Source organism: Hemitrygon akajei, chromosome 9 (genome assembly GCF_048418815.1).
Source record: "Hemitrygon akajei chromosome 9, sHemAka1.3, whole genome shotgun sequence".
Lineage (NCBI taxonomy): Eukaryota > Metazoa > Chordata > Chondrichthyes > Myliobatiformes > Dasyatidae > Hemitrygon > Hemitrygon akajei.
In genome coordinates this window covers 73,812,540-73,884,628 of record NC_133132.1, presented here as the reverse complement: position 1 = coordinate 73,884,628, position 72,089 = coordinate 73,812,540, and the positions used below count along the sequence as shown (strand labels likewise).

The 72,089-nt window shown below is 40.1% G+C and overlaps 1 protein-coding gene across 7 annotated transcripts; it reads left to right on the top strand.

The window, feature by feature from the left end:
• The first annotated feature begins 14,669 nt into the window (after window positions 1-14,669).
• tbpl1 (TBP-like 1) lies at window positions 14,670-64,764 on the top strand. Of its 7 annotated transcripts, none has more exons than XM_073056348.1 (8): window positions 14,670-15,024; window positions 34,328-34,394; window positions 34,638-34,830; window positions 51,552-51,634; window positions 55,442-55,505; window positions 59,498-59,601; window positions 59,876-59,970; window positions 61,728-64,764. In XM_073056348.1, the coding sequence occupies exons 3-8, from the start codon at window positions 34,696-34,698 to the stop codon at window positions 61,805-61,807; spliced, it is 561 nt and encodes a 186-aa protein (XP_072912449.1). In that variant the 5' UTR covers window positions 14,670-15,024; window positions 34,328-34,394; window positions 34,638-34,695; the 3' UTR covers window positions 61,808-64,764. The 7 variants fall into 7 exon arrangements, with proteins under 7 accessions (XP_072912449.1, XP_072912451.1, XP_072912447.1 ...); XM_073056350.1 differs by having other exon boundaries at window positions 14,670-15,029; window positions 34,643-34,830; XM_073056346.1 differs by having other exon boundaries at window positions 14,670-15,029.
• The last annotated feature ends 7,325 nt before the right edge of the window (window positions 64,765-72,089 follow it).

Sequence of the window (72,089 nt, the reverse complement as noted above, 5' to 3'; positions counted from 1 at the left end):
GCCATGATCTTATTGAATGGCAGGGCAGGGTCGATGGGCCGGATGGCCTACTCCTGCTCCTATTTCTTATGTACTTAGTATGCTCTTATTATAGAGCCTAATGGCTGAGGGTAATAATGACCTCATATAGCACTCTTTGAAGCAGCGCAATTGTCTTAGTCTATTACTAAAAGTCTTCCTCTGTTCAGCCAAGGTGGCATGCAGAGGGTGAGAAACATTGTCTAGAATTACCAGAATTTTCTGTAGGGTCCTTTGTTCTACCACAGCACCCAGTGTGTCCAGATAGACTTGTATAACAGAGCCAGCCTTTCTAATCAGTGTATTGAGTCTGCTGGCATCACCCATGTTGATGCCATTGCCCCAGCACACCACCGCATAGAAGATTATATTGGCGACAATAGACAGGTGGAACATGTGAAAGAAAGGCCTGCGTACTCCAAAGGACCTCAGTCTCCTCAGGAAGTAGAGGCAACTCTAGCCCTTCTTGTACACAACCTCTCAAGTCTATCCTGCAAGTACACCAATACTAACAGGGAGCAATGCAGGCTTCGTCTTAAAGACCACTACCATCTCCTTTGTCTTACTAATCTTAACTTGCAGGTGATTCACCTTGTACCATTTGACAAAGTCCTCCACCAGACCCCTGTATTCATCCTCCCGTCCTCCCTTTATACACCCAACTATTGCTGAGTCATCAGAATTTCTGCAGATGACATGACACAGTGTTGTACCTAAAGTCCGAGGTATACAGGGTAAATTGAAAGGGAGCCAATACAGTCCCCAGTGGGGCCCCAGTACTGTTTATAGACATGTCTGACATACAGATCTGTTGTCTGCCAGTCAAATGGTCCATTATGTAAGATGCAATGCAAATGCCAATCTGCATTGAATGAAGCTTTCCCCCAGCAATGAGAGCTGTATGGTATTGAAGGTACTTGAGAAATCAAAAAACATGATCCTCACAATGCTGCCATGCTTATCCCTAGTAGGCAAATTGCAGGGGATCGAGGGCTGATCTGACCAGAGCTAGGATCAGCCACTCTATGGTCTTCATGACAACCACCATTGTCCCTGTACCTAAAAAAAACCAAGGTAACATGTCTGAACAACTGGTGTCCTGTCATACTCACCTCAATAATAAGCAAATACATTGAGAGCCAGCTTGCTACCACCGACAAGGACCCTTACAATTCGCCTTCCGACAGAACTGATCGACAGATGGTGCAATAGCCACAGCTCTACACATCGTCCTTACACACCTGGATAGGAGGGATACTTATGTGAGAATGGTGATCTTGAACTACAGTTTAGCATTCAACACCATAATTCCCTCCAGGCTTGACAAGAAGCTCAGAGACCTTGGCCTTCACCCTTCCTTGTGCAGCTGGATCCTGGACTTCCTGTCAGATCACCAGTAGGTGGTAAGAGTGGGCCCCCTCACCTCTGCCCCTCTGACCCTCAACACAGGAGCCCCCCAGGGCTGTGTCCTAAGGCCCCTCCTTTACTCTCCGTACACCCATGACTGTGTCGCCACTCACAGCTCCAATCTGCTAATTAAATTTGCAGATGATATCAAATTGATTGGCCTTATCTCAAATAATATTGAAGCAGCCCACAGAGAAGAAGTCATCACCCTGACACAGTGGTGTCAAGTAAACAACCTCCCTCTCAATGTCGCAAGAATGAAGGAGCTGGTTGTGGACTACAGTAGGAATAGAAACAGGCTCACCCCTATTGACATTCGAGAGGGTGAACAGCTTTAAGTTCCTCGGTATACACATCACAGAGGATCTCACTTGGTCTGTACATAGTGGCTGTGTGGTGAAAAAAAGCACAACAGCACCTCTTTCTCTTCAAACGATTGAAGAAGTTCGGCATGAGTCCCCAAATCCTATGGACTTTCTACAGGGGCATAATTGAGAGCATCCTTACTGGCTGCATCACTGTCTGGTATGGAAACTATACTTCCCTCATTGCAGGGCTCTGCAGAGAGTGATGCAGATAGCCCAACACATCTGTGGATGTGAACTCCCACTATTCAGGACATTTACAGTGACAGGTGAGTAAAAAAGTCTGAAGAATCATTGGGGACTTGAGTCACCCCAACCACAATCTGTTCCAGCTGCTACTATCTGGAAAACAATACCACAGCATAAAAGCCAGGACCAGCAGGCTCCAGGACAGCTTCTTCCACCAGGCCACCAGACTGATTAATTCATAACGAGACAATTGTATTTCTAAGCTATATTGACTGTTCCATTGTATATCTTACTGTACATACTACATTTTACAAGTTACTATAATTTGCACATTGCACATTCAGATGGAGATATAACGTATGTGAAGGATGTAAGAAATAAAGTCAAATAAAAAAACAGTATATTGTCTGTCCTGTTTACATATTATTTATTACAAATTATTATAAATTGCACGTTGCACATTTAGACAGAGATGTAGCATAAAAGTTTTTACTCCTCATGTATATGAAGTATGTTAGTAATAAAGTAAATTCAATTCAATTCAATTCATGATGGGTGAGGTCAGGGCCACTGGATGGTAGTCATTCAAGACTTTCAGTTGGCCCTTCTTGAGTACTGGGATAACACATGATGTTTTCCACACAGTCAAGACTCTTTCCAGGCTGAGACTCAGAGTGAAAATGTGCTGAAGAACTCCACACAGCTGCTCAGCACAATCCTTCAGGACCTCGGGGTTCACATCATCCGGTCCCAATACTTTGCCGTGTCTGAGTTTCCCCAGAGCCCTTCTCACCTGCTCAGTAGTGAAGGTGAGTCCACAATGACTGGGGAGTTGCTGTAAGGTGGGGGCTGGGGGAGGTGAAGATTGCAGTTGTTATGTGGAGGAGTGGATGGTAGGTGCAGGGCAAGGTATGGATGTAGACAGTGGTAGTCTGTGTTGTTCATCCATGTGTTGAATTGGAGGGGGGAGCAGGAAGGAGGGGAGGTGATAGTGCTGAGGGAGCATTGGGTGCCTTAGCACCTGGACTGGTGTTCTGAGAGGGGCTGAGGACAGGAGGCCAATTGTCAAACCTATTGAAGAATTGGTTTAACTCTTTAACCCATCCACCGCTGCATTTCAAAGCTCTACAGCCTGGTTGATTGAAGCCAGTGATGTTCTTCTCCACACTTCTGGTGTGCTACTCTGCCTAAGCTTGTTCTCCAGCTCTCTCCTTTATTCCTCCTTAGCCACCTTGATCTTCTCCTTTAGCTGCACGTTTCAATTCTTCTCTGCCTCCTGATCTAAAGGCTCTCTTTTTCTGGTTGAGAAAAGTCTTTAGATCACTGGTGACCCATATTTTGTTGTTAGGGAAGCAGCGAACAGTCCTGATGGTATTACAGTGCCCACACCAAAGGCAGCATCTGAAGAAGGATACCTTTTGTCAAAACTAAGAATGAGGGGAAAGTAGGTAAGTTTTCACGAGGACAAAAGTTGGGTGAGGGGAGAAGTAAGACAGAACAGAGGAAATGATTTTGATAGGGCAAATCCAAATGAGTTAATGGGTACAGCTGCAAGCACATTAAACTTATCTGAGTAGTGGCCTGTTAATGGTGAGGCTGTCCAATTGACCCAATAGGCCAGAGCTTACAAGAAGAGAAAAAGACGAGCCAAGATGATGAGATACGAAAATGGTCACTTCTGATACAGAGTAAGGATAGAAATTTGATATTGAGTCCAGAAAGCTGCAGTGTTCCCAGGCTTCAAGCTTACATTGAGCCTTATAACAATGCAAGAGGCTAAAGACACAAATTCAGAGTGTGAATGGGATGGTGAACTAAAGTGAAAAGCAACTGGAAGCTAGCTCAGTGTGACTTCTGCATATTTAACGCAGGTGTGCTGCAAAGTAGTCATCTAGACTGTATTTCATTTCTCCAATGTAGAGTCCCACACGTAAACATTGAATTCAGTACACTGGACTGGACAAAGTGCAAGTGAATGGAAGAAGCAAGAGGATATTCAATGCAGTTGTAACTCAAACTACATTTATCTGCTGCTTCTACATTGTGATTTTTCCTTACTCGTTAGTGACATCTGTTGGCCACTACTCTGAATTTCATTCTATTCGGTTTACTAGGGATTTGGAATAACTAGCTTCCACACTTGTTTTATGAGTTCTGAGGAGGCTGATGAAGCCAATATGTGAACTTCAAATCTTTCAACAGATGGAACAAAATGTGCCTGGAAGAACAGATGGATGGGTAACTTATAAAGTGGTATGCTCCTTCCATTGCTGATTTTGGGTTTTTGTGTGCTCCCAATAAATGGACTTAAGTTTAAATGCCATTCCAAATGCTCTTTCTCCACTTTATGTAGTTAAGGGTCATAAAACAAAGATGCTACATTTCATAAAGGATGCTTTGAATTCTTTCTATTGTCCATCTAGTGGTATCTTCCCATAACAGCTTAAAATATAGTGTCAGTTTCAAAAGTTGGAGTTGGACATGCAATCAATATGGCCTGTCCAATGCTGCCTGCAGGGTATGTTCTGCAATGTTCTGTAAGATAGCAACGTCAGTTACTGCCAAGACTACAGAAAATATAAGTGTCAGTTTTGTAGCATTAAAACTGCCACTATCCTTTTAATTATTTATGTTAATATTAGTGGAAGAGACCTTAGAACTGCAGATATAATTTATGGCCAAAAGTTGAACATATGAAGCTTCACTTTCCAAAATAAGAGAACAGTGGCTTGAGCACTCCATTTGTCAGTTCTATTGAAGAATCCAGACAGCTGGAGGAAGTAACAATAAAATCCCTCATGAGAAGTGCTACAAAGAATCACCACTTTCAGTCAGGAGCGCGAGCAGCATCAATGAGGCTCAGAGAATGCCTAAACAACTTTCAGGTTACACAAGTTACAGACCTAACAATATTCAAGAAACTCAACCCAACAGGATAAAGCAATCAGGTACCTTCTCCATCCTTCCTTCCTCAAACACCACTGTGTATGGGATTGTGGCAAGGAGAGTTGGAACAGATGAGCTACAGTTTCTGTACCAACCTCTCCAACAATCACCACCACTATTCTTTATGCTACAGAGCTTGTGTAAACCCTATTGCCCCAATAATAACCCGCAGTACCTGTTCCACTTTCTCCTTTGTAACTGTGTGGGGTGCAATGTAATGTGTCTGGGTGATGAATTGCTTTGGAAGTGAATGGGGGATGTAGGATGTTGGTATGAGTCTAAGAGTACTGATAACTCTTTTGTGGTATAGTGGCGCATATGATTGTAATGTATGAGGTGAGTAATACAACAGCTTGTTGACTTGGTTATTATTAGATGGAATTTGGTTCTGCTTACACTGGCCCTTACTATGTAGATGGATGCACTTTTTATATCATTGCATTCATGTACTTGATAATTTTGTCATGGAGTAGTCTTTATCAGCTAGTCCTGCCATATACTGGATTTATATATGTGAGTTCTGGATCTCCAAGTTCTTGCATATTATCATTTAACTTATCCTCTTCATTCTTCTGACTGAAATGAATTACTTTGTATTTCTTTGTAACAAATTACTTTGCCTTATATCTGTTTATTTCATGAGTTCATGTCCCACCGAGGCTGGTGCTATTCTCTCCTACATTTCTAAGCATTCTACTCTCTGCTAACATTAAAATTAAGCATTGTATACTTTTGTCTCAGTTATTAATATGACACAAAGAAAATAGCCTCAAGCAAGATTAACACAGAACAAACCACAATGTATATTGCTCTCTGTTCTGAACAACAAAAATTCTTTACTGCTCTCTGCTTTCTTTCTCTCTGCCATATTGCTGCTTACATGTTAATCCCTTAAGCTTCAGTGTGGTTATGCATCTATTATGTGGCACATTATGCAATTCCTGTTATAAATTAATCTAGATAAAATCATCATCCAGACCAGCTGCTTTTGTTAACTTATCAGAGCTTATTCAAGTTAGTCAGGCACAACTCAACAAATTCCATGCACAGACAAGTGGCAATTAAACTTATATCAGATAATCGCCTCTATTCCCTCCGCTGGTGTTAGGCTGACTGATCCAGAGTCACCTGGATTACTTTTTTTGACTTTTTCAATTGCTTTGTATTATCTTTCAGGGCCTGTTTCCTTTTGGTGTATCTATGACTCTATTTCCGCCATTTATCTGTCAGTGACCAAGGATCCTTTTCAACCACGTGGAGTAGTTTATCATCTGGAACATTTGAGTTCCAATACTTCAGTTCAAAATAAATTTATTATCAAAGTATATACTGTATATGTCACCATATACTACTGAGATTCATTTTCTTGCAGGCATTCACAGTAAATACAAAGATGCACAACAGAACCAGTGAAAGACTGCTTACAACCAAAGATGGGCAAACAACCATTGTGCAAAAGAAAAATTACACCAAAACAAAAAATAAAAAAACAAAATAGTAATAATAAATACATATTGAGAACATTAATGGTAGAGTCACTGAGACTGAGCCCATTGGTTGGAGAATCAGTTCATTGTTGGGGTGAGTAAAATACTTCATCCTATCCAATTTCTCCATATTTTCCTTATTTGTATCAGCAAAACACATTATATAAATCGATAATACAATGAAGAGTGTATATAGTATTGTGAGTGCTGGCACCTAATCTAGAAGAATAAGACAACTAAGAGCAGTTGTTGTTTTAGTGGGTTATAAGGAATGGTCATTGATCTGAAATGTTGACTGGTTTCTCTTTCCATGCATTTCTTGACTGGCTGAATTCTTCCAGCATTTCTGCCTTTGTTTCCAATTCCACCATCTGCAGTTTCACTTGTTTTCCAAGAGCCAGGATTATTACTCAAAGAAGATCAGTTATGCCACATTACAAAGTTAACATGGTTTTCTTAAGGGAAAATCTTGCCTGTTGGAATTCTTTGAGGAGATTACAAGTAGGGTAGATAAAGGGGATGCAGTGGATATAGTATATTTGTGCTTTCAGAAGGCCCTTGACAAAGTGCCACACTTGAGGCTGCTTATGAAGTTAAGTATTACAGGAAAGTTGCTAACATGTTTAGAGCATTGACTGATTAGTAGGAGGCAGTGAGTGGGAATAAAAGGACCCTTGTCTGGTTGGCTGCCAGTGACTTGTGGTGTTCTGCAAGGGTCGGTGTTGGGAATGCTTCTTTTCATGCTGTATATCAATGATTTAGATAATGGAATAAGTGGCTTTGTTGCCAAGTTTTCAGATAATAAAGGATTGGTGGAGGGGCAGGTAGTATTGTGGAAACAGGTAGGATGAAGAAGGACTTAGATTAGGAGAATGGGCAAGGAAGTGGCAGATGAAATACAATGTTGGAAAATGTATGATCATGCACGTTGGTAGTAGAAATAATTGTGCAAACTATTTTCTAAATGACGAGAAAATCCAAAAATCTGAGATGCAAACGGACTTGGGAATCCTTGTGCAGAACACCATAAAGGTTAGCTTGCAGGTTGAGTTGGTGGTGAGGAAGACAAATGCAATGTTAGCATTAATTTCAAATGGTCTAGAATACAAGAGCAGGGATGTGATACTGAGGCTTTATCAGATACTTCTGAGGCCGCACCTTGTGTATTGTGAACAGCTTTAGGCTCCTCATCTAAGATGTGCTGGCATAGGAAAGGGGCCAGAGGCAGTTAAAAGAGATGGTTCCATGAATGAAAGGGTTATCATATGAGGAACATTTGATGGCTCTAAGTCTGTACTTGCTGGAATTTAAAAGGATGAGGGGAGATCTCATTGAAACCTTTTGAATATTGAAAGGCCTAGACAGAATAGATGTGGAAAGGGTGCTTCCCATGGCGGGGGAGTCTAGGACAAGAGGGCACAGCCTCAGGATAGAGGGATGCCATTTAAGACAGAAAAGCAGAGAAATTTCCACTTGATAGGCTCTTGGTTGGACACAGCATCAAAGGTTATGGGGAGAAGGCCGGAGAATGGAGTTGAAGAAGGGAAAAAAGGATCAGCCATTATTGAAAGGTGGAGCAGACTCGATGGGCCAAATGGCCTAATTCTGCTCCTATGTCTTATGGTCTTACTCAATAATTAATTACTTAAACAAGTTTTTAAAGCAGTGAGTGTTACAGCCTGCCTTGCATATTGATGACAAGTATCACCAAGACCCTCAAAATAGTTATCTAAGTTGCAGAAAAGAATACTAAATAACTGCAGATGTCTTCAGCAATCATGGATTCAGACCCTGAGTATTTTTTGGCATGGTTGTGTTTTTCTGATATCTTATATGTGCTTGCTGTCATGTATGTGTGAGGACTAGGCCTCCACCCCAGTGTCGCCTGGTTACAGCTGCCAGGAGCTAGTGCGCTCCACTGGGGGTGGTGTGGCACAGCATCCGGGCTGGAGTCTGTCCTGCCTCCCCAGTATTCGCTTGGCGAAAGACAAGCTGCAGTGTGATCGAATGCACATTTCTGCGGCATTCATGGACTCAGGGACTCAAGCCGTGCTGATGCTTGTTTGCATCTGTCAGGAGAGAGGCGCTGGAGCCGGTGTGATGCATTGGGGTAGTGTGGCATGGCGTCCAGGCTGAAGTCGGTGCTGCCTGCCAGTGTTCACTTGGCAGAAGACAAGTTATATTGTAGTCAACTGCAGATTTCTGTGGCATTCACTTTTTTTTGCGTGGCTGTACCTTACTGATATCTTTTTATGGTTTCTACCTTGTAGGTGCTATGTGTGCTATGTGACTGTTGGTACTGTGTTTTGCACCTTGGGCTCAGAGTAACACTTTCTCATTTGGCTGTATTCATGGGTATTCATGTATGGTTGAAAGACAATTAAACTTGAATTGAAAGTGCAGAAACAACATATTTAGAAAGGAGAGATCAAACTTGGCACATAGACACTCTTATTTCCGGAGGAAATCAAAAGACGTGATGATATAGATGTTTGAAGTTATAGTTGTTTGATAGGGGAACCCCCGAGTGTCCACCCTGATATCAGTAGACTTCAGGTCACGTTTACAAACGTCCCTGTAATGCAGCAGTGGGCGCCCTATGGGCCGGGATCCTGCGGCAATTTCTCCGTATAGGATATCCTTGGGGATACGGCCATCCTGCATGGGGCAGACAAAATCAGGAATCAAAAGGTTGAGCATGGGGTGATTAGTGTCCTGAGCAGTGTATATTTCAATGCCATTAGTATCGTAGCAAAGGCAGATGAGTTCAGGGCACAGATCAACACATGGAATTAAGATATTTTAGTCATTAGTGAGACTTGATTGCAGGAGGGGTAGCACTGGCATCTCAATATTTCGGAGTTCCGTTGCTTTAGAATTGACAGAGTGGGAGGGATCAAAGGCAGAGTGGTGATTTTACTGGTTAAGGAAAATGTCATGACAGTGCTCAATCAGACTGGAGAACTCCAGTAAAGCATTATGGGTGGAACTGAGAAATAAGAAATGTATGACCACATTAAAGAAGCTATATTATAGATCACCCAACAACCCGAAGGGTTTAGAGGAACAAATTTGCTGAGAGATTGCAGATTCTTGCAAGAAACATAACGTTGTTATAGTAGGTTATTTCAACTTTCCACATAATACCTAGGACTCCTATACTGTAAAGGGACTAGATGGGATAGAGTTTGTCAAATGTGTACAGGAGAGTTTCCTTAATCAGTACATAGAAGTCCCAATGAAAGAGTGTGCGGTACTTGATCTGCTATTAGGGAATGAGACAGGGCAGGTGTTGGAAGTTTGTATAAGGGAGCACTTTGCAACTAGTGATCACAATGCCATTAGTTTCAAAAGAAATATGCAACATTTCTGATCTGCTGAGTTGAGATTTTAAACTGGAGAAAGACCAATTTTGGTGGTATCGGAAATGATCTGGCAAGTGTGGATAAGGATAGGCTGTTTTCTGACAAAGGTGTACTTGTTAAGTGGGAGGCCTTCAAAAGTGAAATTTTGAGAGTAGAAATCTTGCATGTGCTGGATAGCATAAAAGGTAACAACAACAGGTTTTTGGGAACCATAGTTTTCAAGAGATATTGAGATACTTGTTAGGAAAAAAATAGGAGCTGCATTTCTGGTACAGGCAGGTTGGAGCAATTGAGGTGCTGGCAGAGTATAAAAGATGGGAGAGAGCACTTAAGACGGAAATCAGGGAGGCTAAAAGAAGGCATGAGGTTTTCCTAGCAGACAAGGTGAAGGAGAATCCCAAGGGATTTTACAGATATGTTAAGAGCAAAAGGATTACAAGGGATAGAATTGGCCCTCTGGAAGATCAGAATGGTTTAATCCATGTGTGGAGACAAAGAGATGGGGGAAATCGTAAATAAATTTTTTGCATTTGTATTTACTCAGGAGATGGACACAGTCAATAGAAGTGAGGCAAAGTGGCATCGTCCTCAAGGACCCTATACCGATGGAGGAGGTGTTTGCTGTCCTGAGGCAAATCAGTGTGAATAAATCCTCAGGGGCTCTCAGGTGTTCTGTCAGATCCTATGGGAGACAAGTACATAAAATACTGGGATCCCAGCAGAGATATTTAAATCATCCTTAGAGACACGAGAGGTACCAGAGGATTGGAGGATAGCCAATGTTGTTCTGCTATTTAAGAAAGGCTGTAGACATAAACCAGGAAATTATAGGCCAGTGAGCCTGACATCAGGAGTGGGAAAGTTGTTGGAAGGCATTCTAAAGGACCAGATATATAAGTATTTGGATAGACATAGTACGATTAAGAATAGTCAGTATGGCTTTGTGCGTGGTAGGTCATGTCTAGCTGATTCTCCAGAGCTTTTTCAAGAAGCTACCAGGAAACTGGATGAAGGCAAGGCAATGGATGTTCTCTTTGTGGACATTATCAAGGCATGGGAGGTTGGTCAAGAAGGTGCAGACACTCGGCATTCAAGATGAGTATTAAATTGGATTAGACATTGGGAGAAGCCAGAGAGTGGTAGTAGATGGTTGTCTCTCTGATTGGAGGCCTGTGACTAGTGGAGTACTACAGGGATCGGTGCTAGGTCTGTTGTTATTTGTCATCTACATCAACAATCTGGATGATAATGTAGTTAACTGGATCAGCAAGTTTGTGGATGATACCAAGATTGGAAGTGTAGTGGACAGTGACAAAGACTATCATAGCCTGCAGAGGAATCTGAATCATCTGTAGAAATCAGCTGAAAAATGGCAGATGGAATTTAATGTGTGGAGTGTTGCACTTTAGTAGGACAAACCAGGGTAGGTACCCACAGTGAACAGTAGGGAACTGAGGAATGTGTTAGAACCAAGGAATCTGGATATACAGGTCCATATTTTGTTGAAAGTGGCGGCACAGGTAGATAGGGTCATACAAAAGCTTTTAGCACATTAGCCTTCATAAATCAAATTATTGTGTACAGGAGATGGAATGTTATGTTTAAGTTGTAAAGACATTGGTGAAGCCTAATTTGGAACAGAGTATGCAGTTTTGGTCACCTACCAACAGGAAATATGTAAATAAGCTTGAAAGAGTAGAGAAATTTTACAAGGGTGTTGCAGGTCTGGATGACCTGAGTTATATGGAAAGATTAAATAGGTTAGGACTTTATTCCTTGGGACGTAGAAGATTGAGAGAAGATTTGATAGAAGTATACAAAATGATGATGGGCATAGATTGGGTCAATGCCAGCAGGCTTTTTCCACTGAAGTTGGGTGGGACTACAATCAGAGTTGAAAGGTGAAATGTTGAAATGTTTAAGAGGAACATGAGGGTTGTGAGAGTGTGAAATGAGCAGCCCGCACAAGTGGTGGTTGCAAGTTCGAGTTCAAAGTTTAAGCGGTTTGAATTGAATTGACTTTATTTCTTACAGATACATGAGGAGTAAAAATCTTTACATTATGTCTCCATCTAAATGTGCAATCATAGTAATTTATAATAAATAGAACAGCCAATATAATATAGAGTACACTCAAATCAGCGTGAGTTGTTATCAGTCTGATGGCCTGGTATAAGAAGCTGTTCCGGGGCCTGTTGGTCCTGACTTTTATGCTGTGGTACCGTTTCCTGGACGGTAGCAGCTGGAATAGATTGTGGTTGGGATAGCTTGGGTCCCCAATGATCCTACAGGCCCTTTCTACACACCTGTCCTTGTAAATGTCCTGAATCATGGAAAGTTCACAACTATAGATGTGCTGGGCTGTCCACACCACTCTCTGCAGAGTCCTGCAATTAAGGGAGGTACAGTTCCCATATCAGGTAGTGATGCAGCTAGTCAAAATGCTCTTAATTGTGCCCCAGTAGAACATTCTTAGGATTTGGGGGCCCATACCAAACTTCTTCATCTGTCTGAGGTGAAAGAAGCGCTGCTGTGCCTTTTTCATCACACAGCTGGTGTGCACCGACTAGTGAGGTCCTTGGTGATGTGGATGCCGAGGATGTTTACCCTTTCAACCCCAGATCCATTGATGTCAATAGGAGTTAGCCCGTCTCCATTCCTCCTGTATTCCACAACCAGCTCCTTTGATTTTTCAACATTGAAGGAGCAGTTGTTTTCTTGACACCACTGTGTCAGAGAGGTGACTTCTTCCCTGTAGGCCACCTCGAGATAAGGCCAATCAATGTGTCGTCAACAAACTTAATTAGCAGATTGAAGCCGTGAGTGGTGATACAGTCATGGGTATACAGGGAGTAAAGGAGGGGACTCAGTATGCAGCCCTGAGAGGCTCCTGTATTGAGAATCATAGGGTTGGAGGTGAGGGAGCCCACCCTTACAACCTGCTGGCGATCTGACAGGAAGTCCAAGATCCAATTGCACAGGGCAGGGTTGAGGCTGAGGTCTCTGAGCTTCTTGTTGAGCCTGGATGGAACTATGGTGTTGAATGCTGAACTGTTTGTTTGTAAGTGTATTTGGATAGGTACATGGATGGTAGGGACATGGTATTGAGAGTAGGCCAGTGTAAATGGTTTCAGCATGAACTGAAGGGCCTGTTTCTGTGATGTACTTTCAGATAATCAATTATTATTACATGCAACAAGATAGCTTTGTTTTAAATGCCACTCACACAGATTGCGCCCAACATAAATAACTCAAGAAAGTACAAAGGGAAAATAACAGATGTAGAACACAGTACAAGTTACAGAGAAAATGCAGTGGCATAGACTAATACGTCACAAGGACCACAAGAATGTAGATTAAAGCATATAGTGGCACAAGTTGAGGAAACAATTAATTCCAGAGAAACACACATAAAATGCTTAAGGATCTCAGTAAGTTAGGCAGCATTTATGTATGGGAATAAACTTGGTACTATTTGATATCAGTATATAAGGCAGATTGCAACACACTGTCAGTGTTTTCAAAACGGGTTTAGGATAATGAATCAGGTCTCAGCCCAAAATGTCAATTGTTTATTCCCCCCCATAGATGCTGCCGAACTTGCTGAGTTGCTCCAGTATTTTATGCGTATTGCTCAAGACTTCCAGTATCTGCAGAATCTGTGTTTATAATTCCAGAGAAATCTGTTTCATGCTGAGCAAATTAAACTTGGCACTTGGAATAGATTGAACAAATTACATTGATGCATTAAGAAAAGATTTTACATCAGAAACAAGCACAGAGTTAAAATTTTGGAGCAAGAGTCAGACTTGAGGAAATATTTTTTCCTGTATAGAGCAGTTATCAAGAATATACCCCCTGACCTTAAGGATGATGAAAATAGGATCAGTAAAGGTGCTTAAAAGCGAATTGGTTAAATATTTGAAACAGAAGCCTTTGGAGATAGAGAAGTAGATGGGTACAGATGTGGTTACGTTCAGAGATAAGTGGGACCTGTTTCTATGCTGTATAACTGTAAGACTCTTCAGGCTCCAAGTATTCAGAGCTAAAGTATAGGCGCAAAGGAGGAATGAATGCTTAATTGGACTTTGTAAGTTTAGAACTGTGGAATTAGTGGCATTTTTTAAGTAATTCAAATTGTAACTCATACTTTGAAAAGTAAAGACACTCCAGGGATGTATCTTAAAATCTGACTAAAATCTACTGGTAACCCCTACTGCTATTTCCCAGTAAAATTAATTGAAACTAAAGCTTTATAAATATACCAGTAAGCGAGGGACAACATGATATGATCTAGAGAGAATGCTTGTCCGGAACATAAATGTGTACCGAACTGAAAATTCTTTATGATCAATAATTAGTTTAATTTTCATGCAGTTACTTGCCAGAATTGCGAAATAAAACCACCAAAATTACTTAGCACTTCTGAGTTACTTCCACTTAAATTTTGTGGGTTTAAACGACGTGACCAATAAAACTAGTATGGGGCCCACGGTCTGCCTTACACCGAAGGGGTAGGGTCTCTCCTTTGGGTGATAAACAAGGTGAAGTGTTACTTCTGCTGTGCTCCCATCACATCACTCGACGAGCTCACTGCCTCTCCAAGTGCTCATTCACCCATGGAGCAGAAAGGGGGAAGAGGTTCTCACTCGCTGAAGTTCGAGCAGGTTGTGAATATACATTGAGTTCTTTCCCTTCCTCAGCTAATGACCTCTTTTGCTGTAACAGCCAAAGAACACGATGCGAGGACAAACATCGCTACCTCCGCCGGTAGATCGCGCCCACTGGATCGAACACCAACCCCCCCTCCGGTCCCTGAGGCGGAAATCCCGCCCACCCAAGCACTCTCATTGGCTCCGTGTCTCAGCAGCCTTGCTCCGACTGGCGAGCCGCGCTGTCGGTCCAGCGAGTAGGCGTCGCGGTTCCGGGGTCCGGCTGCGTGCTGGAAGTCGGAACGCTGGCTCTTTCGGACCGTTAAACGGTCGAGCGATCGTCTCTCGACTGTAGGCTAGCAGCAGCGGGAGAGAGGTCAGGCTGAGCGACGCTACTCACTGGTCCGCCCAGTACTCCATCATCCTGCCTCCCGAGCCCGGCTGGTTCAGGCCGAGAGCTGGGAAAGGCCTTCCTTAGTTCCTCCGGTACTTTGTGTCAGAAGCTGGCCGCCTGCGATCCGGGCCTCGGGTCGAGAGTTGCGGTCGTGCAGACCTCGCACGGGCTGAAGGAGAAGACTGGCACCGAGACCTCCAGGTGGAGTAGGTACGGGGGCCTGGTGAACCTGATCTCTTTCTTCTCTCCTCTATGTCCCTTCTCCATCGGCGAGGACTCTGGCAGGGCTCCCGCCTCCCCACTCGGGTAATTACCGGGGGCTGCGATGTTTCTTCGAACTTGCTCACTAATCTGTTGGTTCTTTACCATGGGCCGTTGGACCCTGCCTTCACTCGCGCCGCACGGTGCACGTTGTATCTGCACTGACTAGGCCTCTTTGTTGTGGTCCGTGCTTCCCGTCGCTAATTGTTTAGCATGCGATCCTGGGGTAAATACATGAGGTGCTTCTTTCGAGGAGCAAATATTTTCCTATTGAACATTTAGTGGCGGGGTGTGGAATGAATTGATAGTTTAGGTGCGTTTCTACTTAATGAATCAGGTAACCGAGGAAGCCTGTAATTGGTTGTATTGTAATTCAGCCCAAGTTGCTTCACCTCTACGGTGTTAAGTTGAGGGCAAAATTGCTTCGTGGAGTTGTGACACTAAACTGGTTTGTTTTCAAATTATTCTGTGATGCAACAAGATCAATGGTGCGAAATGTCAATTTGGTGATAACTAAATGGCAAAAAGTACACCGAGGACAATTCTTACTTAGGCTGCATGTAATTCAAGCAAGTTAAATTGATCAGTTTATAATTTTGTGAATTATTCAGTAACAAGGGAAAACTAAGTTGTATGGTCGGAAAGCCCTTTATTTTGCGATGATTGAGAGCGGTTTGATGTATACTTCGGAGCGAAAGGCAATTGATCAGGTAACTCAAATCATCTCGTAACTGGGCAAAGTTCAAGATAGTTTGAGTTGTTAGGTTGTTGCAATGACATTTTTGTTTCATCTGGTCAGTTTGGAAAGGTATTTATGAAATACCTTGTTGAATGGTTTGGTGTTGAGTTTCATGTTGTATCTGCATTGTTTACTTGTCTACCACAGAGGAATAGTTGTTTAGAAATACGCCTGATATATAATAGAATATGACATGACTGCTTTGGTTTTGTTGCTGTGCAAGTATGGGTGATTGTTACTGAATTTTGAACATGTGGCATGTTAATTGTTTTGTAATGGGCCTTCAACAGCCATTTCAAAGATGTTGCTCTATGCGTGCGTGCATACATACATGCATGTCTTCTATTCCTGTTCATATACAATAGTGGTCAGCTACCAAGATAGTATAAATTGACATGTGGCAGACATATAAAGATTGCAACAATGGTCAAATTTAACTTTTAAGTGTATGAGAAGCCAAATGAAACTTTTGATGCTGGAAATCTGAAATTAAGAACAATGTTTGAAACGACAGTGCATCTTTGTAGAGAGAAAAACAACTTTAAGTATTTCAGATCAATTATCTTTCTTTGCTTTTGTTTTGGGGAAAATGATCCACCCATCTCATTCTATGTTAAGCAGTTGGAGCTGGAACTGGATAAACTCTGGGTCATTTGGGAGGCTGAAGGGGTCAAGATAGGATATACAGAGAGGTAGTTACACCCAAGGTGTAGGATACAGGAAACTGAGTGACAGGAAGTGGAAAGGGGTTAAGGAGCTAGTGCAGCATACCTCTGTGGCCATCCCCCTCAGCAACAGGTATATCACTCTGGATACTGTTGGGGGTTGGGGCAGAATTGACCTAGTAGAGGAAGGTCACAGTGGTCGGGTCTCTGGCACTGATTATGGCTCTGTGACTCGGAAAGGAAGGGAGGAGAATAGGTGAGCTGTGTGAATTGGGGATTTGCTAGTTAGGGGAACAGACAGGAGGCTCTGTGAGCAAGAACAAGAGCATAGATAGTATGTTGCCTCCCAGATGCTGGGGTCTGGCATATCTCAGATCGAGTTCTCAGCATTCTTAAGTGGGAGGGTGAACAGCCATAAGTTGTGTTCCATGTAGATAACAGTGATATAGGTAGGATAAGTGACAAGGTTCTGCAAAGGGAGTTCAGTGCTAAGTTAAAGGGCAAGACCTCCAGGGTTGTGATCTCTGGATTGCTATGTGTGCCATGTGCTGGTGAGGCCAGGACTAGGAAGATTATACAATTTAATACATGGCTAACGAGTGGGTGTAGGAGGGAGGACATAAGATTTTTGGATCATAGGGCTCTCTTCCAGGGAAGGCGGGAACTGTACAGAAGGGACGGTTTCACCTGAGCTGGAGAGGGACTAATGTTGTAGCTGGAATGTTTGTTAATGTTGCACAGTGGGTTTAATGTAGAGTTTCAGGGAAATAGCAACCAGAGTAGCAGAACAGTTAGTGGAGAGATGGTGGAGGCAGATCAGAGTTAAAAATCGAAAGGTTGATCATGGTGTGAGCTGCTTGTATTTCAAAGCAAGAACTATTGTACCAAAAGCGGATGATAGTGTTGAAGATGAGGTAGCTGGTTTACAAACCAAGTCAATATTTAGAGAGAAGAGGCTGTTGATGGGGTGAAATTACAGTCAACAGGATGAGTTGCAATGTAAAAGGCGGACAAAATCGAAAAGCATGAATACAGGACTAAAGATGTTATATTTGAATATGTGCAATAAAGGGAATGACACAGACGAGCTTGTAGTACAGTTGCAGATTGGCATGTATGATGTATGCATCACTGAATCATAGCTGGGAGCTTAACATCCAAGGATACATTGTATCAAAAGGACAGGCAGGAAGGCAGAGGGAGCAGCTTTGCTCTTAGTAAAAATTGAAACCAAATCATTGGAAAGAGGTGATATAGGGTCAGAAGGTATCGAATCATTGTGGATAGAGTTAAGGCACTGGAATGGAATAAAGACCCTGCTCAGTGTTATACACAGATCCCCAAACCGATAATAGAAAATGAACATTATAAGGGCAATGTTATAATTGTCATGGAGATTTCAATATGCGGGTAGATTGGGAAAATCAAGTTGATACTGGGGAGTTTCTAGAGTGTCTATGAGATGGCTTTTTAGACAACTAATGGTTAAACCCACTAGGGGATCAGCTAATCAGGATTGCATGTTGTGCAATGAATCAGAATTGATTAGAGAGCTTAAGGAAAAAGAACCCTTGGGGGCAAGTGAGCATTATTATATGATTGAGTTAACTCAAATTTGATAAGGAGAAGCTATAAAGTCAGATGTATCAGTATTACAGTGCAGTAAAGGGAATTGCGGAGGCATGAGAGAAGAGGCCCGAATTGATTGGAAAAGTACATTGGCAGGGGTGATGGCAGAGCAAGAATGGCTGCAATTTCTGGGAGCAGTTCAAGAAGCACAGGATATATACATCCCAAAGAGGAAGAATATTCTAAAGGAAAGATGACATAACCATGGCTAATGAGAAATCAAAGTCAACATAAAAGCCAAAATAGAGCAAAAATTAGTAGGAAGTTAGAAGATTGGGAAGCTTTTAAATACCAACAGAAGACAATTTTAAAAAAAAACATTAAGAAAGTAAAGATGGAATATGAAAGTAAGCTAGCCAAAGGTATTAAAGAGGGTACCAAAATTTTCTTCAAACACTTAAAGTAAAAGAAAGGCAAGAGTGGATGTCGGACTGTTGGAGAGGTAGTAATAGGGGACAAGAAAATGGCGGGCAAACTAAATTATTTTGTATCATTCTTCACTGTGGAAGACATTAGCAATATGGTGGAGTTTCCAGCTGTCAGTGTGTGACTAGAAAAGGTTCTTAGCAAACTGAGAGGTCTGAAGTTAGATAAGTCACCTGAACCAGATGGCATTACAGGGGAGATTCTAGCATGGATAAAGCAGTGGCTGATTGACAGGACACAAAGAGTGGGAATAATGGGAGGCTTTACTGGTTGGCTGGTGTTCCACAGGGGTTTGTGTTGGGACAGATACTTTTTACATTATATGTCAATGATTTGGATGATGAAATTGATGGCTTTGCAGATTAGCAGACGTCAATGAGTTAGACCGGCGGGAAGGATTTAAAAGAAGACAGTTTTATAGAACGGGCGACAGAATAGAGGTAGTAGACAAAGTATCAGGGCTTTGGCTCAACAGGGCTTCGGCGATAACAAGTTGAGATGAGGCAAATTACTTGTGTAGAATAGAAACAAGAAGTATATCTGTGAGGCCGGTGTTTTGTACTGCGTGGCAGATGTGGGATGTCCGGGAGACTCCCAGCATCATAGACGACCAATTCTGCGCCGTGCATCAAGCTGCAGCTCCTTAGGGACCGTGTTAGGAAACTAGAGATGCAGCTCAGTGACCTTAGCCTGGTCAGGGAAAGTGGGGAAGTGATAGAGAGGAGCTATAGGCAAGTAGTCACCAGGGCCTCAGGAGACAGATAAGTGGGTAACAGTCAGGAGAGGGAAGGGCAAGAGTCAGATACTAGAGAGTACCCCTGTGGCTGTCCCCCTTAACAATAAGTACTCCTGTTTGAGTACTGTTGGGTTGGGTGACCTACCTGGGGGAAGCAACAGTGGCTGTGCCTCTGGCACAGAGTCTGGTCCTGTGGCTCAGAAGGGTAGGGAAAGGAAGAGGATGGCAGCAGTGATAGGAGACTCTATAGTTAGGGGGTCAGAAAGGCGATTCTGTGGACGCAGGAAAGAAACACGGATGGTAGTTTGCCTCCCAGATGCCGGGGTCCAGGATGTTCCTGATTGCGTCCACGGTATCCTGAAGTGGAAGGTGAACAACAAGGCGTTGTGGTACATATTGGTGCCAACAATAAAAGTAGGAAAAGGGAGGAGATCCTGAAAACAGACTACAGGGAGTTAGGAAGGAAGTTGAGAAGCAGGACCTCAAAGGTAGTAATCTCGGGATTATTGCCCTTGTATAGAAACAGAGTGAGGTGAAGATAAATGTGTGGCTGAGGGATTGGAGCAGGGGGCAGGAATTCAGATTTCTGGATCATTGGGACCTCTTTTGGGGCAAGTGTGACCTGTGCAAAAAGAATGGGTTGTACTTGAATCCGAGGGGCACCAATATCTTGGCAGGGAGGTTTGCCAAGGCTATTGGGGAGAGTTTAAACTAGAATTGCTGGGGGGAGGGAACCAAACTGAAGAGACAGAGGTAGGGGCAGTTGGCTCACAAATAGAGAAAGCTTGTAGGCAGTGTGAGAGGGAGGATAGGCAGGTGATAGAGAAGGGATGTGCTCAGACTGATGGTTTGAGATGTATCTATTTTAATGCAAGAAGCATCATGAACAAAACTGATGAGCTTTGAGCGTGGATCAGTCCTTGGAACAATGATGTTGTGACCATTACAGAGACTTGGATGGCTCAAGAGCTGGAATGGTTACTTAGAGTGCCAGGCTTTAGATGTTTAAGAAAGGACAAGGATGGAGGCAAAACAGGTGGGTGCGTGGCACTGCTGATCTGAGATAGTGTCACAGCTGCAAAAAAGGAGGAAGTCATGGAGGGATTGTCTGCTGAATCTCTGCGGTTGGAAGTTAGAAAAAGGAAGAGGTCAATAACTCTACTGGGTGTTTTTTATAGACCACCCAATAGCAATAGGGAGCAGATAGGGAGACAGATTCTGGAAGGGTGTAATACTAACAGGGTTGTTGTGATGGGAGATTTTAATCTCCCCAGTATTGATTGGCATGGGGTGGAGTTTATTAGGTGTGTTCAGGAAGGTTTCCTGACACAACATGTAGGTAAGCCTACAAGAGGAGAGGCTGTACTTAATCTGGTGTTGGGAAATGAACCTGGTCAGGTGTCTCAGTGGGAGAGCATTTTGGAGGTAGTGATCATAATTCTATCTCCTTTACCATAGCATTGGAGAGGGATAGAGACAGACAAGTTAGGAAAGCACTTAATTGGAAGAAGGGGAAATATGAAGCTACCAAGCAGGAGCTTGGAAGCATAAACTGGGAACAGATGTTCTCAGGGAAATGTACGGCAGAAATGTGGCAAATGTTCAGGGGATATTTGCATGGAGTTCTGCATAGGTACATTCCAATGAGACAGGATGGTAGGGTACAGGAACCGTGGTGTACAAAGGCTGTTGAAAACCTAGTCAAGAAGAAAAGCTTACGAAAGGTTCAAAAAAACTAGGTAGTGATAGAGATCTAGAAAATTATAAAGCTAGCAGACAGGATTTAAGAAAACCCCAAGGAATTCTACAAGTATGTGAAAAGCAAGAGGATAAGAAATGGTAGAATAGGATCAGTCAACTGTGACAGTGGAAAAGTGTGTATGGAACTAGAGGAAATATTGGAGAGATACTTAGTGAATACTGAAGCAAAGTATTCATTATGGAAAAGGACCTTGCAGATTGTAGGGATGACTTACAGCAGATTGAAAAGTTTGAGCATATAGACATTAAGGAAGATGATGTGCTAGAGCTTTTGGAAAGCATCAAGTTTGATAAGTCACTGGGACCGGATGAGATGTACCCCAGGCTACTGTGGAAGGTGAGGAGGGAGATTGCTGATCCTCTGGCAATGATCTTTGTATCATCAATGAAGACGGGAGAGGTTCCGGAGGATTGGAGGGTTGCGGATGTTGTTCACTTATTCAAGAAAAGAAGTAGAGATAGCCCAGGAAATTATAGACCAGTGAGTCTTACTTCAGTCTTTGGTAGGTTGATGGAGAAGATCCTGAGAGGCAGGATTTATGAACATTTGGAGAGGCATGATAAGATTAGGAATAGTCAGCATGGCTTTATCTAAGGCAGGTCGTGCCTTACGAGCCTGATTGAGTTTTTTGAGGATGTGACTAAACACATTGATGAAGGTAGAGCTGCAGGTGTAATGTATATGGATTTCAGCAAGGTATTTGATAAGGTACCTCATCCAAGGCTTATTGAGAAAAGGAGGCATGGGATCTAAGGGGACTTTGTTTTGTGGATCCAGAATTGGCTTGCCTACAGAAGGCAAAGAGTGGTTGTAGACAGGTCATACTCTGCATTGAGGTCGGTGACTAGTGGTATGCTTCAGGGATCTGTTCTGGGACCCTTCTCTTTGTGATTTTTATAAATGACCTGGATGAGGAAGTGGGAGAGATGGGTTAGTAAATTTGCTGATGACTGGTTGGGGGTGTTGTGGATAGTGTGGAGGGCTGTCAGAGGTGACAGCGGGACATTGATTGCATGCAAAACTGGGCGGAGATGTGGCAGTTGGAGTTCAACACAGATAGTAGTTCATTTTGGTAGGTCAAATATGATGGCAGAATATAAATTGGGAACAGATGTTCTCAGGGAAATGTACGGCAGAAATGTGGCAAATGTTCAGGGGATATTTGCATGGTAAGACTCTTGGCAGTATGGAGGATCAGGGGGATCTTGGGGTCCGAGTCCATAGGACACTCAAAGCTGCTGCGCAGGTTGACTGTGGTTAAGAAGGCATACAGTGTATTGGGCTTCATCTACCATGGGATTGAGTTTAAGAGCTGAGAGGTAATGTTACAGCTTTATAGACCCTGGTCAGACCCCACTTTGAGTATTGTGCTCAGTTCTGGTCACCTCACTACAGGAAGGGTGTGGAAACTAGAAAAAGTGCCTGGATTGGGGAGCATGCCTTATGAAAATAGGTTGAGTGAACTTGGCCTTTTCTCCTTGGGGTGATGGAGAATGAGAGGTGACCTGATAGAGGTGTATAAGATGATGAGAGGAATTAATTGTGTGGATAGTCAGAGGCTTTTTCCCAGAGTTGAAATGGCTAACATGAGAGGGCACAGTTTTAACGTGCTTGGTTTACGTACAGAGGGGATGTCAGAGGTAAGTTTTTTACGCAGAGGGTGGTGAGTGCGTGGAATGGGCTGCGGGTGGCCGTGGTGGAGGCGGATACGATAGGGTCTTTTAAGAGATTCCTGGATAGGTACATGGAGCTTAGGAAAATAGAGGGCTATGGGTAACCCTAGGTAAATTCTAAATTAAGTACATGTTTGGCACAGCATTGTGGGCCGAAGGGTCTATATTGTGCTGTAGGTTTTCTATGTTTATTATTTGTAGGTTGAGGGACAGGTAGTTTTTGGGAAGTAGAGAAGGTCCTAGACAGGTTCGGAGGATAGGCAAAGAAATGGCAGATGGCATACAGTGTTGGGAGGTGTATTGTCATGCGCTTTGTTGATTGAAGAAATAAAAGTTGACAATTTTCTAAATGGAGAGAAAATACAAAAAACTGAGGTGCAATGGGACTTGGAGAGTTCTTGTGCAGGATTCCCAAAAGGTTAACTTGCAGGTTGAGTCTGTGCTGAGGAAGGCAAATGCGATGTTAGCATTCATTTCAAGAGGACTAGAATATGAAAGCAAGAATGTAATGTTGAGATTCTATAAAGCACTGCTGAGGCCTCACTTGGACTATTGTGAACAGTTTTGGGACCTTTATCTTAGAAAGGATGTACTGAAACTGGTGAGGGTTTAAAGGAGGATTGCAGGATTGAATGGCCTGTCATATGAAGAGTGTTTGATGTCTCTGAGCCTGCACTCACTAGAATTCAGAAGAGTGAGGGGTGACCTCATTGAAACCTATCAAATGGTGAAAGGCCTTGATATAGTGGATGTGGAGAGGATGTTTCTACAGTGGGAGAGTCTGAGACCAGAGGACGCAGCCTCAAAATAGAGGGGTGTCCTTTTAGAATGGAGGTGAGAAGGAATTTCTTTAGCCAGAGAGTGGTGGAATTCTTTGCTGTAGCAGCTGTGGAGGCCATGTCTGTATGTATATTTAAGGCAGAAGTTGATAGATTCTTGACTGAAGGGATAATGGGGAGAAAGCAGGAGTTTGGGGCTGAGAGGAAAATTATATCGACCATGATGAAATGTCATAGCAGACTCAATGGCCCAAATGACCAATTCTACTCCTACGTATACTCCTATAGTAAGACTTATGGCCTTACTAACTGCAAATGAACAAAATCTGTGTGTGTACTTAATGCAGATAATCATCTGCCTTCATATAGTTGCATCCTCCAAATCTTCTTTTTCATTGTAACATTCAAGTTGATTGTTAATACCTTCAATTTCTTCGTAGTTTCTAACTTGTTGAAGTAATGAGATAGTTTCATTTTCACTCCCAGCTGTTCCTCATATTTACAAGCTGAATGCTTGAAACTGTAGTAAGCAAAAAAAGTTCTGAATTGTCTTACTGTTTATTTCTCACCAACTATCAGTGACGACAATCGGCGCTATTTGAATTGTTCGCTTGAAGCACCATGTTGAGTCTACTGGCCGCACAAATGCATGTGATTAGCACTAGTTATAAAATGTTCAGCAGCAGTCTCCTGTCCCAATTAAGCGACATAGTGTCCCAAAAAAAGAATGGAATCGTGGCTAATTTTTCTATTAGTTTTTGTTCTTTCAGAGTTGTCTAAAATATGCAGCTGTCAATCAACTGATGGCCAAATTAAGCAGAATCCACTGTACTACCCTGAGATTAATTTTCTTGAAGGCATTCACAGTAGATCAAAGAAATACAATGAGTGAAAAGCTACACACAAGCAAAAGACAGTGTGCAAAAGACATGCTGTGCAAATACAAAAATCTAGAATAAACTGGTATTACTCCGAAGGCATCTATTAATGGTTCACCTTTCATTTGTAAAGAATTCCATGTCTTGTCTAATAATTTAAGTCTGGAATCTTCAACAAAATACTAATTTCCCTTAGTATTAATAGCTAGGTTATCCATAAAATTGTTTGTTCCTCAATTATTAAAAATATCAATGATTCAAGAATAATTAAAAATTGTCTTAAACCTGGCATGGCTTGCAGGCTGAATTTTAAACTCATGGTGGAGATGCATATACCAGACAGATTGCTGCAAATGTGATGCTATTAATTTAAGTGCTGAGAGGAAAACTGGTAACTTATACTATTCACTATTGCATTACACTTGTAACGAATACAGATGTAAATCATAGATTATCATGGATTTGTAAACTAAAGCATAATGCTCTCAGTTCCTAAATAAAACAAAGAGTTCTGAATCATGAATGTGTCTTGCTTCATGGTATGCATTTCATATTTTCAGGTTTAGGTTGTTGTAAACAATGGAGCATTGAACTATCTTGCCTCAAATGTGCAGTAAGATTTGAAAAACAAGGAAGGATAAATTCTATAGGATTTCATATTTAACTGACTTGGCTGGAAGGCACCTTAAATTAATTTACTCATGAATAATTTTTGTAAGGATGCTTTACATAGAATGGTTGACATTTACAGAACTGCAGGTTGAATTTGCAACAGAAGATAGAAATTAACAGAAGAACATCATGATTTTGAGTACAGAGAATCTATAACTTGCTATCTTTTGTAATTTTGTAATTTTAAATACTTAAGAATTGTGGTGAGCAGACTAAGGAGTGTTTGACCTGCTACTTATGTAACTTCATATTTTTCTGATTCTTATTTTCTTACATTAAAATTATCAGCTTATTTCACACTACTGTCAATTTAGCATATTTTCTTGTGTTCTGCCAAAATAGTGTAATTTATTTACCTTTGTTGGCAGCAATAAATAAAAGGTTTTCTTTCATGCTTTTGAATCCAGAGGTTTTTTCATTGCTTGTCCTTTTCACACTTTTCAATACTGGAGTGTGTTTTTTCATTAAGTACTTCCTGTACTTCTCTCTGCAAGCCATTTTGCATACCTGTGCATTTGACACATGCAATTTCAGCAGATGTGCTCTTGGTTTGCAAATATAGGCCATAGCACAATAGTACAATCTGCTCTAAGTCGAAGAGATTGTGATTACATGATCCTTATTGGCTTTTTATTTTAGGACTAAGGGAAGAGCAATATTTGAAATGCGTTAGCTGAAGACCTCTTTGGGCTTATTTCATAGATCTTTTCAAATGTTGGAAGCTTTCCAGCAGACATTTGTAATTCTATCTGTCGCAAAATGATTTCCCTGTGGGACCTGGCTATGCTCAAATTTCTATATATTTCCTCCTTTTGTCTTGCTGCATCTTTATATTCTGTATTCACTCCATGTAGATTTTGGCTGCATAGCAAACCTGTTGCATTAATTCAAGCTCATCTTCATTGTAGCCATTTCTCCAAGTTACCAGGTAGTGCATTTCCAAAAACGGTGTTTTCTACCATCCTAGGCTTGAACCACACCACAAGCTACCTGGTATGTAGGCTCCAATGGACTGGATTGAAAGGTTGCAGAGGGTTGTCAACTTGGCTAGCTCCATCACAGGCACAAGCATCCCCACCTTTGAGGACATCTTTCAAAGGTGGATGCCTCAGGAAAGTGGCATCCATCATTAAGGACCCTCACCATTCTGGGCATGCTCTCTTACTACCACCAGAGAAGAGGTACAGGAGCCTGAAAACATGCACTTGTGGCGACCCACTTTCTGCGCAGGCGAACCGGCTCACAAATAGCCAGCGCACGGGGGGAGACTTTGGTAATGCACCTCTGATGTCATTTCCGCCCGGAGAGGGTGGGCGCTGGGGTTTAAATGCCAGCGCCACTAAGTTTGAATAAACTAGTCTCGAAACGACTTACCGACTGCGTGTCGTTATTTCAGCGCTGTGTGTAGCACATCGCTACACACTTGACTTTCTGGGAACAGCTTTTCCTCTCCACCATCAAATTTCTGAATGGCGGATGAACCCAAGAAAACTTTGTTCGTTCTTCCTCTTTTTTGCACCATTTATTTGTAATATATAATAATTTTATGTTTGCATTGTCCTGTTGATGCAAAATAACAGATTTCATGACATATGTTAATGACAATAAATCTGATTCTGTCGCCAGACCTGTTATCATTTCACCTGCACTCTGGTGTTTAGGCCTTGATTAGTCAAATTCCATCTCCAACGTATTGGCATCGTTCATCCACATCTGACTCTGTCCTTTAAACTTTTTTCCTCCCATTCACTAGTTTATTCTGATTGTGCCTGAATTATTTTCTCATGCTGATGTTTCTAATTGATTTGGTCTATTCTAGTGGCATGTAGGTTATTTGCCCAGCTCAGTCCAGTCCAACCCTCCCCACCATTGAGCACATCTACAAGAAAGCAGCATTCTTTATCAAGCACCATCCAGACTACGCTCTCTTCCTCTGCTACCATTGGGAAGGAGACACAAGAGCTTTGCGTCCCACGCCACCAGGTTTGGGAACAATTATTACTCTTCAACCATCAGACTCCTGAGCCAGTGTGGATCACTTCAACACTGAACTAATCCACAACCTATAGACTCACTTTCAAGGACTCTACATCTCATATTCTCAGTGTTGTTTATTTACATTTTAAAATATTTTCACAGGTTGCCTTTTGCATATTTGGTTTGTCAGTCTTTGTAGGTTTTCATTGTTTCTTTGTCTACTATGAATGCCTACAAGAAAAATGAATCTCAAGTTAGTATATGGTGGCATATACAATACATACTTTGATAAAGCACAAATAACACTGCAATCTTATAACTCTTGCTTACTACAAGATTATTATAGAGCATAAACTTGACTGGTTTCTTCCCTCTATATTAGCTGTCTCAGATACTGGTACTGTTGAACTTCATCCATAATAAAACGAGGCCATCCATTTGTTTGTCTCTTAGGCAAGGTTACTCCCCATGCTCACTTTTGGTCTTTCCCTGGTAGTTCTTCAGGGCGTTGTTTTTCATCTTAGAGCCGCCTCTTTTTTTATGCCCCTTAAGTTGCTCCTACCAAATACAAATACTTTATTGTCACCAAACAATTGGTACTAGAGCGTACAATCATCACAGTGATATTTGTTTCTGCACTTTGCGCTCCCTGAAGTACAAAGAAGATGGTGGGCAGAGGGATCCTAAAGCCCCTCCGCTTCAATCTGACCAGCAGCTCAGCTCTTATCCTACGCTTCCTCGGTAATTTGTGTATCTTTCCAGATTTCCATCAATGCAGTGTGTTGTTGGCAGCTCTTTGAGGTTGGTGGACGCATCCCGCTGGGGATCGATCGGCGGGTCACGTTGTCCGGTGCTCCAGGTCGGGCTGAGTGCCACTTCCAACTGTCGGGGGCCCGGGCTGTCGATCGGGTTGGGCCCCGAAGCTGACACTTAATCCTGGAGGGCCGGGCTGCTAGCTGAAACAAGTCCGTGAACTGTGTCACGGTTGCGGAGGCCTCCAGTCCAGCAGTTGTGGATAGCCACCAACGAGGCTCTACGGTGGTTGCTCCAGGGAAGCATCTGGGGTATCTTGAGGTACCACTCCATGCTTGGTGGAATTCATTAAATTGGTTTGTATGTCCCACCTCAATTTCACAAACCTCTTAGTGACATACTTTCCAATTTTAATCCCTTTTCATATCAAGACTTTTTGTAAGAGATATTTCATTCACAAATTGAATATAAATTTCAAGCAAAACAATTTGGAAAGAATTGGTAAGCTTTGTTAAACAGAACAAAATATTGGCATTGAACAAAATAATCACACTAAAAGATGATAAGTACTTAAGATAGATCGGTTCCATATTGGAGTTTCAAGTATAGGTGGGAAATTTGCAAATTTGTTTTTTAAGTTTGGGATGTCATGTAATTCACACAATGGTAAGTGTGAGGATACTCAGACAGATTAGCTACCTTAACTTAGATTAGTTTAAGTTATTAGCATTCATAATTCATTGGCATACTTTTGGTGATCTAAGATCTAGTGTGGATTTGTAAAACAAATACAGCATACAGGATCTTATCTTTGAATATTATTTATGTGGTGTTCCAAAAGGCACATGAAGTCTGTTTATAAGAGACTATTAGCTAATACTGAAATGTGAATCTAAATCCAAATTAATGATTTGCTTCCACAACAGAATTGGATAGGCATTCAAATTAGACATAATATCCTCTATAGATTTATGTCAAGTCAGAATTAGTTATTCTTTAGGAATGAGTTGAGTGATAGGATGGAGTAATTATAAAATAATTTTTCAAGGTGAAATGTTGAAACATTCTAAGCTTCATAGTTTGGTATATTAAATGATGGGTACTGACCTAATGAGGAACTGCATTTGTAAGCATTATTTTTTCAATATTGGTTGCAAGTTTAGTATTGATATGCACGTTTATTTTATTATAAACCCAAAGCTCTCTTCAGCCTATTCTGCTCAATCAATAGAAACAGCTAAAGTTGACATTACTATAAGTTAGTTTCATTCAAAGTTTCATGCGTTATTATGAAATGGATATGCATTTTATTAATGATGAGAAAATCTGCAGATGCTGGGAATCCATCATTTTGTGCGTGTTGCATGCATTTTAGTGATGTGCTCAACAATGGTTATTGTTAATCTAATCATTCTTTTTCTGATAACTTGTACATTGTAATTTGTGCATGAATAATTCCAAAATATAGTGCTTCAGTATTTTTCCCTATGTACATTTCCCTAATTTAGCACTGTGCAACGTTTTAAACGATATTGCCCTCTGTTATGTTGACTTTGAGGTAAGCTGCTCCCTTGGCCTGAAGATCTCAAAAATCTCTGGAATTTACAGTATGTCCATCTGTAGGTGGTATTTCCACAGAAAATGTGAACTTTAGCTTTATCAATGGATTAAGAGATTTGAATTCACTCTTGCAAATGTTAGGTCATCTACACTCAAGTTTCAAGTTGTTGGAATTAAGTCTTGATGAGACTAATACAGAACAGTGGAATTAAATTTAGATTATTTGAGTAAGGATTAGGCACAGACCTGGCAAATCAGTGCCTCAAGGATGCCTTATTAATTCGTTTTACTTATTTGTTATGAAAGTCTAAACTTGTATAGAGGAAGGCATGCAACACACACAAAATACTGGTGGAACGCAGCAGGCCAGGCAACATCTATAGGAAATAGCACTGTCGACGTTTCGGGCGGAGACCCTTCATCAGGATGAAGAGTCTCAGCCCGAAACATCGACAATGTTTCTGATTGCTGTTTCTCATATAAACCGTGACACTTATTTTGAGCATGAAATGTAACGTTTTTTTTAAACAGATTCCAGTTAATTGGGCCATCGGTTTATTGGAGTAGCTGCTTAAAAACTAAATTGAGAAAATAGTGGGGATTTTCTTTGTTTATTGAAGAGTATCCCAGCTATGATACTTACCGTAGATTCCGGACTACAGAGCGCACCTGATTAAAAGCCGCTGGCTCTAATTTTAGAAAGAAAATCAATTTTTTACTTGTACAGGCCGCACCGGATTTTCGGCCGCAGGTGTCCCACGTTGTAATATGAGATATTTACACAGAAAGATATTACACGTGAGGATTTTTTAACTTTTAATTAAATCCATATGGTAACATAAACAAATACATATTGCAAATGCTTTTTTTCGAACCGTGCCTGTAACGCGGCTACTTTTAAATATACGTTGCGTATACTTTTTTACTGAACAACATTCCAATATCTCCTAACGACTGGTAAAAAAATATATATACTGCAGCCTACCAGGAAAAGTTATTGATCGCCTTTAACTTAAAAGCAGCGTTTTGGCTCCGCCGCTCGCCCCCGCCGTCCCGTTTATCGCAAACCGGCATTTCCCACAAGACGCGGCGAAACCGGGTGTGACGTCATAGCATCCCGCGATGTAGTACAGAAAACAAATATAGTTAAAACTCTTCTAACTTTAACTAGAAAATGAATTACTAAGCGAAAATATTATAAACTAAATAACTGCCATAAAGGCAGCACAATGCTTTTCTTCGAGTGTTTTCCATGTTGATGAGGGTGAGTACAAATGACTGATTTACAATAATTTAATTGTGAAAGTGCGCTTGATTTATCGTACAATTTCATTGGACCTCTGTGAACTACTCATCAATTTTATTGGTCTACTGTTACGAGGCAAAATGTTTTTGGCGGCATTAAAAAAAAATGCATTAGCCACTCCGTATTAAAGGCCGCAGAGTTCAAAGCTGTTCAAAATGTGGGAAAAAAGTAGCGGCTTAAAATCCGGAATCTACGGTAATTGGGGCAGGAGACTGTCGTTGAATAGTTTCTACCTAGCGTCAGTGGCCATTAGACACTACACCATGATTAGTGATCAGTTTTTAAATGGTGTAAGTTGTGTGTGTTTGTGTTCAAAAAGCTGTTATTTTTGTCACTGATAGTTGGTGAGAAATAATCAAACAATTCAGAATTGTTTTGCTCACTGCGGTTTCAAGCATTCAGTCTTTGAGATACTAGAAACAACTGGGAGTAAAAATGAAACAATTTTACTACTTCAAGTTAGGAATTACAATGAATGTTACCTTGAATGTTGCAATGAAGATTTTGAGATGCAGTTGTCTGCATTATATGAAGCCAACCATTATCTGTACTAGGTGTCTGTTGAGTTTGTTCATTTACAGTTTATCATGAGAGCATGGCAGATGAATTCCTCTGAAAACAATTAACAACTAATACAGTTTTATAGTATGCAGAGGTATATGTGGTATTCTAACTTTTTTTCTGTATTTCATTTAAGTACTCAGCTAAACAGTAGTTTGGCTTGTTTTATCTACCTTTTAACTATTTCCATAAAACTTCAGCTAATTGGGGGAGCCACTCAATTCAACCAAAATGTACATGAATGTCAGTTTGTATTGGTGTGAATACATCTGGAGTACCATGTATGTATTTCAAATTTAAGGAAAGATGATGATGCTGTGGAAACAGTTCAGAGAAGGTTTACTGAACTACCATCTGGAATGGGTAGGTGGTCTCATGAAGGAAGGCTGGTCAGGCGAAGCAAGTAAACTGGCAGAGTTTAAAAGTTGAGTCTTGATTGAAACATAAGATAATGAGAGGCTTTGACAAGGTGAATGTGGAAAGAATATTCTTGTAGAATAGGGATGTTAGCCATTTACAGCTGATGAGAATTGTTTTTTAAAAAGAAGTGAAAATGGAACCTTTGACCATCCCCATTGTAAAATACCTATGTATTTGATGAGCAAGGGTATGAAAGACTACTATGAGTACAAGAACAGTTTCATATGAAAATTGTAGATTAATTCACTCCTGCATAAAAGCTTAGTGGAGCTAAAGTGAAACATTACAGGGAGAAAAATGTTTCATTTGTTTCATTTGCCTTGCTTGTTACTAGAATTGCATTGATACAAAGTCTCTTGTAACCCCATGATTTAAGATGCCACCATGAAGAACATAGATGGTGAATGGTGTTCAGCTCAATTAATGGAGAATGCTCCACAGTTTCTCTAGTTCAATGAGATTTTTAAAAGTATGGTGCTGCTTAATGCAAATCTCATGGGGTTGAAGATCATGTTCCTTGTGCCTCCAATTAGATGAATGGAATGCACAATCCAATTCATGAAGCAACTCTGGCCATTCATAGTGGGATTTTCCTTTAGTGTGATCCTCAGCATTTTGCTGAAATTCCGTTATGTTTTCTGCCACTATCTGTGCATTAGATCAGATATTCTGAATAGTACTAACTTAGTACTTTATAAATGCATTTTAGCAACAGAAGTAAGGGAAGCTTTTTTTTCTGCTTTTCTACAAATGCCTCCAGAAATTACTTATAATAAAACTGGGAAGTATCACTTGAGAAATAACATGATTGAGATTAATGTATTTGAACCAATGAATTTGGTTTGGCTATATTCTGGCCAGGTTAATATTTTACTTTTATAGCTGAACATATTCATCCATATTTTACATTAAACTGTATTGAAAATTAAGCAGTGAGCAATGCTTTTATTTAAAATGACTTACCAACGTCCCAGAGGTATGGACATTAATAGGGGTTAGAAAAGGCCTTTGATTTTCCATATTGAACTGAATTTTAAGATTTAAATTACAAGAACATCTGATTTAGTAATTATTTGAAATCATTAAATTCAAAAGTAATACAATTATGGATCTTAATTTGCAGAATTTGCGTACAATTAAAACATTCAAAAGGAATGAACTTGACCATTGGTATACAGTTGTGAATAGTTTTTTCTAGAAATTAGATTCCCCCTATAAATCATCTTGCCCCAAAACCTAATTGAAAAGAAAATTGAGATATTCTTGCTTAATAAATTGTATACTTAAAGTATTAAAATATTTGTTCCTTCAGAGGCTGCTGCCATCTTTTACTCACTCCCCACTGGGAAGTAGTTTAGTGCTATTGAATTTACATTTCTTTGTAAATATCCATCGAGTTGAAGGAAAACTCCATGGCTAGGGAAGAGAATGGAGGGTGAAGAAAGCTTGATAGCATCTTGCGCTGTGAATAGTAATGTGCCCAATAAGTAAGCACTGATCTTTTATAGATTATTGATCATTGACTATAGCCCTGCCTTCATTAATTTAATTCTAAGGTCATGTCCTCAGCTCCCAACTCTGCTCCCTATATACTCATGACTATTGTGGCCAGTTTCTGCTCTTAACTCCATCTACAAGCCTGGGGATGATGCCACTGGAATGGGCTGTATCTCAAATAACAATAAGTGAGAATGAAGAAACAAGATAGAGGCTCATGACATGCCATGACATTACCCTTTCACTCAATGTCAGCAGAATAAAAAAGCCTGTTCTTGACTTCAGGAAGCAGGGTGATGTGCATGCTCTTGTTTACATCGGTGATGCTGAGGTAGAGAATATTGAGAGCTTCATGTTCCTAGGAGTAAACATAACCCAACCTGACCTGACCTAACCATGCTGATACTACAACCAAGAAAGCTCTCCAGCTCTACTTTGTCAGGAGGTTTGAGAAATTTCGCATGACTCCTGAACCTCAGCAGTTTCTTTTTTAAATCAATATGCCACAGAAAGCATCCTACCTTGATCTATCATGGTATGACAACTGCTCTGTGCATGACAAGAAGAAACTAGAGTGTGGACGTCACAGAAGTCAGCCTCCCCTCCATGTCTATAACTATAACTTCTTGCTGCCTTGATAAAGTAGCCAACATCATGAGACACCAGCCACCCTGGACATTCTGTTTTCTGTCTCTTATCATTGGGTGGTAGATGCAAAAAGCTGAAAGCAGCCTAACAGGCCCAAGGACATTTTTATCCTGCTGTTATACAAATATACAATTGGATGGACTTGTCCTTGCTGTCTGCCCGGGCTGCACTTTATCTGTAACACTCTATTCTGCATTTGGTTACTGCTATACTTTACATTGTTTTACTTCAGTGACTTGTTATACATTGATCTGTGTTAACAGTATGCAAGACAAGTTTTTTCACTATTTTGGTATATGTGGCAATAATCACTTTTCCAAGTGGATAACTTGCATGTAAATAGGTACTAATGACTCTGGTTATGAGGTATTTAACTGTAATTTCCCTGTTGCTTTACAGGCCTGACCTCTGTTTTCAATTTTCAAGCTTCCATTGCAACCAAATTCTTTTCACTATTGTTTTTCTAAATGCCACATGTTATTAGTTTGTGTGGGTATTGTTGCTTAGCAGGTAACAGGTTGAGATTTCAGACTGTAAACTAAACTGATTGTTTCACTTGCAGGTTTGCTTTCTGCTTGACGTCTATATTTGACCTCAGATATTAAGAATTGACTGCCCAGCTGACCATGGTGAGTATTTTTCTATTTGTTCTTTCAAGTCCAGTGGCAAAACAGGTTGTGATTTGGCTTGTGACACCACAATATTCCAATCAATATTCAACTTCTCTGGTGATGCCTATATTTTATGTCGTGCTTCAGGTCACTAACTTGAAAAGTACAGTCCGCCAGATTTCGGACAATGGCTTGATATCTTAAATTTGATGTTCATCTTTTTATAAATGTGTGAAATTAACACTTTGTTGTCTAACTTAGTGCAGCACTATCTAGATGGTATGCAGCCTTTTGCTCAGTTGAATAACAAGCCACACCCATGGAACCAGACAATGATATTGCACTGGATATTTTGATAACAAATGTGGTCTGTGTCTTTAAAACAAGATGCCATTTAAATCTGCGAAAGATTGCACTGGAAGGAACAAATGTGATCTACAAAAGAGATGTTGGGGTAAGATCTAGTTTTTGTCTACCCTTCATTGTATTACAAGAAACCATCTGATATTCTTTATACTGCAATAAGCAACAATAAGTGATAGTCGTGTTTAAATTTTGTTTTCAGAAGTTAGTAAATTTCAAGGTTATTTACTGATCAGTTCAATAAGGGTAATATTTGTTATTGCTTAATAAGCTCTGTAATTTTATGATTAATCTTATTAATATTTGTGGATGTAGGCAACTGAAAAACTTGATGTTTTTAATTTTCAATTTTTTTGAAGTTTTCAAGATGCTTTGTGAGTATATCTAATAATTGATTTGAATAATGAATTTTAAGTGTAGCCTTTTGGAATTTTAAGCTCCACTCATCCAGTACCCTCAGCACTGGTGCCAGGTTCCAGGTTTGTGATGCAATTGGATATCCTGTTGGTATCCTCATACAGTTTTTTAGACATTTGGTTGCTTTTAGATGTTACGAACTAGTACAATAAATTTTCCACTGAACCCAGTGAGTTTAAAGGAAGCTCACATAATGGATCCCAATATGTTTTAAAGGCAAGCATAAATCTGAGTTCCATTAAGCCAAATGACCACTTGATGGGATTTCCTAACAATCGGACAGCAGAAAATTGAAAATCTGTGGTAATTTCACTTGTTGCCTTTCAGCCTTTTATTAAAAGACAATGAACAGAATTTTAACTTGTTTTTTTTTAGTGTTTCATTTGGTTTTGAGCTGATCATTTTCCTTACTGGATACCTTTGTAATTTGTATACCCTTTTTTGTAATTTGAATGAAAATTTAAATCATTATATCTTTGGTATTTATAGCTGCTATTACATTTTGTGCTTTATTTTGATGAATTAAGTGGAAATGATTACGTGTATTAAGCCTCCCATCTGAATTACTCATGCTTCTGGATTGCTGTAAGATAAAGACCCTGCATCACTAATCATGTGTTTGCATATAATTAAAATCATGCAATGAACTGACATGGTAGGAGTTCATTTGGTCCATTGTGTCTTTCTTTGCTGGTTCTTCTGCAGAGGAATCTAATTGCAATTTTCTGTTGTTCTACTGAGCTCTTCATATTGTTTTCTTTCAAATATTTATACAGTTTTCTTGACTTTTCCTTCTAATTCATCTTCTGCCTCCTTGCCCAATGTGCACTTCAGAAAACAGTAGCTCACAGTACATGGAAAAACAATCCCTCTTGTTCCAGTTCTTCAGACATTCATCTTAGATCTTTGTCCTCTTGTTACTGACTTGTCCAAAACAGGAAACAGTTCCGCCTTATTTATTCACTTATAACTGTTTGATTTTGGACACCTCTGTTAAAGCTTTTTTTTTCTGGTGATCAAGCCATGTGTTTCAGTTGTCTCCACATAACTGAATTCCCTCATCCCAGCTATCTCATAATTGTGGTTCCACATACAATGGACCAGTATCCTAAAACAATATTGTCAAAGGTTAAATAGGATTTTTTTTTTCAAGCTATCATTACTATAACATGAATTAGTAAGTGTATGCTCTATCGTTTGGTATGCTAACTGAATTATTGCAATTAATAAGTAAGCATGCATACCATAACCATAATTCATCATAACAAATTGTGTACCAAGCATTTTTAATTACTTCAATGACTTCTGCTAAAATAACTAGAATTCAACAAATTTAGGATAACATCAACTTAGAATATTAAAACAGATGTATAACTTTAAAAAGGTAGCTGCATCAGGGTAAGTATTTCAAGTACATTTCAGTTAACATTAAAGAAAAGGTGCTTTTGTCTTTCAAGGCAAAAGTGAAATTTTCTGAAGCGATGTAATAGGAAATGATTACTGACTAAGCCTCCTTGTTCTGAATATAGGTGTCTTGCATTCACTATGCTAAGAAAATCAATTTCTGCAGTGTTTAATTAAAGACTGATTTCATTTATTCTTTTTTAAGATCACGCCACCAACTGGAATGGGCTGAATTTATTGCCTATCCCTGAATGAGGTGATGGTGGTGTGTTTCAGAATTAACACAGTTTGTGATTTGAGGGATGCTGTTGGCCTAGCCTTAGCAAGGAGCTGCAATGAATTTTGAAGATGGTTCGCACTGCAGCCTTTGTGTGTGGTGTTGGACAGAATGAATATTTACAATAGTTGATGGAGGTGCATCAATATTTACAAGTGACCTACTCTGTAAAGAGTTTTGAGAGTTGGAGCTGCACTCATCCAGAGATGTGGAGAATATACCATCGTCCTCCAGTCTTGTGCCTTGCAGACAGAAAGGCTTGGTGCTGTATAGAGTTTTGTCACTCGTCATAAGATATCTAATCTCGTACATGATCTTATTGTCATACTATTTATTTGGCTAGTCCAGTTTCTGGCCTTTGAAAAATCCATCATTTTGATGCCTGGAAATTCAACAGTGATAATGGCATTAAAAGACCTCTTACGACTAGTCGTGGCTTAGCATTACAGTGGTGCAGGTATTTTTTTTTTGCTCATCTTAGCTTGCCTAACAGACAGACAGACACACACACACACTTTTCAGACTTTTCATAGCTTCCATTGGGAGTAGGTTCAATCAGTCATGAACCAATCAGCAAAACCCTATTCATTCCAGATCAGCCACACCATGATCATTTGCATTATGAATTGACTTAGTTTCTTTTTGTTTTAGTTGTGTTCTTTCACTTTTATCATAAGACCATAAGAAATTGGAGCAGCAGTAGGCCATCTGGACTGTCAAGCCTGCTATACTATTCAATACAATCATGGCTGATCTGGCCAGGGACTCGGCTCCAGCTATCAGATTTTTCCTCGTAACCCTTAATTCCCTTGCAATGCAAAAATCTATCCCACTGTGTTTTAAATATATTTAATATATTTAAATTTGACAAAGCCATGCTGACTGTTCCTAATGATGCCTCTCCAAATATTCATAAATCGTGCCTCTCAGGATCTTCTCCATCAACTTACCAACCACTGAAGTAAGACTCACTGGTCTGTAATTTCCTGGGCTATCTCTACTTCCTTTTTTGAATAAGGGAACAACATTGGCAATCCTTCGGAGCCTCTCTCATTTCCATTGATAATGCCAAGATCATTGCCAGAGGATCAGCAATCTCTTCCCTCACCTCCCACAGTAGTCTGGGTTATATCTCGTCTGGTCCTGGTGACTTAGCCAACTTGATGCTTTCCAAAAGCTCCAGCACATCTTTTTCTTAATATCTATATGTTCAAGCTTTTCAGTCTGCTGTAAGTCATCCCTACAATTGCCAAGGTCCTTTTCCGTAGTGAATACTGAAGTGAAGTACTCCTTACTTTATCATACACACTTTTCCACTGTCACAGTTGACTGGTGCTACTCTCTCACGTCTTATCCTCTTGCTTTTCACATACTTGTAGAATGCCTTGGGGTTTTCCAGAATCCTGCTCACCAAGGCCTTCTCATGGCCCCTTCTGGCTCTCCTAATTTCATTCTTAAGCTCCTTCCTGCTAGTCTTAAAATCTTTTAGATTTCTATCATTACCTAGTTTTTTTTTTGAACCTTTCATAAGCTTTTCTTCTTGACTAGATTTTCAACAGCCTTTGTACACCACAGTTCCTCTACCCTGGCATCCTGTCTCATTGGAACATACCAATGCAGAACTCCATGCAAATATCCCCTGAGAATTTGCCACATTCCTGCCATACATTTTCCTGAGAGCATCTGTTCCCAATTTACGCTTCCAAATTCCTGCTTGATAGCTTCATATTTCTCCTTACTCCAATTAAACGCTTTCCTAACTTGTCTGTTCCTACCCCTCTCCAGTGCTATGGTAAATCAGATAGAATTGTGATCACTATCTCCAAAATGCACTCTCACTGAGAGACCTGACACCTGACCATGTTTATTTCCCAATACCATATCAAGTACAGTGTCTCCTCTTGTAGGCTTATACTGTGTCAGGAAACCTTCCTGAATACACCTAACAAACTGCACTCCATCTAAACCCCTCACTCTAGGGAGATACCAATCGATATTTGGGAAATTAAAATCTCACATGCCCCCACTTCTTTTGCCTCCCTCCCTGACCTTTCAGAAACATCTAAAAACTGGCATTCTAGGTAGTCATTCCTGCCCCTGAGCCATCCAAGTCTCTGTAATGGCCACAACATCATAGTTCCAAGTACTGATCCACGGTCTAAGCTCATCCACTTTGTTCATAATGCTTCTTGCACTAAAATAGACACAGTTCATACCATCAGTCTGAGCGCATCCTTCTCTATCACCTGCCCATCCTCCCTATCACACTATCTACAAGTTTTCTCTATTTGTGAGCTAACTGCCCCTTCCTCCTTCTCTTCAGTTTGGTTCCAACACTTCCACCCCCCCCCCCCCCCTTCCCCAATTGCTGTAGCTAACCTCCCTGTCAGGACATTCCCCCCCCCCCCCCCCAGAGATTCAAGTGCAACCCATCCTTTCTGTACAGGTCACACCTGCCCCAAAAGAGGTCCCAATGATCCAGAAATTTGATCCCTGCCCCCTCCTCCAATCTCTCAGACACGCATTTATCCTCCATCTCACTCTATTGCTATACTCACTGTTGCATGGCACAAGCAGTAATCCCGAGATTACTACCTTCGAGGTCTTGCTTCTCAGCTTCTTTCCTAGCTCGCTGTAGTCTGTTTTCAGGATCTCCTCCCTTTTCCTACCTATGTCGTTGGTACCAATATGTACCACGACCTCTGGCTGTTCACCTTCCCACTTCAGGATATCGTGGACGCAATCAGCAACATCCCGGACCCTGGCACCTGGGAGGCAAACTACCATGCATGTTTCTTTCTTGCATTCGCAGAATCACCTGTCTGACCCCCTAACTATACAGTCCCCTATCATTGTTGCCATCCTCTTCTTTTTCCTACCCTTCTGAGCTACAGAGCCAGACTCTGTGCCAGAGGCACGGCCACTGTTGCTTCCCCAGGTGTGTTGTCCCTGCCCAACTGTACTCAAACAGGATTTCTTACTGTTAAGGGGGACAGCCACAGGGGTACTCTCTAGTATCTGACTCTTGCCCTTCCTTCTCCTGACTGTTACCCACTTATCTGTCTCTCGAGGCCCTGGTGACTACTTGCCTATAGCTCCTCACTTGCCCTGACCAGGTGAAGGTCATCGAGCTGTATCTCCAGTTCCCTAACGTGGTCCCTAAGGAGCTGCAGATTGACGCACTTGGCACAGATCTGGTTGTTCGTGATGCTGGGAGTCTCCCGGACATCGCACATCTGTCACCCAGTAGAAAACACTGGCCTCACAGATATACTTCCTGTTTCTATTCTACACAAGTAATTTGCCTCGTCTCGACCTGTTATTGCCAAAGCCCCCCTACTCTGTCTACCTCTACTCTGATGCCTGCTCCTCTGTCTATTATTGTGACTTAGATCTTTATCTAAGTATCAATAATAGATAGACCTAATCTGCCTAAACTAATAACACACAAACAATTGTACTTGTCAATACTGAGTACACCATTTAAACAAGCCAGAGACTTGGATGTTCGAGGGGCAGGCTTTCGATGTTTTTGAAAGGACAGAGGGAGGCAAAAGAAGTGGTGGCATGGCACTATTGATCAGATAGTGTCACAACAGCAGAAAAGGAGGAAGACATGGAGGGATGGTCTACGGAGTCTCTGTGGGTGGAAGTTAGGAACAGGAAGGGGTCAATAACTGAGTGTATTTTGTAGACCAACCAAGAGGAACAGGGACATCATGGAGTAGGTAGGGTAGATCTGGTATTGGGAAATGAACCTGGTCAGGTGTCGTATCTCTCAATGGGAGAGCATTGTGGAGATAGTGATCACAATTCTATCTATCTATCTCCTTTACCATAGCATTGGAGAGCGATAGGAACAGACAAGTTAGGAAAGAGTTTAATTGGAGTAAGGGGAATTATGAGGCTATCAGGCCGGAACTTGGATGCATAAATTGGGAACAGATGTTCTCAGGGAAATGTACGGCAGAAATGTGGCAAATGTTGAGGGGATATTTGTGTGGAGTTCTGTATAGGTACGTTCCCATGAGACAGGTAGTGGATAGGAACCGTGGTGTACAAAGGCTGTTGTAAATCTAGTCAAGAAGAAAAGAAGAGCTTACAAAAGGTTCAAATAACTAGTTAATGATACAGATCTGGATGATTATAAGGCTAGCAGGAAGGAGCTTAAGAATGAAATTAGGAGAGCCAGAAGAGGCCATGAGAAGGCAGGTTGTGCCTTATGAGCCTGATTGAATTTTTTGAGGATGTGACTAAACACATTGATGAAGGTAGAGCAGTAGATGTAGTGTATATGGATTTCAATGAGGCATTTGACAAGGTACCCCATGCGAAGCTTATTGAGAAAGTAAGGAGGCATGGGCTCCAAGGGGACATTGGATCCAGAACTGGCTTGCTCACAGAAGGCAAAGAGTGGTTTTAGATGGGTCATATTTTGAATGGAAATCGGTGACCATTGGTGTGCCTCATGGATCTGTTCTGGGACCCCTGCTCTTTGTGATTTTTATAAATGACCTGGATGAGTAAGTGAAGCGATGGGTTAGTAAATTTGCTGATGACACAAAGGTTGGGGGTGTTGTGGATAGTGTGGAGGGCTGTCAGAGTTTACAGTGGGATATTGATAGGATGCAAAACTGGACTAAGATGTGGCAGATGGAGTTCAACCCCGGTAAGTGTGAGGTGGTTCATTTTGGTAGGTCATATATGATGGCAGAATATAATATTAATAGTAAGATTCTTGGCAGTGTGGAGGATCAGAGGGATCTTGGGGTCCGAGTCCATAGGACTCTCAAAGCTGCTGCGCAGGTTGACTGTGTGGTTAAGAAGGCATATAGTGCATTGGACTTCATCAGTCGTGGGATTGAGTTTAATAGACAAGAGTAATGTTGCAGCTATATAGGACCCTGGTCAGACCCCACTAGGAGTTCTGTGCTCGGTTCTGCTCACCTCACTACAGGAATGATGTGGAAACCACAGAAAGGGTGCAGAGGAGATTTACAACGATGTTGCCTGAATTGGGGAGCATGTCTTATAAGAATAGGTTGAGTGAACTCGGCCTTTCTCCTTGGAGTGTCAGATGATGAGAGGTGACCTGATAGAGGTGTATAAGATGATGAGAGGTATCGATCGTGTGGATAATCAGAGGCTTTTTCCCAGGGCTGAAGTGGTTAGCACAAGAGGGCATAGTTTTAAGATGTTTGGAAGTAGGTACAGAGGAGATGTTGGGGGTAAGTTTTTTTTTATGCAGAGTGTGGTGAGTGTGTGGAATGGGCTGCTGTTGATGGCAGTGGAGGTGGATAGAATAGGGTCTTTTAAGAGTCTCCTGGACCAGTACATGGAGCTCAGAAAAATAGAGGGTTATGGGTAACCCTAGGTAGTTTCTATGTAAGGACATATTTGGCACAGCTTTGTGAGCCAAAGGGCCTCTATTGTGCTGTAGGTTTTCTGTGTTTCTAAGTTCAAAAAATGTATGTGAACCTCTGGGGTAATGCCTTCTACAAAAGCTTTTTGGAGTCAGGTGCTCCAATCAGTGAGATGAGATTGGAGGTGTGAGTTGTAGAGGTGCTTGCCTGTATCCAGAGATACCGGCCACGTGACAGATGCACTGCCACCTGGCTGGTCGGAGGACACACCACATGCCAATCAACATTTGGTCCCTCCCAACTAATCAATGCACACCTAAATTATTGGTCACCTTAATTGGATTATCTCGCCCAGCCCCATGCTATAAAAGTTGAGACTTGGCCCTGGCTCGCTCTCTCTTACAGACCACCTCATTGAAGGTAAGTGCATTGATTTATGTTTGGGAAGGTCTATCGTTTATCCTGGTAAGGGAGCCGCAGCTATCCAAGGTCAAGGGGTATAGCTGTCGTAGTGCTTTTCCCTTGTTGTTTGTTTGTGTAACCGTACCCTGTCCCCACAGCGCTTCCTGTGTATTGTAGTTGCTTGTGTTGACCCGACTTCCCCTTGTAAATAAATTCCTTATTATTAAAACTGTGTGTGTCCAGGCCTCTACTATTGAGACTCAAAGAACCAGTTATTTTCCATCACAACATTGCCCTATTAAAGAGAAACAGTTTACTGACAGAGCCTGCTGTTCTCAAGAAAGATATGTTATGTGCACCATTGCTTGATCAAAACAACTTTCAGAGGACATGAGAAGAAGGATTGTAGAGGTGCGTGAAGCTGGAGAAGACCACAAAAGCATTTCTAAAGAGAAATTGTCTACAAATGGAGGCAATTCAGTATTGTTACTACACTCCTTCGGAGTGGGTGTCCTGCAAAGATCACACAAAGAACACAACATGCAATGCTGAAGAAAGTAAAAAGAACCCAAGGGTAACAGCAAAAGACCTGCAGAAATCTCTAGAAATTGCTGAAGTCTATGTTCATGCATCCACTTTAAGAAAAACATTGAACAAGAATGGTGTTCATGGAAGGACACCAGAGGGGAAACCACTGCTCTCCAAAAAAATCCTTACTGCACATCTGAAGTTTGCAAAAAGACCACCTGGACGTTCCACAATGCTTCTGGGACAATGTTTTGTGGACAGATGAGACAAAAGTTGAACTTCCTGGCAAAAGTGCACACGTCTATGTTTGTACACCAATACAAAACTTCATCCCAATTGTGAAGTGTGGTGGAAGGAACATCATGGTTTGGGGCTGCTTTGCTGAGCAGGGCCTGGATGGCTTGCAATCAGTAAGGGAAAAATGAATCCAATATTGTATCAATACATTTTGCAGGAGTACTAGTCCATTGCCTGAAGCTTAATAGAAATTGGATGATGCAACAAGACAATGATCTGAAACATGAGTAAATCAACAACAGAATGGGTTTTTAAAAAAAAAGAAAATACATGTTTTGGAATAGCCAACTGAGAGTCCAGACCTTTACCCATTTGAAATGCTGTGGCATGACCTGAAGTGGGCTGTTCATGCAATGTATCCCAAAAATATTGATGAACTGAAACAGTTTAGTGCAGAGGAATGGTCTAAAATTCCTCATTGCCATTCTTCAAGTCTGATCAGTTGCTGCAGGAAATGTTTGGCTGAGGTTATTGCTGCTAAAGGAAGTTCTACCAGTTATTAAATACAGGGTTCATATACTTTCTCCAGCCTGGAATGTTCCATAAAGACATTTAAAAAATAAAATTGTTTGTGTTATTAGTTCAGGCAGCTTGTGATTTAGATGAAGTTCTGATCATATTTTGAGTAATTACGTAGAAAACCGGAGGGTAATTACAAAGTATTCACAAACTTTATCTTGCAACTGTGCGCTCCTTTGTCCCAAGAGTTTATATAGGAATTGGCCACTTAAATTTTTGTAGTATAACCATAGGTTAATAATTTGAATAATTGTGAACAAAAAGGATATTATACACAAAATGCTGGAGGAACTCAACAGGCCAGGCAGCATCTATGGAAAAGAGTACAGTTGACGCTTCAGGCCGAAACCCCTTCTGCAGGACTGTAGGAAAAAAGATTGAGGAATAGATTTAAAAATTGAGGGGAGGGAAGAAAGAGACACAAGGTGATAGCTGAAACCTGAAGGGGAAGGGATGAAGTAAAGAACTGGAAAGTTGATTGGTGAAAGAGACAGAAGGCCATAGAAGAAAGAAAAGGGGGGAGGGAGCACCAGAGGGAGGCAATGGGCAGGCAAGGAGATGAGGTAAAAGAGGGAAAGGGGATGGGAAATGGTGAAGGGATTGGGGGGCATTACCGGAAATACGAGAAATCGATGTTCATGCTATCAGGTTGGAGGCTACCCAAATGTTGTTCCTCCAACCTAAGTGTAGCCTCATCATGACAGTGGAGGAGGTCATGCATGGACATAAAGGAAAACCCTGGGTATGTGAAGTAAAATTAAAATGTGTGCCCACTGGGAGATCCTGCTTTTTCTGGCAGATAAAGCGTAGGTCCTGAGCGAAGCGGTCTCCCAATCTATGTCAGGTCTCACCAATATACAGGAGGCCACACCGGGAGCACCGGACACAGTAAATGACCCCAGCAGACTCACAGGTGAAGTGTCTCACCTGGAGTAGTAAGGGAGAAGGTGAAGGGGCATTTGTAGCACTTGTTCTGCTTGCAAGGATAAGTGCCAGGAGGGAGATCGGTGGAAAGGGACAAATGCACATGGGAGTCATGTAGGGAGTGATCCCTGCGTAAAGCAGAAAGTTGGTGGGGGGGAGGGGTGAGAATATGTGCTTGGTGCGTCATCCAGTTGGAGATGGCGGAAGTTTTGGAGAATTATGTGCTGGACACAGAGGCTGGAGGGGTGGTAGGTGAGGATAAGAGGAACTCTTTCCCTGGTTGGTGGTGGGAGGATGGGGCAAGAGCAGACGTCCCTGAAATGGAAGAGATGTGGTTGTGGACACCAATGATCGTGGAGGAAGGGAAGCCCTCCCTTTGAAAAAGGAGGACATCTCCTTCACTCTAGAACGAAAAGCCTCATCCTGAGAACAGATGTGGCAAAGACTGAGGAATTGAGAGAAGGGGATGGCGTTTTTACAAGTAACAGGGTGGGAAGATGTATACTCCTGGTAGCTGTGAGAGTCCGTAGGCTTATTATAATAGATATCAGTGGATACGCTGTCTCCAGAGATAGACAGTGAGACTGAGAAAGGGGAGGGTAGCGTTGGAAATAGACCAGGTAAATATGAGAGCAGGTTGGAAGTTGGAGGCAAAGTGGATGAAGTTGATGAGTTCGATATGGTTGCAGGAAGCAGCATCAATGCAGTTGTCGATGTAGCGTAGGAAAAGTGCAGGTCGGTCACCAGTGTTGGCTTGGAACATAGACTGTTCCATGTAGCTGACAAACAGGCAGACATGGCTGGGACCCATACAGGTGCATTTTCAGATTCAGATTCAGTTTATTGTCATTTAGAAACCACAAATGCAATGCAGTTAGAAAATGAGACAACATTCTCCGGAATGATATCACAAAAAAAGCACATGACAAAATAGACCACACAAGAAAAACCACATAACGTTTGGTAAACCCCAATCCAGAGTCCGGAGAGGCTGCTGTGTGCTGTGTGTGTTGCTCAGATTTCCAGTATCTGCAGATTTTCTCTTGTTTGAAAAAGGGTATTATCTTTTATTGTACTGCGTTTCATCCTTAACACCATATTGGCGTTGATGAGGATACATGACAGATACATCAGAATAATCTTAAAAATCAGAGATTACGTTAAGCAAAAGTAATTTCTGAAGTTAGTTGATTGGGAAGTAACCTAATTAGTATTTTTAAAATATAAATAGGTTTGTTTGTGTCAAATAGACTTAAATTATTTCTCATGAAAAGAAAATACTATTTTAAATTGTAGCTAAAGCATGGAATCATAGAAAAATACAGCACTCAAACAGGCCACTTAGCCCATCTAGTCCATGCTGAGCCATGTAAACTGCCTTCTTCCATCAAGCTGCACTGGGACCATAGGCCTCCATACCCTTACCATCCATGAATCTATGCAAACTTCTCTTAAATGTTGTGATCAAGCTCGCATGCACCACTTATGCTGGCAGCTCATTCCACACACTCTCATGACCCTCTGCATGAATAAGTTTTGCCTTGTGTTCCCCTTAAAGTTTTCATCTTTCCCCCTTAACCCATGACCTCATGTTGTAGTTACACCCAACCTCAGTGGAAAAGACCTGTTTGCATTTACCCTATCTATACCCCTCAGAATTTTGTATACCTCTGTCAAATCTCTCCTCAATCTTCTATGTTTCAAGGAAGAAAGTGCTAATCTATTCAATCTTTCCTTATCACTCAGGTCCGCCAGTGTTGGGAACGTCCTTGTAAATTTTCTCTGTACTCTTTCAAACTTAATTGCATCTTCCCTGTAAGTAGGTGACCAAAACTGCACACGGTACTCCAAATCAGGCATCACCAATGTCTTGTACAATATCAGCATAACATCCCATCTCCTGTACTCAATAATTTGCTTTATGAAGTCCAATGTGCCAAAAGCTTTCTTTACGGCACTATCAACCTGTGACACCACATTCAATGAATTATGGACCTATATTCCCTTTGTTCTACCACCACTCACTGTATAATTCCTATCCTGGTTGGTCCTAACAAAGTGCAACACTTCATACTTGTCTATATTAAATTCCGTCTGCCACTTTTCAGCCCATTTTTCCAGATGGTCCAGATCCATTGCAACCCATGATAGTCTTCTCTGCTGTCCACTACAGCCCCCAATCTTTTTTTATCCTCAAATTTGCTGAGCCAGTTAACCACATTATCATCCAGATCACTGACATAGATGTCAAACAACAATGGACCCATTACCGATCCCTGCGGCACTCCACTCCTCACAGGCCTCCAGTCACAGCAGCAACCATCTACTACCCCTCTCTGGCCTTTCCCATGAAGCCAATGTCTAATCCAGTTTATGCCTCATCTTGAATGCTGAGCGACTGGCCTTTCTGACCAACCTCCCATGCGGGACCTTGTCAAATGCCTTGCTGACACCATTCATTGCCTTCCCTTCATTAACTTTCCTGGTATCTTCCTCGAAAAACTTTACAAGATTGGCTAGGCATTACTGACAAAGCACAAAACCATGCTGACTATCCTTAATCAGGCCATTTCTATCCAAATACTCATATATCCAGTCCCTTGGAATATCATTCAGTAACTAATGTCAGGCTCAACAGCCTATAAGTTCCTGGATTTTTTTTAGAGCCTTTTATAAACAGCGGAACAATGGCTATCCTCCAATTTCTCACCTATCACTAAGGATCATTTAAATAACTCTGCTAGGGTCTCTGCAATTGCTGTACTTTCCTCCCGCAGGGTCTGGAGGAACACCTTACCAACCCTGTCGATTTGTCTACCCTAATTTGCCTCAGGTCAGCAAAAGCCTCCTCTGTAATCTGTATAGAGTCTATGAAGTTGATGTCATTTTGCCTTGCTTCTATCGACTCTGTGTCCGTCTTCTGAGTAAATACAGATGCAAAAAATTAATTTAAGATCTTCCCTGTCTCTTTTGGCTCCATGCATGGATTACCATTCTGATCTTCCAATTTTGTCCCTTAAATCCTTTCGCTTTTAATGTATCTGTAGACTCCCATAGGATTCTCCTTTACCTTGTCTACTAAGGCAACCTCATGCCTTAATTTAGCCCTCCTGATTTCTTTCTTAAGTGTTCGCTTCCATTTGTTATATTCCATAAGCACCTCATTTGTTCCTACCTACCTATCCCTGCAAGTTCACCACCTTTTTTCCCTCTTAACCAGTGCTTCAATATCTCTTGAAAACCAAGGTTCCCTAAACCTGTTGTTTTTACCTTTTGTTCTGACAGACACACATAAGCTTTGTACTTTAGAAAATTTTATTTTTCAAGGCCTCCAATTTACCAAGTACACCTTTACCAGAGAACAGCCTGTTCCAATCCACACTTGGCAGATCCTTTCTGATACCATTATCATTGGCCTTTCTCCAATTTAGCTCAACCAGCCAGACCTATCTTTTTGCCTATTTACTCTGAAACTAATGACACCCTGATCGCTAGATACAAAGTGTTCACCTACACAAACTTTTCTCATCTGCCTTGTCTCATTCCCTAATTGTAAATCAAGTTTTGCACACTCTCCTGTTGAGACTTCTTCATACTGATTAAGGAAGCTTTCCTGAACACACTTGACAAACTCTGTCCCATCTAGTTCTTTTATGGAAAGTTAAAATCACTTTTATAACAACATTATGTTTCATGCAACAGTCTGCGATCTCTCCACAGATTTGTTCCTCTAGATCATATATGTCAAACTCAAGGCCCGCGGGCCAAATCCGGCCCGCGGTGGAATTATCTTTGGCCCGCGAGGTAATATCTAATTACTATTAAAGCTGGCCCCAGTAATCGAAGCGCCTATGGCGTATGATATGACTAATGCTGAGTTTATTCAGGTACCAGGTTTTCAGGGTTTTTAGTGTTTATTCGGCAGTCTTCTTCATCAGAAACGGAATTTGTAAAGTGAAACACTTTGTAGTTATAGCAGAGACTGAGACACATGAGAGCAGGCTGAAAAAACGGAGGCAACGAAAGCTGCGTTCGCACACGTCCGACTGATCCGGCCCGCATGAAGCTGCATTTTGCTCAATCTGGCCCGTGACGTAAAATGAGTTTGACACCCCTGCTCTAGATCATTTGGCTGTTGGGTAGTCTGTAATATAGCCCCATTAACATAGTCATGCCTTTTTATTACTCAGTTCCACCCGTAATGCCTCACTTGATGAGTTCTACAGTCTGTCCTGACAGAGTGCTACTGTGACATTTTCCTTAACTAGTAACGCCACACCTCTTCCTTTAATCCCTCCCACTCTGTCACGTCTAAAACAATGGAACTCTGGAATACTGAGCTGCCAGTCCTACCTCTCCAGTAACCAAGTCTCGCTAATGGCTACAATATCATAATGTTGATCCATGCCCTGAGCTCATCTGTCTTTCTTGCAATACTCCTTGCATTGAAATATACACAACCCACGACTTTAGTGCCACGATGCTCAAACTTTTGATTCCTGACTTTGTGGAAGCAAATGTTGTTAAGCATTCGGACAGTCTCTCCACCATCTGTTCTGGGATTCTGGTTTAAATGCCCTCCTCATGCAGTTCTAGCAAACCTTTCCATTAGGATATTGGCCTCCTTCCAGTTCAGGTGCAAACCTTCTCTTCTGTACAGATCCCACCTTCCCTGGGAGAGAGCCCAATGATCCAAAAGTCTTATGACTTCTCTCCTATGCCAACTCCTTAGCTATGTGTTAAACTGTATAATCTTCCTATTTCGAGCCTCACTAGCACTTCACACCAGTAGCAATCCTGAGATCACAACCGTGGAGGTCCTGCCCTTTAACTTAGTACCAACTCCCTGAACATACTTTGCAGAACCTTGTCACTCTTCCTACCTACGTCATTGGTACTACATGGACCACGACCTTTGGCTGAGGACTCGATCCAAAATATTCTGAGCCCTGGCATCTGAGAGGCAACATACCATCCAGGAATCTCATTGTTGTTCACAGAACCTCCTTTCTGTTCCCCTCACTAAACTATCCCCTATCACCACAGCTTACCCTTTCTTTTCCCTGCCCCCCCCCCCAACTTCACTTCTGAGTCACAGCATCAGAGACCTGACTGCTGTGACTTTCCTCTGCTAGTTCATCCCCCCCCCCACCCCAAACAGTATCCAAGGTGTTGAGGGGGATGGCCTCTTTGTAGTCTACATTGGCTGTTTTAACCATTTTCCCCTTCCTGATTGACACCAAATTTCCTGTGTCCTGCACCTTGAGAGTTCTACCTCTCTGTATGTCCTGTCTATCACTCCCTCAGCCTGCCAAATGATTTGCCAGTTCAAGCTCCAACTCTAATATTAAAGTGGAGTGCTAGAAGCGGCAGCTGGATGCACTTCATGCAGGTTTAGTCATCCGGGACACTGGACGTCTCCCTGCCTTCCCCCATCCAACAAGAGAAGCAGTCCACTATTCTGCCCAGTATCTCTATTGTTGCTAACTGAACAACTAGAAAAAAAGGAAAAAACAATAAACAATGGGGGAGGAAAAAAAACTCTACCTGCAGCCTTTTTTGCCTTCTCTGACTGAAGTCTCGAAGAGTTAAAGCCTCAAAAGTCTCTCTCTTAATCAGGCCGCTCCAGTTGCCCCTGTCTTGCTTTAATAATATTGATTGGCTGCTGCTCAAAGCACCAAACTGCCACGAGCTGCTGCCTTTCCTACTCAATCGGCGAACCTGAGTGAACTACGTCTCCTCAGGTTTCTGATCTCTGACCGGGTACTGCTCAAAGTTTCAGACCGCCACAGGTCATTACTTTTTCTGCTCAGTCGGCGAACTTGAGTGAACTACATCTTAAGCTTCCAAACTCTGATTGGAATTTTGTAATTAAATAAGGAAGCAGTTTTTCACACCATTAATTATGGGAATCTCTATTTGCATTTCCTTTTGGTTTAAGATGCTGAGTCATTTGAAACTTTCAAGATAGGATGAATAAATTTTGAAATGATAGGATACCAAAGGATATGGATTGAAAAGTAGGGTGAACTGCATAGAGTGTGGATCATCCACTATTTAATTAAACCAGTAGTTTACCTCATTTTTGTGTTCCTGTCAAATACAAGAATGTACTCCTGTTCCACTTTATCCAATGGAAATGTTTGTTTATTTTGCAGGCACAGAGGTCCTTAATGCCTTTTTAAAATTTATTTACAGTATTCACTTTTTTAGTAAGTGCTTTGCATATAGTTTTGTTCGCACATGAGAAGTTTTGATCTAACTTTAAATTAGCAATCATATTCATGGCAATAGCATCAAAATCAACAAAAGTTTTAAACTTCTAGATCTCAGTTCATCATTAATTAATATTAGGCAAAATATGCATCCAGCAGTCATGATTAGATGATAACGTTTTGGGAATAAGGTGAAACCAAGTGCTTAAAATAATCATTGGGCAAATCATAATTATGTTATGATTTAGTAGTGATGTAATATAAGCTGTGAAGTATCTTGACACTGTCAAAAACAGATCAAATTTAGAGGCTCATTATTTGCTAGAATTTTAACCAAAACACATTATTTTTGCACATGCATGACCCAGAATTATATTAAGAAAGTAAAAGTTGGTGTTCTTTTAAATTTAGCAGAAATTTCTGGCAATGGCACCATACACTAATACTTTGCTATAAATGTTTGCAGAAAGTGTTAATGAAGCTGAGAAAACCCAGGATAACAGCAACAATTTGGTCTTCAGGAAAAATTATATGCACTGGAGCTACAAGGTAAGAAATTAGGTTACATCAAAACTGAAGATAAAAATAATCCTATTATAAACAGCCTCTTGCAAGAGGTCAGTTACCCAGTTTTATCTCAAGGAAGTACGGACACACGTTAGCATAGTGGTTGGATTGGCATGGTAACGTAGTGGTTAGCACTGTGCTTTACAGTACAGGAGACCAGGATTCGATTCCAGCTGCTTCCTCTAAGGAGTTTGTATGTTCACCTCTTGACCATGTGGATTTTCTCCCACAGTCCAAGGACGTATCAGTTGATTGGATAATTTGTCATTGTAAATTACCCTGTGATTAGGCTCGGATTAAATTGGGGGATTACTGAGCGACATGGTTCAAAGGGCTTAAAGGCTCTACTCTATAGGCTCTAAAGGCCTGTATCTCAAATAAATAGTATGATCAGTTTCAACTTATAAATCCTGATCCCAGTGTCCATGTTCTTTAAGCATTATAATTCATCCCAGTATTTTTCCATAAGACTATGTTGATGCCATTATTTCATCCAGCAAAAAAATACTATCTGTGGTGTTTATTCGAACAAGATACAGGCTAAACCTGAATTTAATCATGCTAAATATACCAACATTATTTGCAGTGTTTACTGTTTTACATATATTCTCATGTAGTCCTTGAATGTTTTTTTAAGTAAACCCCCAGTTTTAGTTTCATCAGGACCACCCATCTTCAAGATTAAAGGTTTAGTCCAACTGAACTCTTTAGGAATAGATTCTAAAATTCTCCACCAACTAGTCATACATCACAGATGAAAGATAATTGTTGGAAATCAATTATTCCAATTCCAGGATGTTACTGCACTTATTTCTCATGTTGTGTTTTGGAGCTATCAAGTTAACTCCTTCATTTGTCCATCTTAAGAACAGAAGTGAAGATGTTTATTGATGTCCAATTATATTTGCAAGTCCTCAGGAAATGAAATAACCCAAGTTTGAATGAACAGAGAAGCAGGAGTAGAAATTTCAGCCAGTGATGTCTCTTATAAGACAGAATTGAATCTATCTGATTGAATTTTTTGAGGATGTGACTAAACACATTGATGAAGGTAGAGCAGTAGATGTAGTCTATATAGATTTCAGCAATGCACTTGATAAGGTACCCCATGCAAGACTTATTGAGAAAGTAAGGAGGCATGGGATTCAAGGGGACCTTGCTTTGTGGATCCAGACAAACATGAGGAAATCTGCAGATGCTGGAAATTCAAGCAACACACACAAAATGCTGGTGGAACACAGCAGGCCAGACAGCATCTATAGGAGAAGCACTGTCGACGCTTGAAAGTTAGTCCTGACGAAGGGTCTCGGCCCAAAACGTCGACAGTGCTTCTCCTATAGATGCTGCCTGGCCTGCTGTGTTCCACCAGCATTTTGTGTGTGTTGTGGATCCAGAATTGGCTTGCTCACAGAAAGCAACGAGTGGTTGTGGACGGGTCATATTCTGCATGGAGGTCGGTCACCAGTGGTGTGCCTCAGGTATCTGTTCTGGGACCCCTTCTCTTTGTGATTTTTATGAATGACCTGGATGAGTAAGTGGAGGGATGGGTTAGTAAAGTTGCTGATGACTGAAAGGTTGGAGGTGTTGTGGATAGTGTGGAGGGCTGTCAGAGGTTACAGCGGGACATGGATAGGATGCAAAGCTGGGCTGAGCAGTGGCAAATGGAGTTTAACCTAGGTAAGTGTGAGGTGGTTCATTTTGGTAGGCCAAATATAGTATTAATGGTAAGACTCTTGGCATTGTGGAGGATCAGAGGGATCTTGGGTCCGAGTCCATTGGACATCCAAGGCTGCTGCGCATGTTGACTGTGTGATTAAGACGGCATACGATTGATTTCAAGAGCTGAGAGGTAATGTTAATGCTATATAGGACCCTGGTCAGACCCCACTTGGAGAACTGTGCTCAGTTCTGGTTACCTCACTACAGGAAGGATATGGAAACTATAGAAAGGGTGCAGAGGAAATTTACAAGGATGTTGCCTGAATTGGGGATCATGCCTTATGAGAATAGGTTGAGTGAACTCTGCCTTATTCCTTGGAGCGACGGAGGATGAGAGGTGTTAAAGATGATGAGAGGCATTGGTCTTTTTCAGAGGCTTTTTCCCAGGGCTGAAATGGCTAACACGAGAGGGCACAGTTTTAAGGTGTTTGGAAGTAGGTGCAGAGGAGATGTTAGGGGGGACGTTTTTTTACGCAGAGTGATGAATGCGTGTAATGGGCTGCTGGCAATGGTCGTAGAGGCAGATACGATAGGGTCTTTTAAGAGACTCCTGGATAGGTACATGGAGCTTAGAAAAATAGAGGACTATGGGTAACCCTAGGTAATTTCTAAGGTAAGTTCATGTTCGGCACAGCATTTTGGGCCGAAGGGTCTGTATTGTGCTGTAGGTTTTCTATGTTTCTGTCTGTCTCACATTCATTGGCATTGCCATCAGTGAGTCCTCCTCCATACATCCATGGAGATTAACATTGACCAGAAAAGTAATCGGAATGTCCACTGAATACTGTAGCTAGAAGAGGCTGAATATCTTTTGGCAATCTTCCTGTTTTCTCAAAGCCTTTCTATCCTGCAAGTGTCTATGGTGAGATGGAATACAATGCTTTAAACTGTACTTGTTTAGTTCCAACAGTACTGAAGTTGCTCCACACTATCTGGGGCAAAGTCATCCCCTTTATTCACGTTCCCTCTATCACTCACTGGCTAGCCCAGTATGATTTCAATTAGTACTTAATCAAAGTGATTATAGTTACTCACCAAATCTACCTTAGCAATATCTTTCAAACTTGTAACCAATACAATCCTGGTTACGACTAGCAGGGGCTTGAAACACCACCATCTGCAAGTATCCCATTAAGTTACACACTATAAAGACTTAGAAGTACCATTGTTCCTTTATTGTCAAATTTTGGAACCACCTACCCAACAGATTTGAGGCTGCTAACACCTACATAAGGGTAAATAGGATTAGGCTTTAAATACAGTCGTTGATAGTGATGCTCAGATCACCTATGACAAAAATATTTCTGGAGTTATACATAGAGTAGCATATTTTCCTCCCTGATGTTCATTATGGACAATCTAGTGGTTTTATGCTGTACATTATACAAAAAAATCACATGTTATGTACTTAATTGAATGTAAGTATTTTTCTATTTAATTGAATTTAAAATATCTCGCCACTCTGATGGGTTTGAAGTCCACATCTTAGTGCAGTCAAGTATATTAAGGTTCTAGGGTAATATGTGAACTAGGTGAGGTGTGTGGAGTTTGAGTTCAAGACTTTTTAACATCATGCCCAGTGGATCAACAAATCCTGCCTCCCCGATATTTTTTAAGTATTTGTCAAATACTGATATGTTTGCCTGGAAAAACATATATTAGCATTCTGAGGAGAACAACTTGGTCATGAGAGTACATTAAGTGTTTTAGTAGTTCAGTTTGAGATAGGATTTTCAATTCTGACATTTTAAATTGTGGGTATTTAGAATTTAGTTACTGTACATACAGTACATTCCTCTTAGCAGACTCCCAGTGTTGGGAACAGAGGGTAGAATCAGTGTTAATGAGGATATAAAGAATGTAACTTATTTTCTTCTGAATGGATACAAAAGGCTGCTGTACAAGACTCAGTTCCTGTCCCAACTTGATGTCGGTTTTTTATTAATGGTAATTAGGTGGTCAGCCATTTGTTGTGTATTTGTTCATTTCATTATCACGAACAATTGCTATCTGATAATAAATTGGAGCTCTAATGTGCCGTACAATCTTTTTATATAAATCACAATTTAGTGAAGAAGAAGCAAAAACTGGAGCTCGGAGACTAGCCCGTCTTCTGCAGAAACTGGGTTTTCAGGTAACTCTTCATTTACTCTGTTAAATACAGATCTAATTCCTGATCATTATTATTCATTTCAGTTGATAGTTTGGATTTTTGAGTTGGTCAGTTAGAGTTCAAATCTTAATCTCTAATATCAGAACAAAGTAGATGCAAGTTGTAATGCGTGCTTGCATTTGAGTTATTGCATTGGTCATAGTTTATTTTTGCCTTGACGTTTGGCTTACATGTTAAGATAGTTATTTGCTTTCTTATTAAGGATGGTCAATAAATGCTGCCCTTGCCAGCAGTGTCCATATCTATCAAAATGAAAACAATAGATATACTACTCTGTAGAACATAATGAACTTGAAACATGCAAACAAATAACTATTTTTAACAAGTTTTGTATGTGCCAAATATTCCTTAGACGTTCAAATGGAATTTATCTTTTGGTCATTTGGATACTAAAGAACATACAGCAATGCAGCATAGAAACAGGTTTTCCATCCTACTGAATCCACACCGATCATTAACTAATCATACACTGATCATCTGTCAACTTTCAATACCTCCATACTTTGTCATCAACAGTGCAAAGATTCTAGTATGCACATACACAGTAGGGGCAATTTACAGTGGCCAGTACCTACCAACTTGCATGTCTTTGGAACTGGTGGAAACCGGAGCATCTGGGGGAAATCTAGGTGATTATACAAACTTTTGTAGATAGATCATGCAAACACCACACGGAGAGCACCAAGTTCTAGAGGCAGCAGCCTACCGGCTGTGCCACTGTTTCTCTTCCTGCTAGGACATGATTAAATAACAAAATGAAATCATTTAAGTTACACAAGCAGGCAAGTATTGAGGCTTAATTGTGATTCCTTGAGTTAGAAAAAATATTTTTTATACAAACATTGAATATTTGTAAAGTGATATGTTTATATTTATAAGAAGCGTGATCCTTTGAATTTTCTTGACTATTGCTCCTACATTTTCCTACTTGTACTAATACCCCATTTGAAAGTGATTTATTCAGGTGCTTTATACTAGGTCTAAGGTCAGCTTAGCTATTTTTCCTTTGGCTCCCAGTTTTCTAAGAAACTGCTTGGCCACAAGTATATCCACAATAGTATAAATACTAACAACAGCAGCATTTTATTTTATTTCACACTTCTTATTTAAAGACAAAAGTTATGGAGTCTATGGGATAGGGAGGAAGGTTGTTGAAATGCGGTAAATGAGATACAAGTCAAACAGATATCTAATAATTACAGTATGTACAAAAAGAAGAAAAGATAAAGAAACGATCATAAATATGGAAAATCAGAACTTTGAAGATGAGAGAAACTGGGAGGAGGAAAGAGGACTAGGGATGATGGAAATACAAGTGTACAGAGCTTCATTAGAGCAGAATGACTGAACCATACAGTGATGGATATATCTGGCAGTAACTCCTCCGTACTAATTACTGCTACTGAAGAAATACTAATGTCTCTATCAATGTGTTTAACGGCATGAAAAAGTGCATTTGGATTTGGTGTAATTGGCTTCCTTGGATCAGAGGTCTTGCTTCAAAAGAAAATGAGATCTATCTACATGACTTGAAACCCTACAAAATAAAACATTGGGTGCATGGAAAGAATGCATGAGATCCAGCAGGCAGCATGGATTCTTAAGCACTGTCAAAACCATTAACAGCTCAAACTGCCCACCTCACAAGGAGACAAAAATAGAAGAGAGCCTATCAAAGACAGAGAGGCAGACATAGCACATAAGGCTATAAGACATAGGAGGATAGTTAGGTCATTCAGACCATCAAGTCTGCTCCCCCATTACATCGTGGCTGATTTATTATCTCTCTCGACTCCATTCTGCTGCCTTCTCCCTGTAACCTTCAACATCCTTACTACCCATCAACCTCTGTTTTAAGTATATCCAAGGACTTGGCCTCTGCAGCCATCTGTGGCAGTGAATTTCACAGACTTACCACCCTTTGGCTAAAGAAATTCATCCCCATCTCTGTTCTAAGTGGACTTTTGTCTATTCTAAGGCTGTGCCTGCTGGACCTAAACTCAAAAGAGCAGTACAGAAAAGGATCTCCGATCCACAGCATCTATCAAACATGATGCCAAATTAAACAAATCTCTTCTCCCTGCACGTCATCCATATCCCACTATTCCCTGCACATTCATGTGCCTGTCCAAAGCAGTCTGCTACTGTCATATCTGTTGCCATCACTACTTTTGGCAGCCTGTGTCAGGCACCTAATGCTTTCTGTATGGAGAAATGAAAGGTTGCCCCACACATCTCCATTAAGCTCACGTCCTTTCACCTCCAGCATTGCCCTTAGGAAGAATATTTTGAAGATTCCACACTTATGGCTCTGCTCTTGACCCAAATATAAATGTCTGCATAGCACCCTGTCCAGATCAGCCTTGTCATCACCCAAACGGCCACTGTGTTAGGGAAAAAAAAAGCCATAGAACAAATAAAACAACATCAGGGCTTATAGAGAAGTTCATACCCTTGGCAAGGTTTTGAACATCAGCACAGAGTAGCTTCATGAGTAACCTCCCCTCCCATACATGATAATGTATACTTCCAGGAGACCTTAAAGTTATCCAGCAAGGATACAAATGTATCTGCAGTATCTATAGAGCATCTCCCTGTTGTCTGCCAGGGTGTCTTCATGAGTATCCTCAACTGCTATCTCCTCAACCTCCAGTGTTATAAGTTGTTCCAAATCAGTTTCCAAAGCGTCTTCTCACAGTGTTATAAATCTCTGGAATTCTCTGCCACTGCTTGGCAAGATAAAGGTTGCTCAATCTGTTGGGGAGAATACTCAATTGTTTAACTTGTTTGATTGCAAGTTGTTTGATTTCTAATTGACACAAGTCATACCAAAGGTCAGCCAAGTGTACTTGGGTCAATGTGTTGAATGATAAATACCAGCAGTTCACTTATAAATATTATAAGCAAGTTCATGTGGTTAAGAAGTGTATACTTAAAAACCAAGAGGATGACAACACTTTCCAATATGTACGTCAATAGCTTTGCAAAGAACTTGTCATGAAAGTAGCAGCAGACATGTAATAACTAAGGCTTCAGGAAAACATTTTTACTTCCTTAAAATAGATTTTAGAACACTACAGCTCAGTACAAACTGATCTACTCTAAAATCAATCAAACCCTTCCCAAATAGATTTGATAATTGCTATCTTATGCTAATCATCTACAGAATTGAATTGAATTTCGGTTTATTGTCATTTAGAAACCACAACTGCAATACAGTTAAAAAATGAAACAACGTTCCTCCAGAATGATATCACAAAAAGCACACGAAAAACAGACTACACCAGGAAATCTACATAACGTTTGGCAGTCCCCAAATCCAGAGTCTGGAGAGGCTGCTGTGTATTAATATTGTGCTAGCAGCATAAATTATATTTATGCTGTTAATTAATGAATAATTTTTCTATTCTTTGCTTTCTTTTGTTGGTTTATTCTGAGCTACTTAAATCTTTTCACCATTGGTGATTCACTGACAGATACAAGGAATCATGATAGCATAGTGGTTAGTTGAATGCTATTACAACACAAGTGACGTAGGTGTAATTCCACCAGTCGGTAAGGAGAGAGTACATTCTTCCCATGACCACATAGGCTTTTTCCCACATGCCAAAGAGTACAGATTACTAAGTTAATTTTTCACATAGGTGTAATAGAGCAGTACAGGGTCATTGGCAAGAATAGTCTGTTCCTGTGCTGTAGCTCTTTTTTTTAAAAAAAAAGAGTAAATTTTGTAATGTGCACCCTGACCACCCCCCCGCTCCTTTCACTTGCCATAAACTTGTAATAGAGTAGAGATTTCTGTCTCATGACTACAATTTATGTATTAACCTTGATCAGTGAGGGAAGTGCAGTGTCTAAATGATTGCATATACTAACTGTATTTGTAGCTACATAATTTATTATCAGCAGCATAAGATGGAACAGTTATGAATATTGTTGTCTTCATTCTGAAGGTAAAGTTTGCTGGTTATAAAATTGTCAACGTTCTGGCTGTATGTACTATGCCATTTGAAATAAGGCTGCCAGAATTCACCAAAAAGAATCGTCCAGTTGCAAGGTATGTATTTAAAAGTTATTAAAAGTAACCAATAGGAAAAAGTTATTGGAAGTGCATGGCATGTTGAACTGCATTTTTTCAAATAGATGAATATTTCTACCCTAAAGATTAATTAACATTTATCTTTTCAACTGATGTGGTCATCAGTTTTCTGTTTCACAATTTTATTTATATTTCAAATTTAAAACATTTTAAATGATTTCTTGAGTGTTGCAATTATTTTTTAATCCTTTGTAATTTTATTTTAATTATACATTGATGTTTCTTTTTACAGCTATGAGCCAGAACTTCATCCTGCAGCATCTTACAGAATTAAGTCATTAAAGGCTACACTTCAAATCTTTTCAACGGGCAGTATAACAATTACAGGTTGGTTTGATAACCCAAAGTTATAATAGTTATAGTAGCTGCCAACTTTTATTTGTTTTTTTGTGTCCTTTCCATGCCTCGTGGTGTATCAGGCAACAACTTTGCCGTTTTTTTAGTATTTTTGTTTTTTTTTAATGAGGCCGAGTCGTTAGCTTGACATTCAACCCAGCGCGGATGGAGTTTGCTGAATCCGAGCCCGGGACCACTTGATTCAAAGTCCGGTGCAGATACTACTACACCACTTCACCAGCTGGCTAATTCCTTTTGCAGGTTCCCCATATTTCAAAAGCATTTTCAGAGATCATTATTTTATTGTATAAGCTCAGTTTTCAAGATTTACCATTGGTTTCATGACAGCATTAACAAAAAACACTTTTTTATGCATAAAATAAATGTTACCTCAATTCTGTGTCTATAACTGACTTATCAATTTTAGCAACGGTCTCTAATCTTTTCATATGAAAGCCTTTCTTGTTCATACCCATTAAATGTGTACCCTGGCCCCATGATAAGCTACTTGCCCATTCTTTTTAAGAAGCTGGTGCCTCTTTGAGGATTCTTGGATAACTAATTTTAATAGTTGTTATATTGTTGTGAAATTTCTGCCCCTATTACTAAGTCCTTGTTACTTTTTCCTCTTCCCATCCCCTTATTTGCCTGACCTGGTTATGCGTTCTGCTATTTATGATAAAAATATATATATTTAATATTATTAAATTCTTGTTGACAAGTGAAAACTTAGATCTATAAATCAATAGTAAAGCAATCATCAAAAAGAGATAGTATTGATAAAGTATTTGGTGACAAGCTTCTTTTTAACTTCTACCTTTTAGAAAATTTTCTTGTTTTTTTTCATTTGATCCAGTCCAACTACCTAGTTTTCTTTCCTGGTACTAATTGTAAATATTCTACAATGTATCTGTCTTCTTTTTAGTGGCAGATGTTTTCTTAATGTGTAACATTGATATTATGATTCATATGTGCGAAGGACAATGTAGGTTTTGAATAAGAAACTAAATTTTGAGTCTATCTGATTATGATGTAAAATGCATTAATTTAATTGGCCAAGAAACATCTATTGTATTTTTATAGTAGTGTGTATTGATGTTTAATAGCTATATGATCCACATCAGTATGTAACTATTTCAAGTTATTGCACTGAGAAAGTATTATAATTTCACTGTGAATGTAAAGGTAAAGTAATATTTTGAGCCTGAAATAATTAATAGTGGTCACTCAATATTTTAAAGCAGAAGGTATGTTAAGGAGAACATTACTTTTGGGTTTTTGACTTTTGTTTCATAGAAATACATAATGTTAAAAAAAAATTTAAGGTTTGACTAAAATATTTTTGCTCTTTATGGTCATTTGGTGTAAGGTAAAGTCACTTAATTTGTATGCATACTCGTCTGGCTAAAGGTTTTCTCAGTCCAGTTTTGAAAAGAATTGAGAGATGATAAAAGATTTAAAAAGAAGGGATGATTATCTGCTTCTGATCACGAGGAGATGCTATTACCATGCACCCTTATTACATTATGGCATAGATAGTGAGCAGAATTGGAACACTCCGTGATACAAAAGACATGGACTGCATTGATTTGCCTATTGAAATTCTGCTCATAGTTAAGAAAATTACATCAAAATCAGAAACAATGAATAAATATACTTAAAAGCAAACTCCTTAAAATTTTAATAGCATTTTATTCTGATTACATTATGAAATCTAACTTATATTTAACTTTTTTCCTGAAACCCAGCACCCAGCATACAGTGTGTCGCTACTGCAGTGGAACAAACTTATCCATTGATCTTTGAATCTAGAAAAATGGTTAAATAACCATTCCTGTTACGGGACCATCTTTGGAGATTCTGATTGGATGACTACAGAGACAAAGTTTACCATAGAACTATTCCAGGAATGGACATATAGCAAATCAGAGACTGTGAGAATATATATGAACACAATGCAAATGTATTCATATTGGGATGTTAATATTGTTTTATTGTGAACTGTTTACATGACATGATGCTGCTGTTTTTCTTCTTAAGGAGAACCCTCCTTATAGTCTCTGCAGTAAGGGAACAGGATTGTAAAATGTGCACTACATTTAAAGTTGAACCACTTTTTTCTGGTTGAGCTTTGTGTTTTATTGTGAGGTCTTTTTAAAAGAAAAAAAGTTATGCTGTATATGAAAACCAAAGATGCCACCAATGTTATTGTTCATTTGGTTATACTGTTTAAATAAAATTAATAGATGTGTATTTAATTTTAAGTTAAGAACCCTGCTATAAGTCATAATTTATTGAAGAATTTCTAAGTGTGACAAAATAAATTTTATTTCATTGGTAAATTCAAAACACTATTTGTGAAAGCTGTTTTGACTACAAAAGGTCCTCACAAACGAGAATGGTGGATGGTCAAGTCATCTTAAATTCAGGTAGATGTGAATTTAAAGTTTATTTTTTAAAACAAATGCATATTTGGTGAGCTAATAAAAAGAGGGTTCCTAAATTTGGAATCAAATCACATCCTATTAATTAGAAAAACTAGTGCATCAAACCTTTCCCAGATTTTAGGGTATCGAAAGATCACTTAAATGCTTGCATGACTGCTTGATGATTTTAATTTTTAAAATTGATCAGCTAAGCTAAAAATAATTGCTTCATATACAGCATCATCAAATAGATCCTAAAAGGCACTGTAAATTTGGTTTTATTAAAATAGTTATATGCTGTGATGCATACTGCATATCAACCTTTGGAAAAATATCAAAACATAGAACCAGTATTGTATTAAAATTTAAAAACAGTAACTTCTGAAACTTTTAATGTATTAGGAAAAAAAATTGGGAATGAACTAAATAGCCCATAATGCTGCAGAAGTTCATTTTAAACTTATACCAGAAGCCTCATAATTTTTCAATAGAGAATCTCACTTGGTGAGTTCCAGGTGTTTGTCAATTATACATTGCTACAGACCGATCAGTGTAATTTTGAGTTATGAATTTTTCATACTCCGTAAGAGTAGTTACAACTATCTATTACCTATGAGATTTCTTTTCTACTCCCAAATTTTACTTGAAAATAAAACTGCTTTATGAGCACAGCATTGTTTCCATATTCCTAAACACAGCTTTTAGCAATTATTGCATATGTAATTTTTTTTAAATAAAGTCTTTGTTTATACCTATCCACAGTTTCTTATAGAAAATTCAGTAGTTACAGTTTGGCTTTGCTTTGCAACTTTAAGTATATCATTGTCGGTATTTCATCAAATTTGATATACAATAAGAACTAAAGTTTGAATTAATAATTTGCAAATATTGTTTGAAAAAGTTGACAGGCTTGTACTGTAGAAAGCACACTGCAGTGTAGCAGTGCGTGTGATCGTTAACTCAGCGTCCCTATTTCCGGTTGAACCTTTGTTCCTCAGGTTGAGTGTCTATCCTCAAGAACTGCAAGAAGTACCTGTTTGATACAAGAATACTCAATTGAATTTCAATAAGTTACTTTTATCATTGCAATTTCATGTAATCTGCAAACAAAAATTTTCAATTATATGACATCTAAATTTGAATCAGAACTTACTTGAAACATAATCCTTTGAGTGTTGGGTAGCACTTTTGAATAGCATTTATTTTCTGTTTTGTAGAACAATTATGTTTTCCTTTGTAAATTTCCAGTTCTCAACAAAGTTGAAGTAGATGGATGTATTCAATTGTACATACCAATTTACAATATTCACACAATAAATGTAATCTTAACTTTATGGTTGTTGCTTATTTTGTGTAACAATGCTTCCTTGGTCTCAAAGGGTTATGTTGAGCGACAGAGTGCATCTGTCATGTAAATAGTCACTTCAGAATCTGTCAGCGTTCTTGCTTAGATGTTTTGTTTTCATTCCAAATGCCAGTAAATAGAATATTGTACTACTTTTTATGCCATACCTTGGAAATTGCCTCTGCTATTCAATTTAAGATGGGATGGGACAGTTATGTACCATAAAGACCAACTGCTTGTGTTGAAAAATGTAGTTAAAATAGTTTTTCATTGGAAATGTGTAATTTTCATATGTAAATCTGTAAATTCAGGAAAAACTGCAAAATTTACCCATCTCATGAAAAATGTATTTTGGATTGTTTTGAAATTTTCAAGTACAGGTGTCCCACCCCCCTTTACAAAGGTAGAGCATTCCTGTGAAACCTTTCTTAAGCTGAAATGGCATAAAGCGAAGAATCATTAATTTATATGGGAAAGATTTTCGTAAAAGCGAAAATCCTCTTTGTGATGTGAAAACGGGTTACTAATGTAGGTCTTTTGTAAAAGTGAAGTGGCGTAAAGCGGGGGACATCTGTACTGGGTCAATGAGTAGCCTAGTGTTTATGAGCACTTCGGGATCAATGTGTCAAAACTACTTTGTTGACATGTATTTTAATGGATGAGTCCCAATACCTGGGACATTCAAAGGCATCGTAAATGATTTATTGAAGAGAAATCAAGTTTGCTGTGGGAGCTGATTTAAAATTAGCCTTCAGAGAAGAAAATATGCTACCTATCACAAGCATGAACTGGTAAAAATAACATAGTCTGATAATGAAAAAGAGAAGCTGAAATTTGTCAAAGTAAGGTCAAAGTTTCATAGTGCCACCCACAAGACGAATTATTTCAATGAAGTTTGATGTATTTTTCTATGCCTGTGATATGTGTTCATTGGTGCCTATGCTCCAACAGCGAAAATGGAAGTATTTCTGTTAATTTAGATTTCCATGAATTAAATTTGTACTGTACAATCAATTAGTGTAGCTCAATGCATTTAGATGACTATTTACATAAGTGACAATTATATTAAATTTCATTATCCCACATTTGTTAAAATCTTGGACAATGTTCCAGATAAGTCTCATGTTCACGTAAAAATGATCAAGTTTGATACAAATATGAAATATGACATCAAGCAGCCTAAGTAAAATTGGAGTCATTCAAAGTTAGAAGAATGCTCCACAGGTTAAAGTCATACAAAGTGCTTACAAAAATGTCATTGAAGGCAAGTCACCCAAGTAATAACCCACTCTTCAGCAGTTTTCAGCTTTCTTATTATGAACTAATATTTGTGGGAAAGTCATTGAGCAATGTTTGTTGATGATTCATCAGAAATTGGAAGCTTCTGTGTTTGGTTCCATTTGTAATTCAACACAATGAAATTGCATATTCTCATATGCAGAAGCACTGGAACCAGGCTCAAGCTTGATCTTCTGGCAAGTAATTAACCTCTTCCCAATTGTGACTTCAAGAACAGGTTGGAGATTGAGTATTCTTTGGCTTCTTCATAGCTTGGCATTTCACAATGGTTGGTTATCCACAGCACACAAGGAGTGTGAAGGAATGCTTCCACCTACCTGGATGGGTGCTATTCTATACTGTTGAAGCACAATACTTAAACTATAAAGCAGTTGGTTTGATTGTTTACCACCAGTGCTGTTAACAAATTGAGTACTTCTTAAACCACTTGCAAGGCAAACACTATACTTTTTCAAGAGCTTATTCTCCCAAATAAGTAACTTCTTTTATCTTGATGAATAAGGACTGCAGGCTCATGGAAATGCTGCTGTCAGCGAAGTTGCAAATCATCCTGAATTGAAAATGTTTTACTTCTCTATTGAGACTAGATCAAAATATAGGCACTCTACCTAGTTGATGATGGAGTGCCTTTAATATACAGGCAGCAGTGAGTCAACACCACCTTTACCAGAGCCATAAGTCACAGTATTAAATGTTAGCCAATTTGCATTTATAATACCGATTTTACTTTGTTAGTGGATAATATAAAAAGCAATAGAACTCTAGTGAAAAGATAAATTAAGATATTATTTACAACCTGAAGGCTTTGTAGGAAAGGTATGTATGCAAATGATCATTAGTAAGATGTGGAGAACAATTAACCATGATAATGTGAGGGATACACACCTTGAAATGCCTGCCAGGGAGATTTCTTCTTGAAAATTCAGTAATGGCATAGACTTTGGATTGTACACTTAATTTTAACATTTCCATTGAAATCTAGGACAGCCAAAAGTAAGATTTCAGTTCTGCCCTTCCAATCTTATATTGATAAGGAAGATCATGAGTTTTTGGGCCATTATGTTTATGATGGTAAGAGAAAATATCACACAAGCTGTGATTGACTGTTAAGTTTCATGTTAATAAATGGCATTCTGGAATTTCCATTGGTGGTCTAGGGTCTGAATTGCATGTCTTTGCTTTATAGCCTATAGCAATTTGAATCTTTCAAAAATCAATCTTCATTTAGCTCCACTCTTGCCAGAAGTGTATCAGACTAAGCCTTAGACCCATTAGTGTTGTTAAGGGAGAATAATTAACTTGGAGCACCAGTGATATCTAAAACACTTAAAATGTGAGTTTACAGCTAAGACAAAAATATTTTGCACAATTCCATTTGGTTGCTAAAGCTGAAGGACATTTTCAGAGGAAAGTGTTATTCATTGTTGCTACTTAATGATCATGTGTTTGATGCAGATATACTGTAAATTGGTTGCAGTACAATCAGAACTAGGGCATTTCTGGGGAGAGGAAGGTAACCATAGTTCTGTTGGAGCTAGACCATACAATAAAATCATGGAAAATTATTCCACATTACATTCCTGTGCACTCCCAATAAGACCGTAAGATATAGGAGCAGAAGTAGGCCATTTGGCCTATTGAGTCTGCTCCGCCATTCAGTCATGGGCTGATCCAATTCTTCCAGTCATCCCCACTCCCCTGCCTTCTTCCCATACCCTTTGATGCCATGGCTAATCAAGAGCCTATCTATATATCTCTGCCTTAAATGCACCCAATGACTTGGCCTCCACAGCTGCCTGTTGCAACAATTTCCACAGATCTACCACCATCTGACTAAAGTAATTTCTCCGCATCTCTTTTCTAAATGGATGTCCTTCAATCCTGAATTCGTACCCCCTTGTCCTAGACTCCCTTTTCATTGGAAATTACTTTGCCATATCTAATCTGTTCAGGCCTTTTAACTTTCATAATGTTTCTGAGATCCCCCCACCCCCATTCTTCTGAACTCAAGGGAATACAGCCCAAGAGCTGCCAGACATTCCTCATACATTAACCCTTTCATTCCTGGAATCATTTTCGTGAATCTTCTCTAAACCTTCTCCAATGTCAGTATATCCTTTCTAAAATGAGCCCAAAACTGCACACAATACTCCAAGTGTGGTCTTTCAAGTGCCTAATAGAACCTCAACATCACATCCCTGCTCTTATATTCTATACCTCTTGAAATGAATGCTAACTTTGCATTTGTCCTCTTCACCACTGACTCAACCTGGAAGTTAACCTTCAGGGTATCCTGCACAGGACTCCCAAGTCCCTTTGCATCTCTGCATTTTGAATTCTCCACATCTAAATAATAGTCTGCCCATTTATTTCTTCCACTAAAGTGCATGACCATGCACTTTCCAACATTGTATTTCATTTGCCGCTTCTTTGTCCATTCCCGTAAACCAGCCATCCTCAATGGGGGCCCTGGCACATTTGAAGGGGGTCACCGACTGAAAACTGAGAAGGGGAGCCCTGAGTGTTTATGGGGGCCTTGGTAACTGAACCGATGAAATACCCAAGCAGCAACCTCCAGTGGAGTCAATAGTTTTCCTCCTATTTATAATCTTTCCAACACACCGTTTAAACATATCGCAACAAGAGGTGACCTCCGACTATCATTGTCTAATTTGGAGCCCGATACGAAACTTGCAGAAAAGCACCAAGCTCTAGGATCGCATTAGGCCTGATTGATGTTTAATTTCATACAGTCTTTTTTTAAAAGTTTTATCCAGTATGTTGGAGTGTTAACATGAGGAAATCTGCAGATGCTGGAAATTCAAACAAAACACACAAAATGTTGGTGGAACACAGCAGGCCAGGCAGCATCAATAAGGAGAAGCACTGTCGATGTTTTGGGCCGAGACCCATCAGGATTGATGAAGGGTCTCGGCCCAAAACGTCGACAGTGCTTCTCCTTATAGATGCTGCCTGGCCTGCTGTGTTCCACCAGTATTTTGTGTGTGATGTTGGAGTGTTCAAGTTTTCTTGGTATTCAGTAATAATTGATTTTCTGTCTATCAGTTTGTGTTGTATCCCTGTTGGAAAGGGGGGCCCTGGAACCTGAGAAGAGCTCCTAAGGGAGTCATGGCCAAAAAACAGTTGAGAATTGCTGCCCTAAACATATCTAAGTCTCTCTGTTTCCTCAACACTACCTGCTCCTTCACCTAATCTTTGTATCATCAGCAAATTTAGCCACAAATCCCTGAGTCCCATAGTCCAAATCACTGATATACATCGTAGAAAGCAGTGATCCCAACATGACCCTTGTGGAACTCCACTGGTAACCAGCACCCAGCCAGAATAGGATCCCTTAATTCCCACTCTTTATTTTCTGCCAATCAGCCAATGATCCACCTATGCTGGTAACTCCCCTGTAATTCCAAGGGAATTATCTTGCTAAGCAGCCTCATGTGCAGCACCTTGTCAAAGGCCTTCTGAAAATCCAAGTACACCATATCTACTATATCTCCTTTGTCTATCCTGCTTGTAATTTCCTCGAAAATACTAAAGCATCTCTTGACTCTATATTAAATATTCTCAATTAGTCTGCACGGCCCTCTTTAATAGAAAACTTCATCGATATATCCCCCTGTATGTGAAGAGATTTTTTCTCTGTCTTAAATCACCGACCACTTAATTGGGGATTCTTGCCCCCAGTTTTAGGCACCCCAGCCAAGTGAGGCATCAGATTTGCATCTCCACTAAGCTCCTTTGAACCTGCTTTGTTATTCAATAATATTGTGGTTAATCCACCTATCCTCAGTCCCTCTCCCCATAATCCATGATATCCTTATAGATTAAAATTTTCTCAATTTTAATATATTCAGTGATCTGCCTCCAATACTTTCTGGGGTGGAGCATTCCAAAAACGCTGGAGAGATGAAGTTCTTCCTCATTGGTGTAAAGTAACCTCTCCCTCAATGTCCAAAAAACAAAAGCTGATTATGGATTACGTGAGGAACGGAGACAGGCTGGCCCCGATCAACATCAATGGGTCTGCAGTTGAGAGGGTGAGTAGTTTCAAGTTCCTCGGTATACACATCACTGGAGATCTCAGCTGGACTGTACACACCGGCTGTATGGCAAAATATAAGCACAACAGCATCACTTCTACCTCAGGCAACTGAAGAAATTCGGCATGAGATCCCAAATCCTCAAAACTTTCTACCAGGGCACCATTGAGAGTATCACGGCCTGAATACAGGAACTGCACCAACCTTGAAAACTGGGCACTGCAGAGAGTGGTACGGGCAGCCAAGTGCATCTGTGGATGTGACTTTCCCACCATCAAGGACATTTACAACAGAAGGTGCATAAAGAAGGCCTGGAAAATCATTGCAGACACCAATCACCCAAACCTCTTTCAGCTGCTTCGGTCTGGCAAATGGCATTAAAGCCAGTTCTAACAGGCTTCAGGACAGCTTATACAAGCTATTAGACTTATAAAGTCACATGTCTGTACATTGCAACAGAGTCCTATGGTTGTGAGACGGATGTAAGATTTAAATAAATTCAAGTAGTCACTATTCCACCCGATCTGTACTCTTATTCTGTAACAATACTCTTCAGTGCTAAACTCTCCAACATTCTTCCACCATACATGCCTTATTAGAGTTTTGTGTTTCAACAATATTTTCGCTTGCTTAATCTTTGCCATAATACAGACCTTCCATACCCAGGATTATTCTGGTGAATCTTCTCTGAATTGCCTCTAGAGTTAATACATTTTGAAATAAGGAAACTAAAACTGCTCACATTACCCAGTAATACCTTGCACAGTTGTATAAAAATATTTAAATTATGTTTTAAGCCATTGAAGTGTGAAACAAGAAATTCTGCAGATGTTGGAAATCCAAAGCAACACACAAAATGCTGAAGGAACTCAGCAAGTTAGGCAACACCCATGGACACAAACAAACAGTCAATGTTTCAGGCCAAGACCCTCCTCAGGACATGAGAGTCAGTGTTCTGGTACTGGTTGTATTTGTATGCTAGCACTTTGTGTTTCATGTGCAGATCAATGGTTCCACTTTCTGCAGTTTGTCTTTTTAATAATAATCTCTTTCATCAATCATTTTTTTCCAAAATGAAATTGTTCCCATGTTATACTCCATTTGTCAACTTTTTGCAAACTTACTGAACTTATGAATATCTTTTAAGTTCTTTGCATTATCTTCATATTGTTCCCATCTATTTATTAGATTCACAAGTCTGGCTGCAGCATATTTGCTTCCTTTATCAAAGATATTAACATACATATATTATAGATAGCTTCAGTGACACAGAACTGGCATTCCACTGGTTCCACTATGAAACCTGGGCTCTCATCCCTATTTGTTGCTTCCTACTAATTAAACTAAACTCTATGCTGAGATGTTACTCCAAATACCATGAGCTCTTATCTTGCAAAGTAACTTGTGTGGCACTTTTGTCTAAAAACTTTTGAAAAGCAAGATATACGGTAAAGCATCCTTTTTATCCATTTGAGCTGATCCTTGTCAAAGAATTCTAATAAATTTGTTAACCAATGCTGACTCTGCTTAAATCAATATGACATTACGGCTTTCCAAGAATGTTCTGTCATTATCTCAATAATAGATACTTTTATTTTGGTATGGATATAAGGCCAACTCAATTATTATTATTCCATATTCTATTTGTTTTGCCTCCTTTCAGATCTAGTGTAACGGTTTGATGACTCAAGAGCAATTGATCCAATTAATTAACCTAACAATTCTTCAGTAAAGATACTGAATCTTTCACTACAATTTTAAGTATGCATTATTGGGCTTTTGTAGTATCTTTAATTATTAAAAACTGATGAAAATATTATTTAGTCCTCTTGTTAATTGTCCAAATGGTAAGAATGCAGACACAATCTCCCGGATTGTTGGAAGCCCTTCCTGCCCACAAACTGTTTTTGTTTCTCAGGAGTCAACCTGGTAAACCTTCATATGGACCTGTATCATAGGCATATCCTCTTTCGGGCAGGGATGGGGTAGGGGGATTGCATTGGTGTATGGCTGTGGGTTGGTGAAGCACAGGGAATCTCTATAGCATAATTAAGTGGCCAAGAATAAAACCCAATCCACATAGAACCCTGAAAAATATTTTGAAACTTATTCACTGGCTATTTTTATGCAGGTTCTGGCTACAATTTTACCTGTGGATCTGAGACTGCACACCTAACCCCTCAACTCCCATCCCCTCGTCAGTCACCATCACCCTATGTGGCCTTGTCAGAAATTATCTAAGCATTTGACCAACCTGCATTCAGTTGTATAAATTCTGATGGCTCAGCATCTGATTCACCCCATAGACCAGAATGTAAATGATCTGAGAAAGGTCCAAAGTGTAATCAGGATGTGCGTTAGAACCAAGTTCTAGAGTGTGAGAATAGGATGGGTAACACCAAAGGTAGGTACATTTGTGGTCAGATTTGGGGTCCACAATTATTATATCTCCCTACTCCCTTCAAACTTAACAGGTTCACTGGGAAATTTAATATAGCACTGTAATATAAAATTGTGATTGAGTAAAATCCAACAGTTGGAAAATCTGCAGGTTTGACAAGATCAAAATCTCAGGCTGCAGATTATCAGTGTTTTACTGCATTAGGACTGTTCCCCACAATGAGGTTTATATTAGAAACATAGAAACGTAGAAAACCTACAGCACAATACAGCTGTGCTGAACATGTCCTTGCCTTAGAACCACCTAAGCTTACCCAATAACCCTCTATTTTTCTAAGCTCCATGTATCCAAGCAGGAATCTCTTAAAAGACCCTATCATTTCCACCTCCACCACTGCCGCCGGCAGCCCATTCCACACACTCACCACTCTCCGCATAAAAAACTTACCCGTGACATACCTTGAAACTGCGCCGTTTCATGTTAGCCATTTCAGCCCCGGGAAATAACCTCTGACTAGCCAATGCCTCTCATTATCTTGTACACCTCTATCAGGTCATCTCTCATCCTCCGTCACTCCAAGG

What these genes read in the sequence shown, in the direction of transcription:
- tbpl1 (XM_073056348.1), top strand. Translation starts at nt 34,696, where the DNA reads ATGGAACCAGACAATGATATTGCACTGGATATTTTGATAACAAATGTG. An exon ending in ATATGCACTGGAGCTACAAG is followed by an intron (nt 51,635 to 55,441) that starts GTAAGAAATTAG and finishes ATCACAATTTAG; the next exon opens with TGAAGAAGAAGCAAAAACTG. An exon ending in TGCAGAAACTGGGTTTTCAG is followed by an intron (nt 55,506 to 59,497) that starts GTAACTCTTCAT and finishes TTCATTCTGAAG; the next exon opens with GTAAAGTTTGCTGGTTATAA.